This window comes from Cannabis sativa, chromosome 1 (assembly GCF_029168945.1).
Source record: "Cannabis sativa cultivar Pink pepper isolate KNU-18-1 chromosome 1, ASM2916894v1, whole genome shotgun sequence".
Lineage (NCBI taxonomy): Eukaryota > Viridiplantae > Streptophyta > Magnoliopsida > Rosales > Cannabaceae > Cannabis > Cannabis sativa.
The window spans coordinates 33,820,372-33,892,460 of NC_083601.1; the positions used below are offsets into that span (position 1 = coordinate 33,820,372).

General features: G+C 32.1%; 5 protein-coding genes and 1 long non-coding RNA gene across 7 annotated transcripts in view; 3 read left to right on the top strand and 3 right to left on the bottom strand.

The window, feature by feature from the left end:
* Nucleotides 1-14,804: 14,804 nt before the first annotated feature.
* Nucleotides 14,805-16,292, top strand: LOC115706239 (stem-specific protein TSJT1). The gene is made up of 4 exons (XM_030633820.2): nucleotides 14,805-15,205; nucleotides 15,303-15,543; nucleotides 15,629-15,749; nucleotides 15,842-16,292. Exons 1-4 carry the CDS (start codon nucleotides 14,994-14,996, stop codon nucleotides 16,030-16,032), a joined length of 765 nt encoding a protein of 254 aa, XP_030489680.1. The 5' UTR covers nucleotides 14,805-14,993; the 3' UTR covers nucleotides 16,033-16,292.
* Nucleotides 16,293-20,051: 3,759 nt separating this feature from the next.
* Nucleotides 20,052-23,232, top strand: LOC115707592 (lanC-like protein GCL2). The gene is made up of 6 exons (XM_030635605.2): nucleotides 20,052-20,320; nucleotides 20,434-20,612; nucleotides 21,509-21,620; nucleotides 21,746-21,862; nucleotides 21,952-22,266; nucleotides 22,525-23,232. The coding sequence occupies exons 1-6, from the start codon at nucleotides 20,150-20,152 to the stop codon at nucleotides 22,861-22,863; spliced, it is 1,233 nt and encodes a 410-aa protein (XP_030491465.2). The 5' UTR covers nucleotides 20,052-20,149; the 3' UTR covers nucleotides 22,864-23,232.
* Nucleotides 23,233-23,704: 472 nt separating this feature from the next.
* Nucleotides 23,705-26,361, bottom strand: LOC115706229 (protochlorophyllide reductase, chloroplastic). Its single transcript, XM_030633806.2, has 5 exons — nucleotides 25,577-26,361; nucleotides 25,379-25,474; nucleotides 24,691-25,207; nucleotides 24,142-24,500; nucleotides 23,705-24,052 (listed from the first exon to the last, which is right to left on the bottom strand). Exons 1-5 carry the CDS (start codon nucleotides 25,628-25,630, stop codon nucleotides 23,897-23,899), a joined length of 1,182 nt encoding a protein of 393 aa, XP_030489666.2. The 5' UTR covers nucleotides 25,631-26,361; the 3' UTR covers nucleotides 23,705-23,896.
* Nucleotides 26,362-44,971: 18,610 nt separating this feature from the next.
* LOC115706234 (uncharacterized) lies at nucleotides 44,972-52,440 on the bottom strand. 2 transcript variants are annotated; one of them, XM_030633812.2, is made up of 7 exons: nucleotides 50,173-52,440; nucleotides 47,636-47,726; nucleotides 47,119-47,276; nucleotides 46,988-47,039; nucleotides 46,777-46,859; nucleotides 46,424-46,517; nucleotides 44,972-45,913 (listed from the first exon to the last, which is right to left on the bottom strand). In XM_030633812.2, exons 1-7 carry the CDS (start codon nucleotides 51,802-51,804, stop codon nucleotides 45,372-45,374), a joined length of 2,652 nt encoding a protein of 883 aa, XP_030489672.1. In that variant the 5' UTR covers nucleotides 51,805-52,440; the 3' UTR covers nucleotides 44,972-45,371. The 2 variants fall into 2 exon arrangements, with proteins under 2 accessions (XP_030489672.1, XP_030489671.1); XM_030633811.2 differs by having other exon boundaries at nucleotides 46,424-46,541.
* A 12,107-nt stretch (nucleotides 52,441-64,547) lies between these two features.
* On the bottom strand, nucleotides 64,548-68,481 carry LOC133036653 (uncharacterized). The gene is made up of 3 exons (XM_061113257.1): nucleotides 68,137-68,481; nucleotides 66,857-66,989; nucleotides 64,548-64,943 (listed from the first exon to the last, which is right to left on the bottom strand). The coding sequence occupies exons 1-3, from the start codon at nucleotides 68,238-68,240 to the stop codon at nucleotides 64,797-64,799; spliced, it is 384 nt and encodes a 127-aa protein (XP_060969240.1). The 5' UTR covers nucleotides 68,241-68,481; the 3' UTR covers nucleotides 64,548-64,796.
* A 66-nt stretch (nucleotides 68,482-68,547) lies between these two features.
* LOC133036655 (uncharacterized) overlaps nucleotides 68,548-72,089 on the top strand; it is a 5,459-nt gene continuing 1,917 nt past the window's right edge. Inside the window, exons 1-2 of the long non-coding RNA XR_009687254.1 lie at nucleotides 68,548-68,921; nucleotides 71,298-72,089. The exon at nucleotides 71,298-72,089 is cut by the window's right edge and continues 1,917 nt beyond it. This is a non-coding gene — a long non-coding RNA (uncharacterized LOC133036655). The remainder of the gene's footprint in view (nucleotides 68,922-71,297) is intronic.

The window sequence follows — 72,089 nt, forward strand, 5'->3', positions numbered from 1 at the left end:
AAGTGGGAGTAAAATTTGTTTTCTTGTTTTATATGTGGACGATATTCTTCTTGCATCCAATGATGAAGGGTTGCTACGTGAAGTGAAACAATTTCTTTCAAAGAACTTTGAGATGAAAGACATGGGTGAAGCATCCTATGTCATAGGCATTAAGATTCATAGAGATAGATACCGAGGTATCTTAGGTTTATCTCAAGAAGCCTACATCAACAGAGTTTTAGAAAGATTTCATATGAAAGATTGTTCACCGAGCATTGCTCCAATTGTGAAGGGTGATAAATTAAATTTGAGCCAGTGCCCAAAGAATGATTTTGAAAGAGAACAAATGAAGAACATTCCTTATGCTTCGCTGTCGGAAGCCTAATGTATGCTCGGGTGTGCACAAGACCCGACATTGCTTATTACCGTCGGAATGTTAGGAAGATTTCGAGTAACCGGGGATAGACCACCGGAAAGCCGCAAAGAAAGTAATGAGGTATCTTCGTGGTACTAAGGATTACAAACGATGTTCAAACGAACCGACAATCTGAAGTAGTTGGCTACTCGTACTCGATTTTTGGTTGCGGTGATTCACGTAAATCTACATCTAGTTACGTGTTTATGTTTCTCGGTGGAGCCGTGTCTGGAGGAGTAACAAACAAACTTTGACTGCTACTTCTACTATGGAGGCTGAGTTCGTTTCTTGTTTTGAGGCTACATCACATGGTGTATGGCTAAAGAGTTTCATTTCAGGCCTTAGAGTGGTTGATTCCATTGCAAGGCCGCTAAAGATGTTCTGTGACAATTCAGCTGCTGTTTTCATGGCCAAGAACAACAAAAGTGGAAGTCGAAGCAAGCACATCGACATTAAGTACTTAGCTATTAGAGAACGTGTTAAGGAAAATAAAGTGGTCATTCAACACATTAGCACTGAATTGATGATTGCCGATCCTATGACAAAAGGCTTGCCACCTCATAAATTCAAGGATCATGTAGAGAACATGGGACTTGGTTCCCTTATGTAATTTGTACAAATAAAGTTATTATTAATGAAACTCTTATTTTGATTTTTCTCATATTTATGCGCATCTTAATTTTACATTTGAGAAAAATTTCAGAGGACCTGAATAAACATAAGGTTTAGGGTTTATTCACTTAAGTATATACATTGCCACATAAAGTATATTGTTATATAATAAATGTATTGTAATACATGGAAGATAATACTCGATTCATAATGAGGACATGTCGCTATGATTCGTATGTTTATTATATAATGAGGAACGTTGGGTTTGAATATTTTAGTTTAAATGCTGACCAAGTGGGAGAATATTAGAATATTTTTATTTATGGAAATTATTTTCTAATTAAGTAAATGATTTTCTATTTAAGGAAATAAATAAATAATTGATTTTCTGATAAATGAATATTTTATATTCATTGAATCTGCATAAAATCAATTATGTAATATTCTATATATGGTCAGATTTCTATATTCATTGCCTGATTTGATTTCCTGAATTAATTGTCAAAATATTCTGACAATTAATGTGGCGCAGATACTGATGGAGTATCTCACCTATAAATATAGGGTCTCGGTCCCCGAGCTCCTCACTCATTCTGAATCCATTCAGCAAATTCCATCTAAAGAGAGTTGAGAGAGCGAGGAAGCCCGAACTCCAATACCGAAGCTATCGCAGGGATTGAAGCTCAAAGATCAATGGCTGGAGGTACATCGATCCTTTCATTGCATATATTATTGATATGATTAAAGTTTATTTTCCGCATTTCATATCATTTATATATGCTATATTACATACACTATATATATAGTCTAACAAGAGATCCAAAGTTGGAATTAATTTTTTTTTTTTTTTTTTTTTTTTTGAAAAAAGTTGGAATTAATTTAAAATCTCTCTAGATGGTGAATTTTTTAGGCGTTTAATCAAGCACTAAGTGTGCCATTAATATATTTGAATACATATATAGTTTTTCTAATACAATTTATTTTTTGGTATTTATTTTAAGATGTTTCAGGTAGTATTTTAGTATTATAAGTTAAAATTTTAGGTTTTAAATTTTTGGGAGCAATTATATCTCATATTCTCGCTCGTAAAAAGACTTCGATATAATGAGGCAGAGTATATGCCCCATAATTAAATAATATTCTGATTAGAAGAGGTTGTTCCGCTAATTATGATCATGCTTTCACTATGCCAATATATTTGAATATATAATAATAAAAAGACATTATTAATCAGTTAACTTTATTTTATGTTTAGTTTTTTGGACGAAATTAACTAATTTATCTATTACATTTGAATATAGTAATAATATTCCCTTTTCTAAATTTCTTTATTTTATTTTATTTTTCAAAAAAAGATTTGGTTGGCTGATTAGTACGGGCGGGGGGCCTGGTTGGTGACAGATCACACACAGTCACACACATTTGTTTAAACATGAAGAAAATAAGGAAGTATCAACAGAATGAATGTTGAGATCGGAGGTTCTAAAGTCTAAACCAAGAAAGAAACAAAACTTAAATAATTGTAATAGTATATAAAGTAATAGAGATTGGAAAAGGCATCTTACATATAATATGCATAGTTGATAGTCACTTTTATAGATCAAAATGTATTGATCACTAAAGAAAGAAACTAGTGGTCATGCATGTGATATTATGTTTTAGGTCAATATAGTATATTTATATGTATTTATCCTTGAAAATTGACTTATTTTTTTTGTTTTGATGAGCCGCAATGATGTAATTGAAGACCACAGAGCCCAACTTGCTGCATTAAAAATAAATAAACATAGCCTAATCCGACCCACCCACATTGTTGGGATCTTTTGTTTTATATATATTTCTAAGAAAGTAGCATGTGGTTGAGATTTTATTGAAAACAAAATAAGGCTATATACATATATCACAAGAGATAATTCCATGATATTCCTTACAGAATTAATTACCATTACAAGCCCAACTGCCCAAGCATTTATTTGGGTATTAACGTTAAGATCTTGATTAACAATGATAAATTGACGACCAACAAAAGTGGAACAGTCTATGAGATCTTTGATTTATCTAATAAGTCATCATACTTTCGTTTAATTTCTAGCTATCACTTATGTTAAGATTTAACTTTCTAAGTTTAACACAAAAACCACCCCTTTTATTTTCAGCAAAAAAAAAAAAAGTTAAAAACAAAAACTTTTGATTTTTTTTTTTTGGCTTAGAAAACCCATATGGGAATTTTAATCTCAACCAGAATATAGAATTAAAACTAGTTTTAATTTGTTGCCCATAATTCATCAGACCCCAAAACTTAACAGTAATTTTTTTTAACACATGAAAGTCACTTTAATGAAACCTTCCTATGTATTGTTTTTTACACAAAATTACTAAATAAAACTAGATCAATTGACAAGAACATTAAAAAAAACACCTGTAAGAGAAAGAAAATTAGCAACCTATTATTTAATATCATTAGACATTTAGCCTTATCCAAGTGAACTAATAGAAGTAAAATTATCAAGTGTAGTATTGGTAATAACTTTTTTTTTGCTTTTAATAGTATAAATTGGTTCATATAAACTCACCCAAACCTAAGAGTATATATATTACATACAGAGAGAATAGTTCCAAAAGAGAGGGAAAGGATGTGCAGTATCCCACATGTACGTTATGCATGCTTGATATTTGTCCAAAAGGCAAAAGCTGAGCATCTTATTATGCTTCAGGCCAAGAAAACAGTGACACACATCATGAGCTGTGCTGTCATGTCCCTACCTCACCCATGTGTTTCTTTTTTTTTTTTCAAAAAAAAAAAAGGTACTACTGAGTAAGTCACATGTGGCTATATTTACTAGTAGTACTTATCGAGTGGAGTGGAATGTACAGTGTATTGTAAACACAATGTGTTGACCGGACGAAAACGACAAGAAATCTGAAATGAGAGGTGGCTTATCTAACTAGGCCATACTAGACTTTTTAATTGTCGTTTACTTCACATATTCACAGTAACAATTTAGATTTAGAACTGTACGGCTCCATCTGTTATTCTAATTATTATTTTAAAAAATAATAATAAAGATTTAAAATTTGTTTTTTCAAGTTTTGTGTGGCGGTTGTTGAACTGCTTAATTTGTTCATGCTCCGGATGCTAATATTATTGTGTTCTGATTGAATCATGTTACATATAACTAGCTATGAAGTGTAAAGTACTACATTCAGACTTGCATCTTTTAACTTCTTTTGTTTGTTTGGGATATTTCTGTTAATGTTATTTTCATAGATGATACTTCTACACAGCAGAGTTTTATATCTGTTTTTTTGTTCCTTCCACTTGCCTCAGAAGAAGAAAAAACGTGAGTGATTGTCTGATTGAATGTGTGTCTTGGCTTCTCATTAGAAAAAGGCTATATTTTCATGTATGTTATATTCTACACTCTCTAACTCTAACAACCTTGTATTTTAAAATCTATATCTTGTTTGCTTACCAAATATCATTTAACTTCTATAATATTTTATATGCTTGTACTGTATACATATGAGAGAGAGAGAGAGAGAGAGAGAGAGAGAGAGAGAGAGAGAGAGAGAGAGAGAGAGGAGAGAGAGAGAGAGAGAGAGAGAGAGAGAGAGAGAGAGAGAGAGAGAGAGGTATGAAGTGTGAACTGGGAACCATTTGGGTCCCAATTACTAGTTAAAATTTGGTTCATTGTATTTGGATTTGGACTTATTTGGAGAGGTATGATTCAGGGCAGGATCCAGCATTACCTTTTTGAAATGAAGTAGAGAATTTGTCTTTGTAAACACAAATGGCGAAGCCAATATTGGTAAGCCGACATAAATATACAGTTAAAAGTAATTCATCCTCCTAAAATTACAAGGTCACAGATTTAAATATAGATCTGTTTTGCAACATGGATTTTTGTTTTCTTCTATCAAAACTATCCTTCTTATTTGATCATCAGTGCTATTAGTGCTCAATGCTCATGGTTAGTAATTTTCCATATTACTTATTTAATTAAAACATAATAAATTCCACCAATAACAATTTGCCTCCTCATGTAATCTCTGGCAGCTTAAACTGCCCAAAGCATTTCTACTTGTTTCAATTTAAATCTATATACATAAGTGAGAGAACCTAAATTTCAGAAAGAACAAAATAAAAAAATTAAAAAGAAAAACATTTTTTAAAAAAATTAAGAGAAGATTTTCGCTCTCTCTATCTCTTTTTACAAGTAATTTTTCCAATAGGAAAACTGATCAAGTTGCAAACGAAACCTATAGTAGAGTGATGGTCACTTAGTGTTAATCATTTTGGTGGCTTTTAATTACCTAAGGCTAAATCAAATTGCTTAAAGTTAATTTTTTTTACCACTACACTAAATAAAATTTGTTATATTTTCTAAATATATAATATTTTATCTATATAATAATTTTTTTTTTACAATGTCAAAACTCTCAACGTTGGAGTGTACAGTTAACTTGCCTACCCTCAAGGCCGGCATGAATGCATGATTTAGTGTACTACAAAATAATAAAAGCAGTAATTTGATGTAATGATTAAGAATAGTAAATAATGATATTGTTATTATAGATGTTTTTTTAAATGATAATAAAAATAAGTAGCGTATTGTATTGATAATATGTTTTATTACTAGAAACTTAGGTTATTAGTAAATAGGTGATACCACTCCTCTACACTCAAATAGAAATTAATATCATTACAATTCTTTTTTTTTTCATTATTGGTAAATAATAGATATAAAGAAAAGGTATATAGATAATTTAGAATAATAATAAAAATTGTTCATCATATAAATGATATAATATTGATTATATTGTAAATGAATTGCAAACTTTTTAATTATATGTTAGACAATGGCAATGGCTGGATTCAGCAGTACATGATATGTTTGATTTGAGATTCAACATTAATGTAACTCATCATCCTACCACATGTTTACAGTTACAGCAATAATAAACAAGCCTTCGTATATCCCTATCAATAAGGAGAGCCTAATGGCTGGGCTCTACAATGACAACATTAATTGGGCCTACCGAGCCCACATAATAGTCTCCATCTAATGAAATTAGAGTCCATCACTATTTATTTGATCGAGTTCGTGAGATTGGCCCTATATATATCGACCATTTTCATGCAAATGTACCAAACAGTCTGTCCGTCTCCCAATATCATTCGTGGCCCACTTCCTTTATGTAAGAACCAAGGATAACTTCATGATTACTACTAATTTCTTTTCTTTTTCTTCTTGAAATGGACATGCATTACTACAATTTAAATGTCTGAATGTTTTTTTCTTCTTTTGTATTGTTAAAACATACACAAAATTGAACGGTTGGACATTTTTCTTTATCCATTCATGTATTAATATTAAATTATAATTTGGCAAAATAAAAACTATTAAAGCATAAAATTGCGAAAGTATAAACATTTTAAGGTGTAAATAAAAATACTTCTAGTAATAGTCTAGTTGCCCATGCATTAACTACCTCTATTATAACCACTTGGGGGTAGCTCAAGTGGCCATAGGTGGGTGTGTGAGTGTTGGAGGTCCTGGTTCGAGTCCCAGGTAAAACATGTTGTAATATATAAACGCTTCAATCAAAAAAAAAAAAAAAACTACCTCTATTATTAGTGTAGAAAAGCTTGTTTGGGCGGATACTTTTCTACAATTTTTAATTTCTTTTATAACAGATAATTTTCTTTAATGAAATGTGGTGTTTTTTTAAAAAATATATATATCTTTATATATAAAAAGTGGCTATTTAACGTCAATTGTTGGTTTAACAGTGTTATTTTATTGTTGGTATATAAAAATGCACCTGCTATCACATTTGATCGGCCAGTGACCAGTATATACTATATTTATAAATACTGAAGAAAAAATAAGAGTAGAAAGTATCATTAAGTTAAACCTAAACACTTATTGGAGGTAATGAAATGGAATGGAACGGAAAGGAAATGAAACAATCTTCATTCCATTCCTTTGTTTGGTTGCATATTAAAGTGTTGGAATGTTATTCTAATGGAATGGTTATTCCACTATTTTAGTGGAATGACTATTTCATTTTGAAATGGAAGAAAAGACCATTCCAATACATGAGAAAAATATTAATTATTTTTTTATTAATTTTTTTATGCATTTTAAATTTTATTCTATTCCATTCTTATTCTTATTTACATTCTCATTCTTATATTTTCATTCCTTCCAACTAAACGCCACCTTAAGGCCTTACTAATAGAAACCCCGAAGGTGATTAAATTAATTCAAATTTCTTTTTGTCTTAGACTCTTATTAGATGGCATTTAGTTAGAAGGAATGAAAATATGAGAATAGAAATGGGAATGAGAATGAGAATAAAAATAAGAATAAAATTAAAAATGCATAAAAAAAATTATTAAATTTTTTATCATCATGCATTGGAATAGTCTTTTGATCCATTTTAAAATATAATAGTCATTTTACCAAAAAGACAAATCTATTAGAATGGCATTCTAATACTTTAATATGCAACCAAATAAATAAATGAAATAAAAGTTGTTTCTTTCTATTCCATTCTATTTCACTACTTCACAACCAAACACTGTCTTAATTTAATAGGAAAAAAAACAGAAAAAGAAAAAGTATTTTTCTATTTCTCACTCATTCCTATTGGACCTCATTAGGCCGAAAATTGTAAAAGATGTGGCCTAATTGAAAGTCGGTGGTGATTGATGTATATACAAATGGGCTATGGTACGTTATTTCGTGAGGAAATTACTCTATACCTTTTTATCCTCTTTTATTTTTATCTTTTTTTTTTTAAGTCTATCATTTTTACCTCTTTTTTTAAACATTGTACCAATTTTGCCCCTGTCACTTCAAGATAATCTCCATGTGACTCTCTTATGTGAGGGTATTTTGAGTACAATACATATAAAAAGAGGTATATTTCAAATAAATATAAAATTAGAGATAAATTTGATTAATTGATTAATAAAAGGGGTATTTTTCAACTTACCCCTTATTTTTCAAAAATAGATGAATAATAATAGGGATAATTATACCACATACTTAAATTTTTTATTTTTTTACTTTTATATTGTGGGGCGGAATTTTTTTAAAAATATTATATTATTTTAAAAAAAAAATACTATATAAGTTTTATACTGTGTATTGTATTAAATTTTCACTGTTGTTTTATGGTTATTTTTTAGGTGTTCTACTGTTATTTTTAGTTGTTTTATTATGTGTCCTACTATTGTTTTATAAAAACACAGTATTTTGAAAAGATTTCGTATGACAGTATTTTTATAAAAATTAACCTAAATTTTAGTATTTTTGTAAGTCTCCTTACTAATACTCAAACTATCGAATCTTGGTTTTTTTTTTTTTTTTGATAAATTTCAATAGTATTAATTTAAGTTAAGATTTAGTAACTATATTTGTTATATAAATTCTATAAATTAGTGACATATAAACAATATGAGTCAGTTTGAGTGGGGTCGATTTTATGTAATGTCCCCTTTTTGTTTTTTGGAGATTGTATATGTAATCTTTCATTTATTCTAAGATAAAATAATTTTTTATAATTTTTTTAATTTGAGAAAAGTAATATATTATGGTTCTTGTATTTGGATTTGGACTTATTTGAAAGTATGAACCGAAATTTAAGAGGAAATTACACTTACTACGGGATTTTAAAAGTTCTTATGATAAATATAGCACATTTAAGTTATATGGTATATTTTTTATTTTTAGGTCTTTTTATGGTATTTGATATGCCATATATATGTAATTAGGTTTTCAAATCCCATATTTAATGTTTTTATTTGTTTAGGAAATTTTATTTGTCATTGATGTCAGAAAGTCACCGGAGTTGCTGTCGGTGCCGGAAAAGTCGCCGGAGTAGCGGTTGGTGCCGGAAAGTCGTCGGAATTGCTGCCGGCGCCGGAAAATTCGTCGGAATTGGCATTTTCGCCGGAAAAATCACTGAAAAAATCACCAAGAAATCGGTTTTTAAAAAACCGATTTCTTGGTGATTTTTCCGTTGACAATGCCAATTCTGACGACTATTCTGACACTAGCAGCTACTCCAGCGACTTTTTCGGCACCGACAACAAACTTCGGAGAAGTCATCAGAATTGGCATAATCGCCGGAAAATTACCAAGAAACTGGTTTCTGGTTTCTTGATGAAGAAACCAGTTTTTTGGTGATTTTTTCGGTGATTTTTCTGACGACTTTTCTGGCGTTGGTAGCAACTCTGATGACTAATACACCGGCAGCTACTCCAGCGACTTTTTCAGTACCGACAGTAAACTCATGAAAATTCGTCGGAATTGGCATTGTCGCCGAAAAAATCACCAAGAAACTGATTTTTTTTTCTTCATCAAGAAACCAATTTCTTGATGAAGAAACCAGTTTCTTGGTAACTTTTTTTGTATTTTTTTTCTCTATTTGATTGATTGATGAAACTGGTTTCAATTATTTTCAGTGTATATCATTTTTGTTTTGTTTTCACAATCTTTATTATTGTTCTGTAACAAAATTAGTTTCTTGAGGAAGAAACCACTTTCTTGGTGAAGAAACCGGTTTCTTGATGAAAAAACTACTTTCTTGGTGATTTTTCTAGTGATTTTGCTGGCGACAATGTCAATTCTGACGATTTTTTTGACTCCGACGATTTTTCCGGCACCGGCATCAAACTTCAGAATAGTCGTCGGACTTGGCATTGTCACCGGTAAAATTACTAGAAAAATCACCAAGAAACCGGTTTCCAAGAAATTAGTTTCTTCATCAAGAAACCAGTTTCTTGGTGACTTTTCCAGCAACAATGCTAATTCTGACGACTTTTTCCGCGCCGACAGCAACTCCGGCGACTTTTTCGGCACCGGCGGCTACTCCGACGACTTTTCCGGTGCCGACAGTAAACTATGGTGACTTTTCCGGCACGAATTACAACTTCGGCGATCACTATAGTTTTATTTATTTTATTTTTTTAAAAAAATAAATATGAAGGGAATTTTAATAATTTTTATGGTAATTTAATTAAGTTTTTATTTTTTATGAATTTTAAAATTTAGATTTCTTTTTAATGTTTTATTTGGTTTTTTTTTCTAAAAAAACTATTTTTTTAATTTGATTGGTTAGATAATGCAGACATTTACTTTTTATGTCATATTTATCATAACCTTAATAATTTTTTTTATATTTTTAAAAATAGCCCATTCTTAAAATTGAAAGGTGTGACATAGATTTAAATAATTTACTATGCAAATAAAATTTAAGTAAAGAATAACACGTGTGCCTGTTTTTATTTTATATATATATGTGCACTTGATTATTTGGGACTTTATTTTTCAGAAAATAATAAATTAAAGTCTATAATTTCTAAGTGTCGAAAATAAAAAAAACGTTCTTTTGAAATCTTACTCCCATAATAATAAGGTGATCATTTGTTAACCCAGCATTGCAGTTTTCGAACGTTTTACTAAAAATACTGGATTTCGCATTCTGAATTATCTGTGGTGATTTTTATTTAAGACCAGCTTGGCAAATATTATCCTGGGAAGAGACAAAGGCTGTTATTTCTGAAACTTTATGAAAGATAATTAATTAGTGCTGTGTTAAGCTTAAGGAATGGACTGAATAAAGTTCAAATATTAAGAATGCTACCTTACCTACTACTACTTATTTTCTGTCATTTTTTAATATAAAATCAAATATTTGGTAAGAGATGGCTCCCCAACTTGAAATTTTTCTCATTAAAAAAGTTCACATTCTTGAACCATTCTAAAAGCAAAGATAAATCCTAAGATTCTAATACTAGTATATATACCCACAGAATACAAAAAATATATAAAATTTTCTCAAGCGGTGAGATCTCTCCTTCCCTCATCGCTTAATCATTATCTGACTTTGGATAAGAACATCAGCCAACCCCACCAACGTTTTGTCGAATAAGTATTATAAATACTATTTGGGGTATTGTATTTTGTAAATGTTATTAATTTGACTTTTTATTTTGTTAAATGATAAAATAGGCTTTATATTTTCTAAAATGGTAAAAATAAGACTCTGCTTAATTTTCAATATTTTTATTTTTTAGTATAACTAACTTTAAGACTTTCTAATATGAAACAGGGACGGACCCACTTTGAATGATGTGGGGGCTATAGCCCCACTAACAAAAATACTGCCTTTTAAAAAATTAAATTTAATTTTTTTTAATTTCATAATTATAAATTAAAATAGTAGAAAAAGCTCCCACAAAATTAAATAAATCTAGTAAAAGTAATTATAATATATGTATAAATATCTTTTAATGATAAATAAGCCCCCACAAAACAAAAATTGTGGGTCCGTCACTGCGAACAGATACAGAAAATGTAATCAGTTTTGTCATAATATCTTTAGATTAAACTATTATTAAGTTTTATTTTGACAAAAAATTAGTTCAGGGTCTTATATGTACAATTGATTATTTTTGTAAAACACAACATCTAAAATAGTATTTACTCTAAAAAATAGTAATAATAATGGGTGATTCTACAATACATCCCTTTAAAAGGAAAGTACTAATATATCCCTACTTATTTCAGCATCTAGAAAAAAAAATTAGTTTAATTTTTTTCATATTCATATACGTTATAGCTATTTAAGATATCCTACAAAATTTTGAGAAATTCGAAATAATTTACAATATAGAAAACAATATTCAAACAGTCTATTTTACACGTGTATAAAATAAAATAGTCACGCGTGCAATACACTGCTTGAACGCAATTTTTGGCATCTTAAACTTTTCTGAATTTCTTAAAATTTTGCAGGATGTCTTAAATAACTATAATCTACATGACCATGAGAAAAAATTTAACTAAAAAATTATTTCAGATACTAAAACAGAGAGAGATGGATCAATGTATTCTTTTTGAGGGGATACATTATAAAGTTTTCCAATAATAATAATAATGTGGAAATCTCTAGTTAGCAAACTAATTAACTTCATTATTATTTCTTTTTAGCAATAATAACTATTGATAAAAACGTAATGAGTTTCTTGATAAAAACGTAATGTCCAAACCTCTCTTAAAAATAAATAAATATCTTGAACAAAAATAGTGATAATATACTTTTTTTTTTTTTTTGAAAGGTAGTGATAATATACTTGTTTACGTATAAATTATAAAAGCATGCCATTCAGCGCTAGTTAAGATTATTTGTAAAAAATTAGTGTTTCATAATGTATTAAACTAATCTAAATGTGCCAACTTAACTAACTATTTTTTTTTTAAATATTATTAACCATGTAAATATTTGTTTTTCTTTAAAATACTTTCAAATAAATTGATGTGTCATATTTAAATTGGTTTAATACACTAGTATATACTATTTTTTAACCAAAAATCTTTATTCGTATGAGCCCAGCCGCATAGAGAAAAGATGTACTTGTACACTGTCTTGGACTGGCCGCTTATTATTGATTTTGTAATGTTTGAGTCAAATCTTAAAATAATTAATTGATATATAGCATATAGGACATAGACAAAATAATTAGTATTTGTGCATGGTGATATTCCCGTGCAAAAATACGAACTAATATGTACTATATATACTACGTACGAAATGTAAAATTCTTTATATGTATCTTATATTCCTATAGGTGCCTCTGTAATTAGGGGTTCTAATTACACTCTCCAATTCTCATAGTCTCCCATGAGAATTGGATGTAATTACACTGTGACTGTGCAATTAGGGGTTCCAATTACACTCTCCAATTCTCATAGCCTCCCATGAGAATTGGATGTAATTACACTGTGTAATTACTAAAAACTTTCCATATTAAATATTAGCTACTAAAAAATATTATTTTCTCATGTAATTACTAACTATTTTGCCAAACAAGATATTAGGAATTCATATGTAATTACCACCTCATATCCAAACACACCTTGCATTTTAAAATATAGTGTAATTACAACCCTAGTAATTACCATACCTAGTAATTACACAGTTACTTCTAAACACACCCTACGTGTTGTTGACATGGGTGAATCTACATAGAGGGGAGAGTGGGCACTCTCCTCTCTCTAAAAACAAATTGGAAAAAAAAAATCCATATATATTTTAATTAGTTAATATTATATATTTGTAAGTAAAATTTAAAAGTGATATAGCCATTAGAAAAAAAAAATAATTTTATTTATAACAAATTTTGCAAGTGAAAATAAAAAAGTTATGACTAAATATGTAGTCACAATATTTGTTGTGAGTAAATTAAATTAGTAACAACTTGTATATAAATAGTATGTTTTAGTAACAAATAAATTTTTATTGTGACTAAAATTCATATTTAGTGACAAAAAATTAATATTGTACCTAAAAATTATAACTAAAGCTAGTTATTTTTTGTAGTGAGTTGTAACTTTAGTATAATAGTTAGTTTATCTTATGCATATAATAATAAAGGTTAATAATTTAAATCCCAACAATATTGACATTTTGATATTTTAATATTTAAGGTTTACTTTTTAGATTTTTTCCGGATTTATATTTAGTACATTAATAATTGAAGTCAATTTTTTTGTTGTTATTTTATATTTTACTTCAAATTAGATTTGCTATTAAAAAAATATAAGTTTGTAACAAATTTTTAACATGATATATCATGATATAAGGAAAAAAAAAAAAGCACACCCTCCTCAACCTAAATTCTAGTTTAACCACTGATTGTTGGTGCAGGTACATATCATTGAATTTTAAAATACATTTTTCGAATTAATGTATTTTCATGTGTGTTTATATGTTGATTTGTTATATATTGCCATGCATGATCACTCCATTAACCTCTAGAAGGAAAAGAAACATTGTGTAATTAAATCCAAAAATTAGTATGCATATAATTATAAATTTCTCTATACACTAATATAATATAGGAACAATCTTTTGTATAGCAATCTCTGTTTCAATTATCGTTAATGTTCTTTCAAAAAAAATTATCGTTAATGATGGCCAATCGTACGTTTTTTCTCACTTTTCTTTAATTCGTTTCACTAAACAATTATCAAAAAGCCAATAAACTTAATAATTATTTTACATGTGTACGCAACCAAAACCCAAATAATGAAAAAGTAAAGTAAATATAAAACCGGTGAAACCAAAAAGCATAATATAAATATATATAATTATTCGTTTAATTCGGATCCTAATCAGAATCATCAATCACAGCCAAAATATAATTAATAGCTAAAATATTAATACGTTGTTGAATATATTTGGAAAATATGTAATGTTTATATATATATATATATATATATCATCACCTCTATACCGTTGGATTTGAATTACTGCATGTAGTAAAGTACGTGAGAAAAAAACAATACGATTTTTCTTATTTTTGAACGAACACGCCACAAAGAAACAAAACGACATAATATGATGCATTTAAAACTGATGAATTAGTCTGCATTATTTTTTCTTCTTTATTGTATAGGTACCTTATCCATTCCAGATTCACTTTAATATTTTACAATTTCATTAAAAAAATTAAGAAAGAAAACTAGTAGCCCTGCTGCCCCACTTTTCCCTAGTTTCTTTTTTTTCTCTACCACCAAACCGAACAACTCATTTTTTCTTCATTAAGATAAGAAAATCATAATCATGGATGACAACAACTTCTTGCGAAAAAAAAAACAAAGGGAAAATGAAAAGGAAGTGACAAATTAGAGCAAAAAGATAAGAATACATCGTAACTTGAGAATCTTATCGCATCACACTAGGCTCCACGACGCTATAATAAATTTTTTATGGGCCCAAAAAGTATCATTACATAAATAATAAATAAATAAAATAAAAATGTAAACCATTCTCTTACCAAAAGTGAGACACTATATAAAATCCACAACCAACCTCAACAACACCATCTTCCTTTACCAATTCATTTATAGTTTCAGTTATCGATCTTAAACTAAAAAAAGAAAAAGAAAAAGAAAACCACACAAAAATGTTGGCCATATTTCACAAAGCTTTCGCTCACCCACCTGAGGAGCTTAATAGTCCAGCATCTTACAAGGGTTCATCGAAACCAAAACTCCCAGAAGAAACTCTTCAGGATTTTCTCTCTCATCATCCTCAAAACACCTTCTCCATGACCTTTGGTCATGCTGCTGTTCTCGCTTATGTAAGACCAGATAGACCTTTCTCCCTAAACCAGAGGTAGTAATTAATAAACCATTTCGTTTTCCGATCTACTACTCTTTCACTTGATTTTCTTAAAGATCCTATTTAATTATTTGTTAATTTTTTTGTACAGGCTGTTCTGTGGTTTTGAGGATATTTACTGCCTCTTCTTGGGGAACTTGAACAACCTGTGTTCACTTAATAAACAGTACGGACTAACCAAGGGAACAAACGAGGCCATGTTTGTCATCGAAGCTTACCGGACCCTCCGTGACCGCGGCCCCTACCCGGCGGATCAGGTCGTTAAGGAACTAGACGGCAGCTTTGCTTTTGTCGTTTACGACAGTAAGACCGGTTCAGTCTTCACTGCACTGGTAATTAATTATTATTTAATTTCAATTAATTAATTAGTTAGTAACAATTTTTGGCCGATGATCCTAACTAAGTTGAACTAAATAGGGATCTGACGGTGGTGTTCAACTGTACTGGGGTATTGCTGGTGATGGATCCGTAGTAATATCTGATGATTTGGAAGTCATTAAAGCCGGTTGTGCCAAGTCATTTGCCCCTTTCCCCAAAGGTAATAATTTTTATTGAATATATATATAAATATATAGTCCAAATAATAAAGTGGGGGTTATTGATTTGGTTTTGTTGCATATGATGAATCAGGATGTATGTTCCATAGTGAGGGGGGTTTAATGAGCTTTGAGCATCCAATGAACAAAGTGAAGGCAATGCCTAGGGTGGACAGCGAGGGAGTGATGTGTGGGGCCAACTTCAAAGTAGATAAGTATACCAGAGTCAACAGTATTCCACGTGTCGGTAGCGAAACCAACTGGGTGGAGTGGCCCTCCCATTAATCAATTCCTTAATTAATACCATAATTACTCAAATCTCTCACTCCCACTCTCACTGATCCATACTTAAAAAGAGTGTTTCTGTTATTATTTAATAAATAACGTCTTGGTTGGGTTAATTCCTTTCTTCTAGATCTATATTAGTCCTCTTTTGTTTTTAGGTCCTTTCTTTAATAACATTGTATTACTTTTTCTCTCTGTAATTATATGCTCCAGAATCCAGGTATCGAAATATGACTGCCCTTTTCACTTTTTCACCACAATACAATACTATTAATTAAAGTACTATACAATTAATTTAGGTCGCTGTATGAAAGAGATATTGTTTTGGGATTAAGTCTACATCATAGGCATAACTGACAAATGAAATAAAGAGGCTTATCTTGCTATCCATTCCAGTACGTAATCGATAGGTGTAACTGTTTTATTTTCAAATGTGGTTAGTCTTGACGTTATTCATGACAACAACACTTGGGAAAAAGAAAAAGGAAAAGGGCCCTTCCTATAGGGATGGATAGGTGTTACCTTTCTAATATATCTTCATTTTATTTTTGTTATGATAAAATATAATCATATTTCTTTTTTTTTTCCTTTTGTGAGGACCACGAAGTTAGTATATTTTAACAATAATTAGAGTAAATTTTTTATCTAAAAAAATCTATGTACAAATATAATATAGTTTGAAAATAACAATATTATTCTCTTACATACAATTTTTTTATTTTTTAATGAATATCTCATTATACTTTTAAAAGTAGTGCTATACATAATTACTTATATCATTTTCTTCAATCTTTCAGTAACAATTTGCAATTACCTAATCATTATAATTGCAGAAAGTGAATCAAGATAAACACAAGAACTTCAAAGTTCATCAGCACTGAAAACATATTCCAAACTAACTAGCCTTTAGGTTCCTTAGAAAATCAGGTAAATGTAATCCACTAAGAATCAAATGTAATTTGTAAATCAAAAGAAAAGAACAACAATACAACAAAGATTCCTAATACATTTTACCCTATAATCTGGATTAACCAACCAAAATACAAATCTAATTCCCTTTAGATGTGAAGACAAACTCTCCTTTTGATAAGCTAAAATTCCTTTAGCTATGAATCTAAACTCCTTTCAAATTATACTGTCTCTATTACCACTTTACCACTGAAGCTTGAAACTTCAACAATGAAGGAACTTGCAAGAATATAAACAAGAAAAAACCAAGTTGAAGAAAGAAAACCAAGGCGAGAGTTTTCTCTCACCATCAAAGTCTATGAAAGTTAACTATAATCAAGAATCTAATTATTTATAGTAACCCTAAATGGTCTAACGTAGAAACCGACCAACTAACTAGAGTTAATTCTTCCTCGATTAACTCGAATATGCTGACGTGTAAAAATAACCACTGCAGTTCCAACAAAGACAGATATAGACTAACCATTATAAAGATAAAACTAATTGTAGATAAAACATCTTTACATATAATTTGTCATACAAAATGTGACTGCTACACATATTAATATATTATTATATATATAACAAATAGATTAAATCTACTTTTTTTTTTTTTTTTTAATTCTACTTGTAGGACAATTTTTACTCATAATTTAGCAACTCATAATTTTTTATTCTACTTGTAGCTAGCAACTCATAATTTTACTCAGATTTAATTTGTTTTATTCGTACATTCTTTTTGAGTTGGCTAACTCTAAGCAAGTCTAGTAAAATGCATCTACGCCGTCTGGGTGTTGACCCTTGAGAAAGACGGTCCAAATAAAGACAGCCAAGTTTTCGTTGTATATAGTATTAATATAATAATTTAAGCATTCTGATTTTTGACAACACATTATAATTTTGGTCCTCCTCAGCTCATACTAGCCGCAAACATCTTCACTACTCTATACCATTGACACATATATGTAATTAATGATGATACACCAAACTTTTGGCTCACCACGTACGATACAATTGCAACTTACCCAATACAACTATATTATATGTTCCCGTCTTGTTTAGTTTTATGTATATACTTTTAACACCTACTATACTACTATACATATTTAAACAGGTTTTTTAGAATTTATATTTTTTTATTAATATTTTAGATCTGATCACTCCCCACTCTACTTCGATCCAATCCCTGAAACTGGACTCGGACCCGGACTGATAGTATAATTGTTGATATATATAATTTTATAGGTACCATCTAGTTTTTTTTTTTTTTTTGAAATTATCTAGTAGTTAATTATAGGGACAAACATTTAGATTGAATTTGTTTAGGACCTGCATGACCCGGTAGAACCAACCAATTAAGCCCGCAAACTGAAAAATGCCCGTTTATAATACTAATGGGTCGGGTTCGACCCATATAATAATACTCTAAAATATTAAAATCTATAATAGGCTCTGAACGATTAAAAGTTGGTGTATAAGATTCTCCAATAAATAAAAATGAAAATTTTATTTTAAAAAGTAATTAATTAATTGTGATGATTGTTAAAATACGGAAATGCATGGTTAGTATATAATTTTTTCACACACTAGTAAATAATGTGAGAATTTCTAATATTCCTTTAAGATAGATGATTGTTATTTTTATCGTAATAATATTGGACAGTTCAATTATAAGTTGTTCTTTTTTTAACTCAATATTCTTGAATCACAAGTGATTATTTTGACTCTATTTTTTTAGTGGCTTTTGTAGGCTCACTATCCTTTAATTATAAATAGTTCTTTTGATTTACTTTTTGAATCGATTTTTAGATTTTTTTGTCTCTACTTTTCTTTTTTTTGCGGCAAAATCTTTTTATGTTTTAATTTTTATACATTTAACTTTTTTTTTTTTTTTGCAAAACCCCCTTAATTAGTTTACTTTTTTTTTTTTATAAATTTAAGGTGTCCATTAGATATTACTGTTAAATATTAATTGGATTACTACGACTTCGAGATTTTACTGTTACATATGCACATATGTATACAGTAGACTAGTGGTTATTTAGTTGATATTTAACTGGCATGTCAAATTTGTAAATAAAAATAAATATAAAATGATTTTATACCACCAAAAATAAAAAGAATAAGAATTAAATATAAAAAAATTTAAACATAAAAATATTTCGCCACAATTTTTTTTATCAGATATTCATTAGAAGTTTATTATTATTATTATTATTATTATTTTGAGTTTATTATTATTATTATTATTATTATTATTATTATTATTATTATTATTATTTTGGCTCGGGAACAATATTTCTTTATTTCACTCTGAGTTTTCACAAGTGTACAAAAGAGAGAGTTGAGCCTTATACAAAGTGGGCTTATACACAATCCAAGAGAAAAACTAAAGCCCAACTGTTTTGTAACCAAAACTAGAAAATTATCACTAGCTAGCTGAATATCTATCACTTAAAAATAATAGACAATGAGATAATATCAAATGGTCGTTTCACATTTGTGATTGGCTATAATGTTTCAAGTTCAAATGCCAATGCGTCATAAAAAAGAAAAAAAATCAAATGCTAATTAAAATTGATATCTTTTTTCTTTTTTATCCTAAAGAATAATTTAAATTATAAATATTATTTTGAATAGTGTATTTTACAAAAATTATTAATTTGATCCCTTTTAAAATGGTAATTTAACTTTTGTATTTTTTAAAATAGAACAAAATAAATTTTGAACTCAATTTTTTTTTAATTTTTAATATATAACTAACTAGAAGTTATTTTTTAGAACGAATAGATGTAAAAAAAAAATATAACAAATATTATCATAATACTTTTAAATTAAATTATTATTAAATTTTAATTTAACTAAATTTAAATCCTATTTTATACCATTTTTTTAAGAAAAATAAAAGTATTTTGAACATAAAATTCAGTAATTGTTAACAGGATTGTGGCAATTATGGAATGGAAAAAGAAAAGTAAAATAAAAAAAAACGACAACAAGATATTTGTTTTGTAGTTGTCGTTTACAGTTTTATGTTATTTATTTATTTATTTATTTATTTTTTTGAAAGATGGTTACTGGTTAGTAGAGTGGCTTAGGAGCAAGGTTGAGAGAGTTAATTTAAGTAAAAGGGAAGTGGTTCAGTCTGAGATAATAGCAACAGAAAGGGATGGCGGACCGATTCTTCCATAACACCATGCCGTATTTCCTAGCAGAGGCACCTCTACAGGAGACTACACCCTTTCAGACAGCCCAAGATTCACTCACAAACCTTCTCTCTCTTCCATATAAAACACTTTTAGACACTCTCAAAACTTATGCCTTGGACCTCAAACAAACGGTACTTGCTTCCATAAACATATTCACCCATATAGCCTTTTCTCAATTGTGGCCTTGGTGGGTCGGTATTTTTATTCTGTAACTATTTTGGTTTGGTGTCACTTTCACTTTCAGGTGGTGAGAGAGACTTGGGGTTTGAGTGGAAAACGAATACATGATTATACAGTGTATACTGGGACGCTTGGGACGGCGTACTTGGTTTTCAAAGCTTATCAAGTTACCAAGAATCATAATGATCTTAAATTGTGCTTGGAAATCGTTCAGGCTTGTGATTCTGCCTCTAGAGACTCTAGGTAATTTTTCAATCTCCACACTCCAGAGAGTCTGTAAATAAATAAATTGGTTGTTTGAAGACTGTGAATTCTAAAAGTTTAGTGCATGTTTGGCATCATAACTAAAAAACTGTTTTTTGTTTTTAAAAACAGAATATTGTTTTTAAAAACAATTTGGCTTGTTTGGCCTTGTTTTTTTAAAAACAGTTTTCAGAAAACAAAGTTGCAAAAAACAAGAATTTTGAAAACAACAAAATGTTGTTTTCTGTTCTAAAAACTAATTCACCTTTGGTCAATATTGTTTTTAAAAATTACTAACCAAACATGACTTGTGTTTTAAAAACTTCAAAAACTTGTTTTTGTTCTCATTTCTAAAAACAATTTTTTAAAACAAAAAACAGAAAACAATACCAAACATGCTCTTAGCTTTTAATGTTTTTTTTTTTTTTTGCTAAGATTGGGTTGTCTATGTGGATGGCTAATGTAATGGCTTACTTGATTTTTGCCTTGAGCAAATCATTTTGTTATAATTTATTGTTCTCTTCTGTGTTTGATATCATGGGTGATGTAGGTTACATTACATCTTGACTGAGATTAACTAAGGTTTTCATTTGATTCATGGGATTGCTTTGCTTGGCCTTGGAGTAGTTACGCTTGTGCCACTTTACTTGAGTTGTGCTAACTCACCAGCATAGTTCAACTTGATTTACATGTTTGTGATCATTATGATTTACATCTTTATTGAAAACCAACATGACTTACATGTTTGTGTCAATAGAATCTGTGAAATATATTTAATAAGCAGCTTATGGAGAATAATCTGAGGTCCGTTTAATCACTTTGAGCTTGTTGTTTCACTCCTTTCTTGCATCTTTATTGATTAATATATCCTGAATAACTTTCTCAATGAGTTGCAGTCGTGTGACATTCTTGTGTGGCCGAGCTGGTGTTTGTGCTCTAGGTGCGGTTGCAGCAAAGTATGCTGGCGATGAACGACTACTTGACCACTACTTGACGCAATTCAAAGAGGTAAATTTATTTGTTCCTTTCAAAAGCTAGTTGTTTTGTTTTCATTGATTCTGTAATGGACTTCTATACAACTCTAATTAAGAAAAATGGTCCCGGCCTAAAATTCTCCTTTGCCTCTTGGACAGATTAAACTCTCTAGTAAATTGCCAAATGAGCTACTATATGGTAGAGTTGGGTTCTTATGGGCATCATCATTCATAAATCATCATATTGGTAGAGGTACAATCTCTAGTAACCACAGTGTAAGTGTAACTTCCCCCTTTTATATCTTTGTGCCTGGCTCTGAGAACAGAATCACGTACCTATTAATTTGGCAATGAAATTCTTTTAGAGATTGCTTGTGGATGAGATCATAAATGATGGTAGAAAATTAGCCAAGAAAGGAAAATGTCCCTTGATGTATGAATGGCATGGGAAGAAGTACTGGGGTGCTGCTCATGGACTAGCAGGGATTATGCATGTCTTGATGGACATGGAACTGACACCTGATGAGGTTGAGGATGTCAAGGGCACGCTACGCTACATGATTAATAATCGCTTTCCCAGTGGCAATTATCCTTCCAGTGAAGGAAGCGAATCAGATCGTCTTGTGCATTGGTGCCATGGTGCTCCTGGAGTATCTCTTACCCTTGCAAAGGCAGCTGAGGTAGTTCCTTGCATATTTGTTAAGTAATAGTAGTAGAAATGAAATACATTATTTAGCCACTGCTTATAGATATGCAAGTTTCTAAGTCTTTTTATGCCAGTTTAACTTAACCCTTCAGTCAGCATAAAAGCTTTACGTACTAGCTCCTTTTCTATTTGTGAATTTCCTTCTCACTTATACATTGATCTTAGTGAATATTTTTTATAGGCTTTTTCAGTGGGAACAAAATAAGGATTTTCTAATCATTTATAACCTTAGGTGTTTGGAGATAAGGATTTTCTGCAAGCAGCAATGGATGCAGGGGATGTTGTATGGAATCGTGGGCTGCTAAAGCGAGTTGGTGTCTGTCATGGCATCAGTGGAAATGCTTATGTCTTTCTTGCACTGTACCGATTAACAAATAAAGTGGAATACTTGTACAAGGCTAAAGCCTTTGCATGCTTCCTCCATGATAGAGCTCAAAGACTCATATGTGATGGTGAGATGCATGGCGGTGACTGTCCCTACTCACTGTTTGAAGGTATTGGAGGAATGGCTTATCTCTTTCTAGACATGATTGAACCTTCTGAGGCCAGGTTTCCTGCTTATGAACTTTAGGTTCCCTTTTTTCTTTTTCTTTTAATATATTAGGAAAATTATATGTATCTATATGTGGTATCTATGTGAGAGTGTGAGACTGATTGGCTTGTGGGGTCACACTCAAGTGTTTGAAAAACTTATGGTCCGGGACTTTCTAAATTTAGCTTTTACCTTCCTAGTACTGTGATTGATGGAGACTTGTTTTGGATATTGCTGTGGCCTATGCAAGGCTTGAGGGTAACAACTAGCAATAGATATAAAATTTAAAGCTGAGTTGGTAAAAGCAGAAACTAGTCTCATAGAAGTAGAAGTATTACTCCCACGGATTTAAACTAAGATTGCACTTGATTGGAAGTAATGAAATAGAATTGAAATTAATTTTCTTTATTTGGTTGCATTTCAAAGTATTGGAATGAATTTTTATTTTATTTTTTTTGTTTAGGTGCATTTCGAAGTATTGAAATGTAATTTCAATTAAATGACTTTTTCACCGCTTTTGTGGACATTTTGAAATGAAAAATGAGAAAAAAATTAATATTTTTTTATTTATATTTTAAATTTGATTCCATTCAATTCTTATTCTTATTCCCTTCATTTTTATTTCTATATTAAGGGAAGATTTTTAGTAAATTGGTTTATCTGAATTGCAAAATAATGGGCAACAATACAATGAATCTTGTTATTCGTCATCAAACTTTGGGAGTTAATAATAAGCGGTTCTAATTTTATTTTTTGAAGAATTTTCTTGAAACTATATCTTAGTTCTCACTAAATTGATGTGAAATCTTGATACAAATTGATTTTGCAGAGTCTTTGTTATCTATTATCCTCTTCAGAAGTATTGTTAATTGAGATGTACTTTCCAACAATGCTGTGTTTTTCTTTATTATTGAAAGTGGTTGCAAACACTCACCTCTAAATCATCTACAAGAGAATTTTCTCTACAGCAAAACAAAGCTTCCTAAATTCTCCATACCCAAACACTGTAAAAAGAACTCTCACATATTTGGTAACAGAAGAGATTAGTTGAGAAACTCAAGTTGGTAATTTATTAGGCCAAACCCACAAGCTTTTCACTTATCTCCCACACTTTACGAGCCTTCTCAACATCACTAGCTTCCTGTGACAATTGGTTCTCGAAGGAAGCTGAAGCCTTGTTCCAGCTCCAGTAAACCCCTGACTTTGTCAAGCTCGGGTCGCTCACAACCTGTTTCACAAAACAGATATGTTTTTTAAGTACCATCCATGTTTCTTTTATATTTCAATTTCATGATAAAATCACCACTCAACAATTACCTGAGCAAGTCTTTTGCCAGCATCCTCTTCTGACACATATCCCTTGGTGATGTACTTTTGGAATGGAGGGAAGAGAAGCTTGAACAAGGGAATGTGCTCTCTGAACAAGCCAGTTGTGGCAATGCAGCCAGGATAAAGGGAAGCAAATGTGATCCCTGTTTCCTCATGAAAGCGTCTATGGAATTCCTGCATGGTCAGCATGTTGCAGACTTTGCTGTCTTTGTACGCCTTGGCACCGTCAAAGTCTCCACCATCGATCATGGATGACGAGTTTAGCCCGTTTAGTCCCCCAGCAAGCCCCCTCAAGTCACCTAAGTTTGCCTTGGGAGGTACATTTCCAGCCAAAGTGTTTGTGTTCCCTGAAATAGTTTATAGCCAACCAATTGAGAGCATCAGCACCCTTTGCTCTAACTAATTTTCCTTGAAATTATTGTCTATTGCAATGCAGCTAAACATTAGGAGACATCAATCATCTTCAACTATTAATTTAAAGAAGCATAAACAGTACCATTTGAAGAAATTATAATTCTTTTGAGGACTTTGTTGTACCTGTTATGGAGCCAACAATGATGAGACGCTTCGAAGGGTAATCGGATTTGTTCAAGTCATCAATAAGCAACCTTGAGAGGAGAAAGTGGCCAAGATGGTTAGTCCCAACACTCAGTTCAAACCCTTCAGCAGTAAACGAAGGCTCCTTAGCTGTTGGCTGATAAACAGCAGCATTGCACACAAGGACATCCAGTGGCCTCTCGGACTGGCGAAAGTTGTTCACGAATTGGCGAACGCTGTCTAAGGAGGCCAGGTCCAAATGCATGATGGTGTAGTTTTCTTTGGTAATACCAGCACCCTTAGCTGCTCTTTCAGTCTTCAGAAAGTCCCTGCAGGCCATGATCACATGCCATTTTCCACTCTCAGCCAGAGCCTTGGCTGTTGCTAGACCCAATCCAGAGGAGGCCCCTGTGACTATGACACTCCCCTTTCTTAGAGTTTTCTTTCCTTCTGAGGATGACTTTGTCACTGATGGGGTTGTGGTGGGGGTTGTCTGAGCTTTCACTGGCCCTGTTCTCTGTACATTATTGATCAGAAAATAAAAACCTCTTTGTTACTAACAAACCCAAAACAGCAAAACACTTAACATCGCTCAAGTCCAATTAAGTTATTTTATACTCAATTATACAATAGAATTTACCCAAGAAAATAAAATGAGAAAGAATCTAATGCGTTTTTTTCCACTGACCTTGCACCTAAGAGCACAAGAACTGAATTCAGCTTTGAAGTGGTCTAGAGAAACTCCAAACAGGTTTGAGTCCTTGAAAGAAGCACTAGTTTTTCCCTGCAAAGCAAACGCATCTCCCAAATTAATAAATAATAATAATAATCTTATTTTTGCTCACATCAATCAATGTATTGTAATGTAATGTAATGGTTAACTAACCTCTTTGGGGACAGAGAAAGCAGAGGGAACCAAAGAAGCAGCTTGAAGAGCCATTCTCACTAATTAAGGGTACTCAAAACAACTTCTGATACTGTTGGACTGTACTTAATAATAATATTAATAGAGGTGGGTTATTGTATCTGAAAACTAACGAAAATTCAGGTTTATATGTAGCGTGACATTTGAAAGATATTTGGCAGAAAACGGTAAAGCAGATTTTGGATATGAGAGGATAAGATAATTCAAAGCATGTGACTCTGCCACATCATATTAGACAGACCAATTAGGATTTGAGTTCTGGATTTCATTTTGATATTTTTTTTGAAATATATAATAATTGTTGCCTATAAGTATAAGGTTTGGACTTTGGAGGAGGTGGAAGGGATATTTTGGTCAGATGGCTGAATTGTGCCACTACCTCTCTGACTTCCTGTGACTGTGAGTTATGGCCTTATGGCCTTATGGGTTATGGGCTATATTGTACGCGAAAGCGAAATGTTTATTGATAGTGACAGAGTAGTGGAGGCATTGCAGTGGATTAGGATTACAGACGTTGGTTTGGAGTGAGGTTCTTTGGGCCACCCTCCAAACACAACAAAAATTTGGCCCAACTCTCCTAATTGTTATACTTTAACATAAAGGCTTAATTAGCATTTTTGCTTGAATTTTGACAAGTTTAAATTTTATGTGTAATTTTATTCAATTTTGTTAATGTGACAGTTTATTCATGTACTGAATCATTCTTTCTAAATTTTAATATCTACTAAATCATGTTCTCTGAACTTTAACATCTATTAAATTATACTTCTTAAATTTTTATCAATGTCAAACTTTACTTAATAAAATTGAATTAAAATCCTTAATTCTAATAATCTCAATAGTTTAAGAAAAAAAATTTAACGACCTGAAAAGTTTAAGAGGTGTGATTTGATATATGTCAAAGTTTAGGAGGAAAAAATCTAAATTAGCCTAAAAAAAAATATTGGATACTTCATTCAAAAGGGGTCCACCGATGTATTCCTGTTATGGTTAGAAATCCTTCTAGCCATTGCAGAGAACACAAAGAAGATGAAAGAATGAAAGAACAGAAAGATTGGAAAGACAGAAAGAAAGAACAGAGCAAAGAGAGTGAAAGAATGATTGAAAGATTGTATTGCATTACTGTGAGAAAAGCTACAACTGGTTTATATATATACCAGAGTACAAGGCAAAGGCCAACTAAAATACCAAACAACAGAAAGTTGTTAGAAACAGAAAAACAGTTATAACTAACTGTCCTGACACTCCCCCTCAAGCTTGGAATTGGTAGAGGGACCAATGCCAAGCTTGTTCCTAAACATAGCAAATCGGGCAGTGGAAGTGGCCTTTGTTAAGCCATCAGCTATTTGATCAGCTGCAGGAACATGCTGAATACAAACCAGTTTCTGAGTGAGCTTTTCTCGAACAAAGTACAAATCCAGTTCTATATGCTTAGTCCGAGCATGAAGAACAAGATTAGCAGTTAAAAGTATGGTGCTCAAGTTATCACACCAGATAACAGGGGTGCGAGGAAGCTGAATGTGAAGTTCAGTAAACAGGGAATGCATCCATGTAAGTTCAGAGACAACTTGAGCAAGACTTCTATATTCAGCTTCGGTACTCGAGCGAGAAACTGTATGTTGCTTCTTACATTGCCATGCCACCAGATTGGAACCAAGGAAAATGGAGAAACCAGAAGTGGATCTTCGATCGTCAGGATCACTGGCCCAGTCAGCGTCACAAAAAGCAGTGACATCAAGTTCAGTTGGTTTCTGCAGAGTGAGGCCATGAGAAACAGTACCACTCAAGTATCTAAGAATTCTCTTCACTGCATTCCAGTGATGATGAAGAGGATTAGCCATAAATTGACACACCTTGTTGACACTATATGAAATCTCTGGTCTAGTAATAGTAAGGTATTGGAGAGCTCCAACAATAGACCTATAGTGTTGAGGGTTGTCAATGGGATCTCCTTGATATGCTGAAAGTTTCAAGCCACTTGTCATTGGGGTGGGGGCTGGTTTGACATCTGACATTTGAGCTTTGTTCAACAAATCCTGAATGTATTTTCCTTGAGAAAGATGCACTCCAGAATCTGTATGTTGAACCTCGATACCAAGAAAATAATGTAAAGTGCCAAGATTTTTGAGGGAAAATTTGTTGTCAAGAGCTTGAATGAGAGAAGAAACTTGTTCAGCATCACTCCCAGTAATGATTATATCATCTACATACACCAATAAAAGAATCATAGACCTGGAAGTGTGTAAAATGAACAAAATATGATCAGACTTTGAAGAAACAAATCCAAAAGACAGTAAGTAGGTCTGCAATTTCTTGAACCAGGCTCGGGGAGCCTGCTTTAAACCGTATATAGCTTTATTCAATTTGCAAACCAGATGAGGTGCATCAGGTAGTTCGAATCCAGGAGGCTGTACCATATAGACCTCTTCCTTTAAATCTCCATTTAAAAAGGCATTATTAATGTCTAATTGTTGTATACACCAGCCCTTTGCCAAAGCCAAAGTCAAGACAATTCGAATTGTTACAGGTTTGACAACAGGACTGAAAGTCTCTGTGAAATCGAAACCTGGTTGTTGATGAAATCCTTTGGCAACCAACCTAGCTTTGAGCTTGTTGATAGTCCCATCAGCATTCAATTTGATTTTGTAAACCCACTTGCACCCAATTGGTGTTCTACCATCAGGAAGAGGGACATAAGTCCAAGTAACATTCCTTTTTAATGCTCCCATTTCATCATTCATAGCATTCAACCACTTTTCTTGTTTCATAGCCATCTTGACATTGGTTGGAGCTTGCAAAGCCATATAAGCCTTAGGTTTGAATATACCAGATTTCGACCTTGTTTTCATTGAGTGCTTGTTTACTACAGGATCATGAGAGGAAGTGGGAACTGTTGGGACAGAGATAGGTAGACTGGGAGGAATAATATTTGTATCAGGTTCTTGAGGTGAGGAATCAGCAGGCAGAGATGCTGATGAGTTATTGGAAACCTGAGTAGTGATGATGGGATTTTGAGAATGGAAAGGCTGAGTAGCATGATTACTGGGACAAAAGACAGGGGTCTGTATTGATGATGAGGTTGAATGAGTGGGAAATAGATACTCAGCAGTATAAATGGTGGTGGATTTGGGAATTGTAGCAGAGGGCAGAGGTTCATTGTTGGGCATCTGGTCAGAGGAGATAGAGAAATGTGAAGTCTTATATGGAAATTTAGACTCATCAAAGATTACATCTCGAGAGATGTACAACCTACCCGAGGCATGTAAGCACTTATAGCCCTTATGGTTGAGACTGTAGCCAACAAAAATACAAGGTGCTGATCTAAAATCGAGTTTGTGCCTATTATAAGGTCTAATGTTGGGATAGCAAAGACACCCAAAGGTCCTGAGATTGTTGTAGTCAGGTTTGATATTGAACAACATCTCCATTGGAGACTGTTGTTGCAAAATAGGAGAGGGCAATCTGTTATGCAGGTAAACAGCAGCTCTGAAAGCCTCATCCCAAAATTTTAAGGGTAGTGAGGCATGAGCAAGAAGGCTTAACCCATGTTCAACAATCTGCCTGTGTTTTCTCTCAACCAGGCCATTTTGTTCATGAGTTGTAGGGCATGGATGTCTATGTAAGATGCCTAACTGTTTCAATGGTTCAGTGAAGGATCTAAACTCTCCTCCCCAATCAGTTTGTAGAGTTTTAATCTTTTTGCCTATTTGAAGTTCTGTCTCAGCTTTGAAATTTTGAAAAGTTCTTAGTGCTTCAGATTTGGTTTTAAGGAGATAGATCCAAGTGAACCTAGTGTAAGCATCAACAAAGCTCATGTAGTATTTGTAACCATTGTGAGAAATGGTGTGTGAAGGGCCCCAAAGATCAGCCACAATTAATTGTAATGGTTCAGTGTAGATAGTTTTAGACATTTTTGGAAAGGGCAATTTGTGAATCTTACCTAAACAGCAAGCTTCACAAACAGATGTAGAGTTTTTATTGCTATAGGAAACATTACAATAGTTCATGACAGAATGCACAACTCTTTGACTAGGATGACCTAATCGATTGTGCCACAAGTCAAAACTAGACAAAGATGTGTCATTACAGGGAGAAGGTGTGCTACTGGTGGACTCTTTGTGACAATCAACAGAAGTAGCAATATAGGCATGGTTCTGATCTTGGAGATGGACAGCTGGACAGATTGAGGGAGGTTGGGGAAGCACTTGAAACTGGCCAGAATCAAAAGTATATAGGCCATTGTGGAGTGTCCCAGTCAGGAGTAAAGTTTTGGTCCTCAGATCCTTAACATAGCAAACAAGAGGGTGAAACTCAAAGAAAACATTATTGTCCATAGCAAACTTTGAAACACTTAACAGATTCTTAGTTATTTCTGGTATATGCAGTAAATTTTTGAGAATGAAAGGCTTATCTGAGTGTGGAGATTTAAACAAAGTAGAGCCGGTGTGTTGAATGGTCAAACCTGATCCATTCCCAACATAGAGTCTCTCCTGACCATTGTAATCACTGCTCTGCACCAGATTAGTCACATCAGCTGTGCAATGATTGGTAGCACCTGAATCGGGATACCATCTTGTGTCAGTGCCTGAAGCAGTTTGAGCTGAGTGTGCTTGCATTGTTTTGGTGCCATCAGAAGTGGGAAGAACCCCAGTATAGCTCTTATCAAATCGGTAGAAGCATTCAAGAGATAAATGGCCAGTTTTGTGACAGATTTGGCACTGAGGTTTGGCCTGACTGGTGTGAAATCTTCCCCCAGCTGCAGCAGTGAAATTCCCTCGTCCAGCAGGGTTATTAATATATGATCCACCTCGAGAATTGAATCCAGTGTTAGCTCCTCTATTATACTGGTATCCAGGAAAATTGAATGAAGAGTAAAGAGGTGAATTGAAGGGAAACTGACCTCGAGAGGGATTTGGCCCTCTGAAATTTCGATTGTAGTGTGCAAGAAGGGCTTCATATGAGGGATGAGTTTCCAGATCTGGATTAGTAGCTGCAAGATTCACATTGAGATCAACTTCTTGATCTGTTTTCTCGATCCTCGACTCAGATGCAAGAAGTAGTGCCTCAATCTCAGCAACTGAGTACTCCTCAATTCTGGTATTGGATGAGATGATGAATGTATCGTACTCGCTTGGTAATCCCTTGAAAATTGCAGATATGTGATCACGAGCTGAGAGTTTTTCCCCCACTGAAGCTAACAAATCGACATGCTGTTTGACTTTAAGCAAGTAGTCATTGAGAGATTGAGATCCTTTCTTGAGATTTTGGAGCTTTGTTCTGAATTCCAAGATCTTAGATGAAACCTGCAAGGTAAAATGTTTCTCGAGAGAACTCCATATCTGTCTTGCAGTGTTACACCCTACCATTCGTGTTAGCAAACTCTCAGTCATTGAAGAGAGTAACCATGAAACAAGCAACTGATCTTGAACTTCCCACTCCACAAATTCAGGATTCTGAGTCTGTGTTGCTTGATCTGCATCACTGAGATATTGAGGCGGTGGTGTACTGTCTTGGATGAACTTCAAGAGTCTGTTTCCACGAATGGCAGCCAGCACCTGTTGCTTCCATAGTAGGAAATTATGATCGTTCAGTCGGATAGACAAGGAGTGATTGAAGTGAACTGTTGAAGAATCTTCACTTCTTGCTCTGTTTCGATCTGCAGCAGAAAACCCAGGGGGTGCACCAAGATTTGTTGAGCTTGAATTCGCAGTTCCAATGTTAGCCATATTTGCCACCAAAGGTGGCCACTGCTCTGATACCATGTTATGGTTAGAAATCCTTCTAGCCATTGCAGAGAACACAAAGAAGATGAAAGAATGAAAGAACAGAAAGATTGGAAAGACAGAAAGAAAGAACAGAGCAAAGAGAGTGAAAGAATGATTGAAAGATTGTATTGCATTACTGTGAGAAAAGCTACAACTGGTTTATATATATACCAGAGTACAAGGCAAAGGCCAACTAAAATAACAAACAACAGAAAGTTGTTAGAAACAGAAAAACAGTTATAACTAACTGTCCTGACAATTCCTATCTATTTCAGCATTTAAAAAAAAATAGTCTAATTTTTTTTCATGATCGTCTACATCGTAGTTATTTAAGACATCCTGCAAAATTTTGAGAGATTCAAAAAAAAATTAACACGCCGAAAATAAGGTTCAAACTATCTATTGCACTCGAAACTCTTTTATTTTATACGCGTGTGAAAAAGATTGTTTGAACCATATTTTTCAACATGTTAATTTTTTTTTAATTTCTCAAAATTATGTTGGATGTCCTAAATAACTACAATATAGACCAACATGATCAAAATTAGACTAAAAAATTCTCCTAAATGCCCCTAACACCTAAATGGGATCTTAAACTCAAATATTCACATATAATGTCACATATTGGATTATATGTTAATATAATTTCTCATTAATACTTAATTAAGTTATTTAAGGTTGTTAATCCATATCATATTTTTCAAGATATCACAACAACAGATTTAAAATTACACTCTTGATTTTATAAAATGCTTTATATACATATTATAGATAAATTAAAAATTATCCACTATTTTAATGACATCAATCAATGATCCTCTATAGATAGTTTACAATAAGTGTTAACCCAAGATATGTTTCCAAGAGGGGGGGTGAATTGGAAATTTAAACTAATTTCGGAAAATTAAAACTTTTAACACAAAATTATGCAATTAGTCAATTAATCAAGTAAAAGCAAGTAGTATGGCAAGCAATATATTAAGACAAATAATTAAACTTGTAAAGTAAAGAGTTTAAGGATTAGAAAATGCAAACTCTCGATTTTTACAAGGTTCGGTAGAACTATGCCACCTACGTCCTTGGTCTTCAAAGCTATGGACCTAGCTTTGAGTTCCAATATCGAGCCAAGTTAACGGGCTTGACTAACCCTTACAACCGGGAAATTTTCACCAAGGTATTTCCAAACCTCTTACAATAGTTTCGCACCCCCGAGGACTATTAACCTCTTTCTCGGATTGTTAAAGTGCCAATCTCACTATTTCCGGGTTGTTTACAAAACCGGTGCCAACCTCACCTCAATCACAATATGGAAATGTGTTTGATATACAAGCTAAACTCACTCTAGAAATATGATGATACAATGGAAACCTAGAGTGAAAAGCTAGCACACTTAAGAAGAATAAAATCAAATTTTGGCTCAAAGTGTGTGAAATGTGTTGGTTTGGATTTCAAACTTAGAAGCTCCTTAATCTCACTTAGATAGGTTAGATATATGTAATAAATGCTCAACCAACTTATTTTTTGAAAGAAAAATCGAGTTTATATAGTGTTTGATGAAAAACTAGCCGTTTATAGCCGTTAGCACGTTTCCCGAGGTGGGGTCAGCCATGAACCGGAAGTCCGGATGGGAACCGGAATTCCGGATTGATTACAACCGGAATTCCGGTTGCCAACCGGAATTCCGGATGGCTGACCAGTGGCAAAAATGCCACTTTTCGGGACTTAAACGCGCATAACTTCTTACTCGATTATCCGATTTTAGAAATTCCAACTTTGTTCTCTTAGTTAAACAAAATGTGATTTAGAAATTCAATCAAAAAATTTTTTGAACTATCGTGTGAGAAAACTTGTTGCACAAGTTAGTGAATGGGCCAAAATTCAAATTTATAAAAACTTAGTGTGCTATGCAAATCACTTTAACAAGACTAAATTAGATTTATACCATTTAATTTTGAGTAGTCTTGATGTAGATGAGCCTCCTAGCTTGATTTGCATGTTTTTGATCCCAAGTTGATTTTTCCCGAGAGTTGACCTTAACTTTGACTTTGACTTTGACTTTCGGGTTGACTTTTTTGACTTTGGGATTTTGAAGACCTCTTTTGAATAGGGTCTTGAGTTGTTGATCCCTTGATGAATCTTTTGCTCTTGATATGCTTGTTGAGTCCATTTAGTGTTGCTTTTAAAAGTTTGGTAAAAATACCAAAATATTTATTTTCTCTTTTAAATTTGCTACAAAATCAATAAATCATTAGTAACAAATAATAATCAAATATTTGCTAATCATCAAAACAAGGAGATCGAAAAGTTTGAGTTAACAATCTCCCCCTTTTTGATGATATCAAATATTTGATTATTTTTAAAGGGAAAGAAAAAATTTAAGCAAAGTAAGTTGGATTAGCTCCCCCTTAATGTGTGCAAGAAAAAAAAAATTTACCTTTTAATTTTACCTTGCATGAATTTGTAAACTCCCCCTCAATTTTTACTTATGATAAAAGGATTAGATACCAAAAAAAAATTTGAGGTGATGCCAAAAATTAATCAATAGTGGTTCTCCCCCTTTTGATTCATCAAAAAGGGTGGCAAGGAATTCACAAAAAAAATAAAAGAAAAGAGAGAAAAAAAATAATAAAAAAAAAAAATAAAAACAAAGCAACAAGCCAATGCATTAAAAAAAAGACAACATCCAAAATAACATGCAAACAACACAAAAAAAATAAAACAAAGAAAAAGTACCAACTAACACAAAGTCAAAAAGGCATGAAGCCTTTGCACACAACCAAAAAAAAAAAATAAAATAAAATAAAAGGAAACTAAATAAGCCAAAAAAAAATAATCCAAGAACTAGTTTGGTGGGGGGCCAAAGCGATCCATGTATGCCCTCCATTGTGCCATCTCCTCTTGCACATTAGCAAACCCATGCACCATGTCACTCCTCATGGTGTTGATGTCAATGTTGAGGTTGGAGAATTGTGAGTTGAGATCATTTCGCAAGGTTTGAAAACGGTTGTCAACCGAAGTGTGAAGACGAGTGAAAGCTTCCTCAAGGTTGAATTGGGGAAAAGTAGGCATGGGAGGAGCTTGAGGAGGCATGTCTTCTTCTTCTTCTTCTTCTTCGTCTTCACTTTCACTTGCGGGCAAATTGATTTCTTCATCATCACTCTCCAAATCAATTTGCATTCTTTGCCCTCTTTTGGGTGTGAACACCCATTCATTGTTAAGGAATTTGTAACCCATAGCCTTGAAAGTTTTGGAACCTAGAATGTCACTAGAGGTAGGATCATTTTTCTTTGCATGTAGGGTAGGAATTCCTAAGAGAGGAAAAAGGTAGCTAAGAAGAAAACCAAAGGGAAGTGCCTTAATCATATTAGGCTTGTCCACATCAAGTATGAATTTTAAAATAAGATAGCCTAGGTTGATGGGTGTGGTTTTGGCTATAATGAGATGCATGAGTAATTGATCAATGGAATTGATCTCATCTTGGTGGCCACTTCTAGGAGCAAGATTTGCAACAATAAATTTGTGGAGGATTTTAGCCTCTAAAGTGAGTTGGTGTCTTTTTGGTCTCATGATAAAAGGGCCATCACCACAAATATTCCTAGAACACTCATCAAAGTTAAAAATGGCATCATTTTTGAGAGAAAGTTTGGGTTCAAGTAATATGCCACCATTTGGTGCTCCTAACATGTCATTGAGAGATGCTACATTGAGTTCAAAAGTTACTCCTCTAAGGGTTCCTCTAACACCTAAAGGTTGTAATGTAGGTTTAATACAAGCATAAAAACCTTGAACTAGCCTAGGATACAATGGAGTGTTAATTTGAATAAAAGATGTCCATCCTAGGGTATCAAAATGATGACTAAAATCAACACAATCAAGGCTAGGGAGATCACAAATTTTACCTTTGAGAATTTTCCTAGAGGAGAAATCATTGACAAACTTGTTGTGATCTTCATCATTGAAGAAGAGAGTGGGCTCTTGCCTTGCTTTTGCCCTTATTTCCCTTTGTTGAATTGCACTAGCCATTTTCTTGGGAGCTCTTGAGGAGGAAGCCATTGAAGAACACACTTCTCTTTTTTTTTTCTAAATTATTTGGAAGATGAGAATGAGGCTTTGAAAGAGAGAATTTTAGAGAGAAAAAAAAGAGTGGCTGCTGTATTAGGGTTGAAATATCTGAATGGGGGAGGAAAAATTCGGTGGTAGGGTTTAAAAAGGGAAAAAATCGCATGAAAAAGACGAAATCGCTTTCTTTGTCGATCCCGTGCCATCCGGAATTCCGGATGGTACAACCGGAATTCCGGTTGGTACAGGATCAGCAAAAAAAAAGTTTCTAAAAATGGGCTAAAAAATCCAATTTTGACCCAAATGACCCCAAACCAATTCTAATACCTTTAATATGATAAAACAAAACTGCTCAAACAAGAAAATCTGAAAAATAAAGAAAAATGACGATTTACGGTAAGTTTTTCGAAAATTGCCAAGAAAACTAGAACCGTACCAAAAATGAGTTTTATGCAACGAAATTGAAAAATTCTTTTTCCAGCAGTTTTATAAAATAAAATGTGAGGTGTACAAACTTACGGAATCGAAAAATGTTGAAAAATGAGAGAGTTTGGCGAAAAACACTCTTTTAGGCCTAAAAATCGAAAAATTCAACAAGTGAGGTACCAAAAATTTGTTTCATGCATATTTCAATCAAGGCAAACCTATAGGCATACTAAATACACTCTATTTCACATATTCAAGCATATAGACACACAAGAAAATCAAATATGCAAAAATTCACATGTTCACTTGTTTAAAAACAAGTCCAAAGTTCACCAAAAATCCACATTTTGACCTATAATTTTAAGTTTTTCAACAAGGATAGTCCATTTAGGTCAAGTATCAATAAATTTTCTCATCTATGCATATAAATCTCATTAATATCATATTTGGAACAATTATGCATAAATAAGTAAGTAAAGAGATATGAAATTTTTCATAGCTAGCAAACCTTATATTTCATCTAAGTTGGTCATACCTAGCTCTCTTCTAATGAAACTAAATCTCTCATCACTAAGAGGCTTGGTGAATATATCCGCTAATTGGAATTCGGTGCTTACAAAGTCTAGCATAATATCACCTCTTTGGATATGATCTCTAAGGAAGTGGTGCCTTATGTCAATATGCTTGGCTCTAGAATGCAATATTGGATTCTTAGAGAGGTTAATGGCACTAGTGTTATCACACTTTATGGGTGTACATTCAAAATCAATATCAAAATCCTTAAGAGTTTGTTTCATCCAAAGTATTTGTGCACAACAACTACCCGCGGCTATATATTCGGCTTCGGTTGTGGATAGAGCTACCGAGTTTTGTTTCTTGCTAAACCATGACACTAAGGAATTTCCTAAAAAGTGACAAGTTCCACTAGTACTTTTTCTATCCGTCTTACAACCGGCAAAGTCGGCATCCGAGTAGCTAACTATTTCAAAGTTTGAGTTCTTGGGGTACCAAAGTCCTAGATTCATTGTGCCTATCAAGTATCTAAATATTCTTTTAACGGCACTTAAGTGGGATTCTTTAGGACAAGATTGGTACCTAGCACAAAGACCAACACTAAATAAAATATCCGGTCTACTAGCGGTTAAATATAATAAAGAGCCAATCATACCTCGATACTTGGTGATGTCCACATTCTTACCGCTTTCATCTTTGTCCATCTTTATGGATGTGCTCATGGGTGTATTCATGGACTTTGCATTTGCCAAGTCAAACTTTTGAAGGAGATCCTTGATGTACTTAGTTTGACCTATGAATATGCCATCCTTTTGTTGCTTAATTTGAAGTCCAAGAAAAAAGTTGAGTTCTCCCATCATGCTCATCTCAAACTCACTATGCATACACTTAGAAAATTCTTCACAAAGAGCATCATTAGTAGCACCAAAGATAATATCATCAACATAAATTTGTACTATAATAATGTCTTTGGATTTTCTTTTTATAAAAAGTGTATTATCCGCTTTTCCCATTAAAAAACCATTTGAAATAAGAAAAGTGCTTAATCTTTCATACCAAGCTCTAGGAGCTTGCTTTAAACCATATAAAGCCTTTTTCAATTTGTAAACATGGTTAGGGTATTTATGATTTTGAAAACCGGGTGGTTGAGAGACATAAACCTCTTCCATAATGTACCCATTTAAGAATGCACTTTTTACATCCATTTGATACAAGATAAAATTCTTGTGGCATGCAAAAGCTAACAACATTCTAATGGACTCAAGTCTTGCTACCGGGGCAAAGGTTTCCTCATAATCAATTCCTTCTTCTTGATTGTAACCTTGGGCCACTAATCTAGCCTTGTTACGCACAATGACCCCATGCTCATCTACCTTATTTCTATAGACCCATTTTGTTCCAATCACCGATTGATGTGACGGTCTTGGAACTAACTCCCAAACATTATTTCTTATAAATTGATTTATTTCTTCTTGCATAGCTAGAAGCCAAAATTCATCAACTTCGGCCTCTTTAAAATTCTTTGGTTCAATTTGAGAAATAAAAGCAATGAAATTACACAAGTTTCTAAGGGAGTTTCTAGTAGTGACACCTTGAGAAGGATCACCTAGAATTTGGTCTATAGGATGAGCACTTTTGAATTTCCACTCATGTGGAAGGTTAGAGTTCATACCTTGGCTTTCATTTACCTTTTCCACGGGTGGTTCCTCTTTGGGAGTTTGTGAAGGAGCATTAGAAGTCTCTCCAATTTCGAGATTTTGAACCTCATCTCCCAAACCTACGACATCATCATCTAAACTTTTGCTTGTAGGCGGGTTAGTCTCATCAAAAGCAACATGAATAGATTCTTCAACAACATTAGTTCTTTTGTTATAAATTCTATAAGCTTTACTATGTGTTGAATACCCTATAAAAATTCCAACATCGGATTTAGCATCAAATTTTCCAAGGTTGTCCTTGGTGTTTAAAATGTAACATTTGCATCCAAAAACTTTAAAATAGCCAATGTTGGGTTTTCTTCCTTTCCAAAGCTCATAAGGGGTTTTATTCATGTTGGGCCTAATGAAAACACGATTCAAAATATAACAAGAAGTATTGACGGCCTCGGCCCAAAAGTATTTTGGTAATGAAATTTCATTTAGCATTGACCTAGCCATTTCTTGAATTGTTCTATTCTTCCTTTCGACAACTCCATTTTGTTGTGGAGTTCTTGGTGCCGAAAAGTTATGGTTAAAACCATGATCATCACAAAACAATTCTAAGGCATCATTGTCAAACTCACCACCATGGTCACTTCTAACGGAGGTAATAGAATATCCTTTTTCATTTTGCACATTTTTACAAAATTTGACAAAGTTTTCCAAAACATCACTTTTAAGAGTCAAGAAAATAACCCAAGTAAATCTTGAAAAATCATCAACAATTACAAATGCATAGTATTTACCACCAAGACTAGCAATTCTAGAAGGACCAAATAAATCAATATGAAGCAATTGCAAAGGTCTAGTAGTTGAAATTTCTTTCTTGGAATGAAAAGATGTTTTAATTTGTTTTCCAAATTGGCATGCATCACAAAGTTTATCTTTAACAAACGGAATAGATGGCAAACCAATAACAAGATCTTTTCTAACCAATTTTGAAATAGAATCCATACTAGCATGTCCTAATCTTCTATGCCACAACCAAGAATTATCATTCATAACGGTTAAACATTTATTTTTACTATCAAAAGAATCAACATCAATAACATACACATTATCCTTCCTTACTCCAAGGAAAATAACTTCATTGGTTGAAACATTTTCAATGGAGCATTTTGAGGATTCAAACACAACACGAAAACCTATATCACATAATTGACTAATACTAAGCAAGTTATGTTTAAGATTATCAACAAGAAGCACATTTTTAATACATGGAGAGTATATGTTACCGATATCACCAATGCCCAAGATTTTTCCTTTTGAATTGTCTCCAAAAGTGACAAAGCCACTTTCCTTGCTTTTAAAGCTTGAAAATCTTGATGGATCACCTGGTCCATATGCTTTGAACATCCACTATCCAAGAACCATAAGCTTTGGCTCTTTCTTGTTGATTCCTACAAAACCAAATTCATTTGTTGGCTTTTGGTACCCATATAACTTTGGGTCCATTCATGTTAGTTCTAGAACCCTTTGGTACCCATTTAGTCTTGCCTAGATATGCAAATTTCTTTACATGACAATAGGAAATAGTATGACCATCTCGGTTACAATATGTGCATGTAAAGTGAGGTAGACTAGATGATTTCACAAAAAAGTTTCTCAAAAATTTTTGTTTCTTACTAGGATCATAACCAATACCATTTTTTGAAAAACCACATGATTGGTTTCCCACCATGAGATCATAGCCTTCCTTACCTCTAGTGAAGGTATATATGTCATTTTTAGGCTTCTCACATGGGCTTTCAAATCAATAATTTCTTTCTTATGTGAAGCACATGTAGCACATTGAGATTTAGCTATAAGTTCTTTTTCATTTATTTTCAAAATCTCAATTTCTTTTAAAAGCATGTTGGTCTTCTCTCTAAGGGTTTGGTTTTTAACAAGCAATTTACCAAAATCATCAAATAGTTCCTTAAATGAATTAGACAACTCATCATATGACATATCTAAGTTATCATCATCATTTTCACTATCACAATCATTTTGGTTAGAAATGCTTACCCCATCATCAAGTGCCATCATGCACATGTTTGCCACTTCATTCTTTCCTTCTTCTTCGGAGTCCTCTTCGTCACTATTGAGCCAATCCGCCAACATTGCCCTTCCTTTGTATTTGTTCTTCTTTCTCATTGGACAATCCATCTTCATATGTCCGGCTTCTTGCACTCAAAGCAAATCGGTGGATCATCTTTGCTTTTTCTTTCTTTTGAGTCACTCCCTCTTTGTGGCTTCTTCCCAAAGTTCTTTTTGAATTTCATGAACTTTTTGTATTTCTTAGAGAAGAGTGCCAAGTCCTCCATGTCACTACATAAGCTTTCCTCATCTTCTTCACTAATGGCATGGGAGGAGGAAGACTTGAATGCAATAGTCTTCTTTTTCTTCTCAACTTCCTCTTCTTTCGAGCACTCATGAAAATTTCATGGTTCATGAGTGAGCCAATTAGTTCTTCCAAGGGAAGTGTTGAGAGATCCTTAGCTTCTTGAATGGCAACCACCTTTCCTTGATAAGCCTTGGTGAGACTTCTCAAAATCTTGGTCACCATATCCTTTTGAGTAAGTACCTTGCCAAGAGAGTTCAAACCATTAGTAATTGTAGTGAAGCGAGTATACATATTAGCAATGGTTTCATCCGATTTCATCTTAAAGTTCTCATATTGAGTGGAATAAATTTGAATTTTAGTTTCCTTCATAGCACTAGTTCCTTGATGAGTAACTTCAAGCATTTTCCACATATCATAAGCGGTAGAGGCTTGTTCAATATTTTTAAAAATATCTCTATCCAAGCCACATATAAGAGCATATTTAGCTTTAGCATTTTTAGAAAGCATTTTCTTATCATTTTCATCATATGCTTCATAAGTCTTAATTACTTCAACACCATTTATGACATGTTTAGCAACATAAGGACCACTTAGACACAATATGCCACAAATCATAGTCAATAGATTGAAGGTAAGTTTCCATTCTAATTTTCCAATAAGGAAAATCTACTCCATTGAAGTATGGTGCTCTATTTGTGCTAAAACCTTCTAACATGTTATTTTGTGAATTACTTAGAAACGCCATGCTCTAGATTGTGAAATCTAATCAAATAATTTGAGCCACTTGCTACGATACCAATTGTTAACCCAAGATATGTTTCCAAGAGGGGGGGTGAATTGGAAATTTAAACTAATTTCGGAAAATTAAAACTTTTAACACAAAATTATGCAATTAGTCAATTAATCAAGTAAAAGCAAGTAGTATGGCAAGCAATATATTAAGACAAATAATTAAACTTGTAAAGTAAAGAGTTTAAGGATTAGAAAATGCAAACTCTCGATTTTTACAAGGTTCGGTAGAACTATGCCACCTACGTCCTTGGTCTTCAAAGCTATGGACCTAGCTTTGAGTTCCAATATCGAGCCAAGTTAACGGGCTTGACTAACCCTTACAACCGGGAAATTTTCACCAAGGTATTTCCAAACCTCTTACAATAGTTTCGCACCCCCGAGGACTATTAACCTCTTTCTCGGATTGTTAAAGTGCCAATCTCACTATTTCCGGGTTGTTTACAAAACCGGTGCCAACCTCACCTCAATCACAATATGGAAATGTGTTTGATATACAAGCTAAACTCACTCTAGAAATATGATGATACAATGGAAACCTAGAGTGAAAAGCTAGCACACTTAAGAAGAATAAAATCAAATTTTGGCTCAAAGTGTGTGAAATGTGTTGGTTTGGATTTCAAACTTAGAAGCTCCTTAATCTCACTTAGATAGGTTAGATATATGTAATAAATGCTCAACCAACTTATTTTTTGAAAGAAAAATCGAGTTTATATAGTGTTTGATGAAAAACTAGCCGTTTATAGCCGTTAGCACGTTTCCCGAGGTGGGGTCAGCCATGAACCGGAAGTCCGGATGGGAACCGGAATTCCGGATTGATTACAACCGGAATTCCGGTTGCCAACCGGAATTCCTTGCCAACCGGAATTCCGGATGGCTGACCAGTGGCAAAAATGCCACTTTTCGGGACTTAAACGTGCATAACTTCTTACTCGATTATCCGATTTTAGAAATTCCAACTTTGTTCTCTTAGTTAAACAAAATGTGATTTAGAAATTCAATCAAAAAATTTTTTGAACTATCGTGTGAGAAAACTTGTTGCACAAGTTAGTGAATGGGCCAAAATTCAAATTTATAAAAACTTAGTGTGCTATGCAAATCACTTTAACAAGACTAAATTAGATTTATACCATTTAATTTTGAGTAGTCTTGATGTAGATGAGCCTCCTAGCTTGATTTGCATGTTTTTGATCCCAAGTTGATTTTTCCCGAGAGTTGACCTTGACTTTGACTTTGACTTTGACTTTCGGGTTGACTTTTTTGACTTTGGGATTTTGAAGACCTCTTTTGAATAGGGTCTTGAGTTGTTGATCCCTTGATGAATCTTTTGCTCTTGATATGCTTGTTGAGTCCATTTAGTGTTGCTTTTAAAAGTTTGGTAAAAATACCAAAATATTTATTTTCTCTTTTAAATTTGCTACAAAATCAATAAATCATTAGTAACAAATAATAATCAAATATTTGCTAATCATCAAAACAAGGAGATCGAAAAGTTTGAGTTAACAATAAGAAGGAACTAAAATTACTATTTTACCTCTCACTGTATCTTATCCTTGAACGCGTAATTTCTTGTAAATGTATTTCTAAGAATTAATATAATTAATAAAATAAGATCTCTTCATTTAACGTCTTTAACCAAGTTCAAAGAAAATTATCGTTTCACTTCTAACATAATGCCCATATTTATGATTAACACTTTCACTCAATTATACTACAAAGTACAAAGTTCTCAAGATGTAGGTATGGACTAGACCTTAGAGTAAGCTGATAACGAACAAGTCAAAGAACTCAAATAGTACGATTAGCTTAAAGCTTAATCATGTTAGGATTCAGATCGAATTGATCTATGATCAACTAAGTGATATTGACTGAGAATATATATAACAGTAGGATTATAATAATTGTTCTCTTGTCAATATCCAATCCAATATAAATCTATACATTTGATAGAAGTCTATTTTATCAATGTCTTGGAAAAGGCATATCACTTGCCATAGTGTAAGTAAGCCAAATCGTCGATTATCGCGTTAGTGTAAATCCAGTACACTAATAAATCTCAAGACTAAAGATATTTGAAGCATATAATCATAATTATTTCTCACTATGATGATATCACTATAATTATAAATAATTCTAGATATAATAAAATCTATATATATTAAATATATAATTATGTAAATAAATATGTGGACAAGGGATTGAAAAAGTCAAAGTATAATTTCTAAATTTTATTAAGATAAATAATATTTAATTAAATTTAAGTATTGGTTAGGACATAAAACTCAACAAAAACACTCTAAAACAAATTAGAATGAAAACTATCCGAATACCAAAATATACAAAGAGTGTATCGATATACTAATTTTAAGGAGTGCTTCACATAAATAGTTTACCTTAATTTTGTAACTATAATTTTGATTAATTTGTAATCTTCTTTTGTATACTAATGAGATATTCTTTCTTCTATTTTATTTTATTTTATTTATTTATTATTAGAAACAACAAAGTTCATTAAAGATGGCAAAGATTCCCTCCCCTTATAAACACTAGCACTTTGACTAGAACAAATTCTAGCACTTTTGGGCATACAACCTGCAAGCATACTGTCTTCACGAAAAATAAAATGAAATTTACTTAGGAAAATAAGAACATGTCCAAAGACTCCAATACCTGCCACTGTAGAATCCGAGAGAATTCATAAAGAAGTTGATTGCTTTATAATTTAAAATAGGATGTTTAGTGATTCATCAAAAAAGAAAAAAAAAGATTTGTGTGTGTTTGTCGCATATTGTTCAGGTGGGAGTAATTTGTGGTGTTTATATTATACTTAAGTGGCGTTTAGTTGAAGGTAATGAAATGGAATGTAAAAAAAAAATATAATTTTCATTCCATTCTTTTATTTGTTTGCATTTTTAAGTATTGGAATGACATTCCAATGGAATGCTCCTTCCACCATTTTAGTAGAATAACTATTCTATTTTAAAAAGAAAGTAAACATCATTCTAATGTAACAAGAGAAAAAATTTAATGATTTTTTTTATCAATTTTTTTTATGCATTTTAAATTTTATTCCATTCCTATTCTCATTCCCATTCTTATTCTTATATTTTCATTCTTCCCAACAAAATACCACCTAATTTCAAAAAGCTCTTGACATCCAGGAGAGACACCATTGAAGATTCAAAGTGGTACAAAGTTCATTATTTTTACAAATGCGGCCTGGAAAGACATCTTAGCTAGCCTTGCTCACATTGGTCTTGAGGGCAAATGCCTTTGAAGCCAAAGAAGGGGAAACAAGCAATCCGTGTAAGATAGATCTCACGGTCCTATCTTCTTTTAGGTCTGTAGAAGCTTGCTCAATGAAGCACATGTTGTCAGAATCAATCAATGTTATCTACTCTCAGGGACAGAAAGAAAGTCTTTGCCACTAGACAGTTCTTGAAGAGTTGAAGTGCTATTTCATATTCATGTTCACTGAGCAAACAGCTCGTCTCCAAAGAGCAAGACTGCCTTGCATGTGTGTTCTAGGATTCCAGATTGCCTTCCACACTCTATTAGGCTATCACAACTCTATCCAATTGCTAACATAGTTTGAAGACAAATGTATATATGTCCACTTAGAACAAAAAGAATATTGATTATTTCGGGTAATAAAATGCAATAGCTAAATTGCACCTATATAATTGGATTCATTTCTTAGATACATGTCCCGGTGCATGACCTGGTCAAAATAAATAAATAAGGTAAAGTACGTAAAAATGGATGAAAAAAAGGTGCTGTGTACAAATAAATAGTAAAAGAATTTCCATTTTAATAATTCAATAGGCTTCTGCCATGCCATGTGCTCATAAACTCTACAATTTCCGATTACACAAATCCATCGGTTTCTTTTCCCTAATTTCATGGTGTAGTTTTTTTTTTTTTTTTGAATTTCTTTTTTAACAAATCTATTTTCTTTCTTGAGACCAAATCGGTCAAGGCTCTCCCATCTGAGCTCCAAATCCGACAGGCAACAAGCACAAGGAAAGAAATGCAACTCAGCTAATAGTACAATTCTCACCCAATATTTCTCTCTGTACACAATTTTTGCCAACCATTAAAGGGGAAATCAAACTCTTTTTTTTACCTATACTTTTATAGCAACTTCATTTCCCCTCCAAAGAGTCCAAATCTTTAAACCCTTAAATCCGAATTGGCAGCCCAAAATTTTGGAAAGTTCTAATTTCCCCACGAAGACCGGCAGTTACAATCACCAAACCCCAGGCAGACATGTTACTACTTATCCCATTGCTATAATCAATGCTAACACGAGGGCTCCGGTTCCTAGTTGCTAAAAGGAGTTTCTCCTCGGGCCAAGTCGCTGCAATTCTATCAAAGAAGTAACTGTTGGATGCACTGGAAATTGTTCCATGAAGAGGACTACTGCTGCAACCAGATGCTGATTGTGAACCTTCATTGGCAATAGCAACCTCAACAGGTGTCGGGGGATGGTTGGCTGTGGATATCTCTTCATCATCTATTCCAGGCCAAGGGATGGCCACTGATACATCTTGGCAGTGAAAATGCTCATAAGAGCGAGTTACAGTCACACCTTTGCTTCTGCTAGGTCGAGAATCTGCTTCATGTTTCCATATATATACATGAGAATCCTCACTGGCAGCAACCACATATCTACCATTTGCCGTGACAGAGGCTGAAATTTGGGTGTTGGTGTTACGAAACCCTGCCACGAAATAAGCAGAAAAGCTCTTTTCAAATTATGAAACTAATTAATGAGTATGCTCCAATCTAGTTAAATTTTCACCAATCAGAATGCCTTCAAGAGCCATTGTCATGCACCAAAAAGGAAATGCAAGACGTGGTAGAGAACTGAAAAACTTGATTCACACGTAATATGATGAACTGAGAATTTGCTTGGAATTCAGACTTTAACAAAGAAAAAGGAAAAAGAGAAAATATAGAAAAAGAAAAATTGTGGATTTCTAAAATTTTATACTAATAATAATAATTTAAAAACAAAGAAAATGAGAATTTAATTTTGCTTCTCCCTAAAATTCAAGTTCCAAAGAGAGGGTAAGTGGAATGGGTGGTAAACATATTCATACTTCTAAGAGAAATCCCCATTCTTGCACATGGTCAACTGAATTATGTTTTGGCAGTAACAAGTAGATAATGGCTAAAACAAGAAATCCAGCAATTGATATATGTACATATTTATACGATTATAACTCACCTTTGAACTTGTGAACCAGATCAACATTATCAACCACCCTGATCCGTGAATCTGATGATGTAATGAGTACTTCTGAAGAGCTCCCTGGTGCAAACTGTTCACTGAAACTGATCAGCAACTGAAAAGAATCAAGCAAACTCATGCTCAAAGATAAGGCAACCGTAGTGCCCAACACCTAGGATGTGGAATATTATCATCTTGGCAATTAAGTAGCAGATTAATTTAAATATGACTTTAGCAATTAAATAAACAGAAGCATAGGGTGTTCGACACCACATGGTGCAGTTTAGCAATTCTCTAATAATTCTGTGTTAACTTGAAAAAATAAAGATAGGCTAAAGCCAATAAATTACCTGGAAACCAGTGATTTTCTTGTGATGAGATTTCTTTTTCTTGTTCTGCAGATTTATATGGCTTTTATGTTGTAGCTTGTTCTCTGAGAGTGAAAACGTTACAAAAATATTATCATTACTCCGATCTTCGGGATACAGAAAAACTTAAATAAGACATCACTTCAGTAAATGCATGCACAGATGGAAAGAAGAGTCAAAGATGGACTCATACCAGATGTGTTGTATAATCGACAGCTCCCTTTATATGAACCAACGAGAGCACCCTTCAGGACAAAAAATAAATCACTTAGCATCATAATTACAAGCGCTTAATATAATAACCGGTGGAACGATTATCCCAACCTGACCATCTGGGGTGTAGCAAGCAGCAGTGACCATCTCATGCAAATCATTCCAGTCGACCACTTGACCATCTTTAATGTTCCATATGCGGACCTTTGCATCAAGTGATCCACTAATGAAGTATCTATCATCAACAGGATTGAACTGGATGCAAGTTACTGTATCAAGGCACATGCAAATAACACTAGGCGTTAGAAACAAATGACAGAAGATGTAAAAAATAAAAATATATATAAAAAAAATTGTTTCTTACTAAAATTGACTCGGCTCTTTAGTTAAAGAACAAAACAACCTATAACAAATATAAAAACCATAATAAATTATATAGTTTAACAGATTTATTGATTTTTTCTTCATAAAATCCTTCAAATTCAATTAAGAGTTAATTTTAATTATGAAGAGGTCACCCCTCTAATATATAAGAGCATTCACCACAGTGTACAAAACGTCTTCAAACTTAAAGAGGAGGTAGAAAAAATAAAGCTATATAGTAAATATGCAGACGATAAATACTTACCGTAATCACTGTGAGAAAAAATATTCAAACAAGACTTGCTAGACAAATCCCACAGTCGCACTGTTTTATCCATTGAAGATGAGAGCAGCAGCTGGGGAAAAGAGCAGAAAAAGAGAATGAGAATGAGAACATCAAGCTAGTGTTACAATCTCTTAGATCCATTCTAATAAAGAATAAGACATTTCGAGTCATCCGCAATCCTCTTTATCATAAGCACATAATTCCATTATCATTATTTTTTTAAGAGAAAAACATACACGTTGCTATTTCTTAAATGTTAAAACAGCTCTAAGATCACAACTAATAACTCAAATATCAATGTTTTACAATGTAAAGCAAGTGCCAAGCCATCACAAACTTTCTATATGAAGTTAAATTACATTCACTAGAACTCAACAGATTCTGCAAAACGTATCAATTTGTATCATTATAATCTCATCCACAAATGGCTGATCTTAATCATAGCATATGAAGAATGTATCTTTTTATCAGCGACCACAACGAAAGGAAATAGAAGACAAGAATGAATGACACCCCTCCACCCTAAATATATACATAGATATATATATATATATTACACTAGTATATTGTTACGTGCGATGCACGTATACTATATTTTATATTAAGTATTATATTATGAGTTCAGAAGGAAATAAATGAATAAAAAATAAATAATATTTAATTTAGAGAGATTTGAATAATAAATTTAAATTAAACTTTTATATCCAGTAAAAACATATTAGAAACAATAATAATAAGGTTATAATATATGTTGCATTTGTTCCCGTTCTTAAAATAATAGCAGCAAGAACATCTTTGACCTGGAAAAATAAATATTACAAAATTAAAAATAAGCAAAGCATGTGTAAATTAGACAAAGAAGGAACCCTCAATTCTTAAAGTCTCGATTATAAAGTAACAAAGAAGTATTAAAATTTCATCTGCTCATTATAAAGCCACCTTCACTCAAAATAGCACAACAAAAGTAACAAAGAAATATTAAAGGTGTAAATTTTACCAAAAGCAATGAGAATTAACAACTGATGATTGCATTCTGTTTCAGTAGGTGAAATTGAGAGAGAGGCTTTTGTTGTGTTTGCCTGGGTGATGAATGGGTTAATCGTAAAGATTGTTTAATTTTTTGGTTTATTTTTTGAAATTTGAATGAAGCAGTGTAAAAAAATTTCAAAAATTGTAGTTTGTTAGAGAGATGTAAGTTAATCGTAAATATTATTTAATTTTTTTGGGTTTAATTATTGAGTTTATTTTTTGAAATTTGAATTTAGCCGTGAAAAAAATTTCAAAAATGGTAGGATTTGTTAGAGAGATATGTGGATAAGATATTTTTTTAATTTAAAAAATTATTGGGTTTATTTTTTGAAATTTGAATTTATGGTAGGATTTGTTAAAGAGATATGTGGGTAAGATATTTTTCTAATTTAAAAAAAGATTGTTTAATTTTTTGGGTTTAATTATTGGGTTTATTTATTTAACTGTCTGTTAAGTTAATCGTGTAAGGCTAAATAAACAAAGGAATCGTTAAACCAAGAATCGTTAAACCAAGAATTGCCGTTAAATAGGCACTTTTAATATATAAAGATATATATAATTTTAGGGAAGTTCATTTAAATTTAGTGAAGGAAGTAAGTTGTAAATAGATTAGTTTATCTTTTCCTCTCATATATATTTATATATATACATATGCTCTTAGCAAGAAATCTTGAAAGCTCCACACTGCAGTCTCATCATTCACTTTCATCAACTCAATTAGAACAATGGGGACATTATTTGGAAAACATACCAGTACGCATCTCTTCTTTGTCATCAACCGTCCACTGCCTAAATTTTAATACCCAATCTACTAATGTTCATGAGAACGAGCACATCAAAATCCAAATCTGCTCTCAAGGATAAATCATTTCTTTCAGCTTTAACTAGTATACTCTCCTTTCCAGCAAAAAGATACTCTCCTAATTGAAATACATGGTTTACAGCTGGCCTATCTAGTAAATAAGAAAACTTTAAGTCTCTCCTATTTCGCAGAAAATGAAACATTATTTCGTTTACCTAACAAGATTTAACACTTGGCTAATTAAGTATTTCTGTAACGAAGCTAATATTCTGAAAATCTAATTAAAATGCATTCGAACTTCCATTCTTGTACTTCTACATCCAAATAAATCACGAAAAAGCAACCATTTTCCCTATGATATTATGCAACAATGGAAAAGTTCCCTAGTACAACGACCTCAATGTTTACCACACAAACAAACAGAATATATACAACTAGTGTCTTCGATGATTTTTGAAGAAGAATATGTGTTCAAAGATAAGATTCAATTCAACCAAATCACAATCCTAAGGAGAGTCAAATCTGAAGTTACTGATTTTTGAAGAAGAATATGTGTTCAAAGATAAGATTCAATTCAACCAAATCACAATCCTAAGGAGAGTCAAATCTGAAGTTACTATTCAAAGTAACCTAAAGATGCAGTAAAACAGTGTGTATGTAATAAGGAAGCAACATTGTAACTGACCTTAGACTTAGACCATGATAAGTCAAGAACATCATTAAGATGTCCTTGAAATGAACAAACTGGTTTTTCTGATAGCGCAAATACAGTCTCTGGCACAAACATATGGTCTAAGCTTAACGATTTTCGACTAATTGATGCCCTCCCTCTTCTTTTTTTCTCCGGATTTTTGTCTACATTTGGTGACATTGAATTTGGTTCTGGTGATCCGTTGGCTACAAAGAACATATTTAAGTTATTTTCATCTGTTTTCTCCATCAACAATTCCCCCTTCTTCTCTGATTCTACAACCTGCCAGACATGAATTACACAGTCCTCGCCAGCACTAGCAAGGTACTTCCCATCCAAACTAAATTTGATGCTCCATATGGACCCATTATGAGCATGAATCTCTTGGGTCTTGTACATAGCGGTGACTTCCTTGGAAGATTTCCCATACTGCCGAACCCTCACTTTTTCAGGACCATGAAACGACGAATCCTGGCTATCATCAGTGGCAGAACTCGACCGACGACCACCCTTCTCCGACGATGTGTCCCTCTCATCACTGCTCCTCCTCTCTTTCTGACCTCTCATGGTGCTTGCAACATTCTTGATACTCTTGAACCAACTCCCTTTCTTTTTCATCTTGGAACCGCCCCCATTGGACCCATTAATATTCGAATCTGAACCATCTTTATGACCCTCTTCCACATTTTGCCGCCGCATCAATTCTTGAACAATTGGCGAATGGCCAACACAAATCATCTGAAACTCCTCCAAAGTAAACTGCCTTCCCGTTCCAACTTCCTTAAGCTTGTTCAAAGTACCATCTTCCTCGTTCACTACAAACTCTTTACCATTATCAAGATCCCTAATAGTACAGGGTAGGAATACTTCTGATTCATCGTCCTTGACTTCAGACTCATTACTTTCAAAAACCTCCTCAACTTCCGAGTTTCCCGAATTCCGATTCGACGCCGAATTTGATGGCGTGAGATTGCTTCGAATCTCATCCACCCTCTTGAAATTCTTTCCCGAGGGTGGTTTATTTAACGAAGTGGTATCAGCAACAGGAGATCCATTGCTTCTGCCGCTTCGCGATTTATAAACACAGTGGTTGCTGTTGTTGCTTTGACTATTTACAAATGAACCAGTCTCCGACGAGACCGAATGAATTGAAAGAATTGGAGAACCAAGAAAAGAAGTAGAATTAGCAGTAGTAGAAGAAGAAGAACAATTACACTGATCGCCGCCGTCTGATTTCGATCGGACCACTCCGTTGACGGCTCCACCGCTCTGCTCCTGACGGGTCAACCGATCCGACGACACCGATCGACCGAACTCGTCCTGTTTGTCCCTGGACAGTGCCGGGTCCTTACTGAGGCCCATTTCGCGGAGGAGCCGACGACGTCGTTCAGAGACAGAAGAAGGCTCGGAGATCCAAATATCGTAGTGGGAGATGCCCATTGGAAATTTAGGGATTGGGAAGTGGTTACCAGAAGCATAATTGGGGGAACTGGCGTCGGAACTGAGGTTGGGGTTATCTTCGGAGTCAGAGTTGGAAGTGGAGCAAGAGCAAGACGAGGAGACAATGCGATCAAGGGACTCGTAGAAGCACTCGTCTTCGTCTTCTTCGTCCCCTGTTTTGCTCATCGTTTGTCGGGCATTCCCATTCGTATTAGAATGAAAATGCCCCAACTCTAAGACTCATCGATCGGATCGATCAGACCCGCCCACCGACTGCTTCCTTCACCTTTTCTATTTTCTCTCACTTCGATCTGCTTTTGGAACAGTGGACTGTACTAGAGAAAGAGAAACCAGTCGTTGGAATTTGCAGAGATCGGACAAGGAAGGACCTGGAACTATGTGGGTTTCGGTTTGTGAATCAGATCCGATAATGGCCAGAGAAACAAATAAAGAGAGAGAGAGAGAGAGAGAGAGAGAGAGAGAGAGAGAGAGAGAGAGAGAGAGAGAGAGAGAGAGAGAGAGGGTTTGGAGAGGAACGAAGCCCTATGCTGCTGGTGTTATTCGGGGGGAAGTTTTGGGTTGGGGTTTGAGCGATGTTGTTGTGTGGAAGAGAGAGAGTTTTTTTTTATGCTTATTTTCTATAGGAAATGAAGAAAATGGGAGAAAGTGGGGAAGAAATTTTTTTCAATTTAAGGATCCAGTTGAAAAAAAAAAAAAAGAACAAAACAAATTGTGGATGGGAAAAAAAGAGTTACATGTTCTTTGTGTGTGTTTTTAATTAATTGGAATTAATATATTTTTTATTAAATAAATGCTCTCTTGCTAAACATTGGTTTGAATTGATTGATTGTGTGTTTTTTACTTTCTCTTACTCTTTTTTCTTATTATGCAATAATTCAAGCCAAAACCTATTGTAACTTCTTTGGTTGACATAATTATAATCTGCTTTTCCACAAAGTTAAGACATTTTCTTGTCCTTTTGACAAATATTCTTGCTTTGGTCTTTAATTTTATTGACATCATGTATGTGTGGCGGGTTTGTTATGAAGATTTACCATTGGTGTAAAAGTATAAAGTGTGTATAATGAACCAATAATCAACAACACAAATCATTTTGTTTCTTCTTTTTACCATCAAATTTCTAATCATGTCCTCCTAGTCCAGGGTAATAATTCACGTGTTTACACTCTTAACTAGATTATAGGAAAAGTAGAGCTAAGTGGTGGCATTAAGTCCTAACTACTAAGTAATAGCTTTTTTTCATGAATTTTATTTTAAACTCCATCCCTTTTAAAAAGAAAAATGTAACTAATACTACATTCCCCGAATTCCTCATACCCCATTGTTGAATTTGAACCAATTCCTTCTTTTGAGTAAGAAAACAGAACCAAAAAAATAAGGCTACCTTTAATGTGAGAGAACATAGTGAAAACATGAAGTTGATAAATAAAGGGTAACTACTCAAATAAAATGTTTATGAGCCACTCAATATAAACACAGCCTCTTTTGAAATAATAATAATAATAATAAATATTGATTGTTAAAAATAATAATAATAGAAACGCAGCATTAAATTGAGGGAAAATTATTATATTTTATTATGACTTATGATTTACAGCAATTTGATTGGTTGATTTTGTTTATTTACTAATATAATAGAGCACTAGAGGATGTCACCAATCAAAAGTCCTATGAATTGTAAAAGGTAATAAACAAATATTATAGTGATTAGAAACAAAACAAAGTAAATTAAACACGCGAGTTTGATCACCGTTTGTACCGCCGACCAATGATACTATACACTATTTACAAAATAAACTTTTCACTTTAGAAAAGTAAACACTATTCACTCTCTTACTACTACTTTACCCAAAAACAAACTATTCACTCACTACTCACCACTTAAAACACAGTTTTAAACATAAAATTTCCCTAACACTACACAATACTCCATTGAGATATGTAAAAACACACACAAAAAAAATTATGATATATTTATATCAAGTTTTAGTACTGTATACTAATGCACAAATGTAAAAATTAATACAAATTTAATATTTATTTAAAAACATAAAATATATATAAATTGTTATTAATTTTATTGCTATAAAAAATCTGTTATTTAATACCATAACTAAATTTAATTATTAAATAATGAAAATAATATAAAATTAAAAAAAATGCAAGCAAAATATTTAGTGTTATATAAACTTGATAATATTATGTGTGTAATGTATGTATATTTAGTTATATTTTTAATTTTTATTTTATTTCTTTATATTTTTAATTGTATTTTTTAGAAAAGATAAAAAAAAAAATGGTAACTACAATAAGTAAGGATGTCACATATCATAAAGGCTTTCTTTATTTTATTGTTTTAAAAAAAACATTAATAAGAAAACATATTTTTAAATATGTGCCGTTTAAAAAAATAATAATAGAAATTTTTTTTATTAATATGTAAAAAAAAACAATCGAAAAGTAATTTTTAAAAATATATCGATGAGTTTTTAGAAAAAATAACAATAAATTTTTTTTTTTAAATATGTAAATTTAAATTTAAATTATAATATCTAAAAAATAAATTTAAGTATATATAAGTGTCTGTTGAATTTAACACAATTTTTACGTGTCGATTTTAACACAACTTTTGACTTATTAGAATGCATCAACAATTATTTTAGCAATGTAACAACAATTATTTTGTCAACATTTTTCCAATAATTATTAGAAGTAATGATACAATATTTTCTTAGGACGTGCAAAGAGCACGAGACTAGTAGTACTAGGCTACAATTTTCATTTGAAGTTCAAATGCAGCTCCAAAATGATTCCTTGAAAAAACAAATATACATATATGAAAATTGATTGATGATACATTGTTACTGTACGTTAGAGTGTTTTTAACGAAAGTGTATGTGAGAATCAAGAGAGAGAGAATAGTATAAGTTGACTTGATAATCAAATTATAAGACTGGTTTTTATTTATCAAAGACTATTAATTATAAATTTGTAAAGGGGTTGGTTTTTTCAAAACGGTGAGAGAAAAAGCACGACAAAAGGGCATGTTTTTCAAACTAAAAAGAATGGTGGAGACCAAGTGAAAAAAGGATTCATTTAATTAATTCTATATTATTATTATATATTTACAATTACAATGCCGACGGGGAGTTATGAATTGTAAATTACTATGGTCTTTCCTTTTTCTTATAGTAATGATATTATTAACTACTATATTAACTGTGGTGGAGTGGAAGTTAAATGTGACCTTTTCCCTTTATTTGGTTTTTATGTAAAGAAAAGTTAAGAGTCGTAATAAAGTAGAGAGAGTATTGTTGAAGGTGAACAAGTTTGGTTTAGCCAATTAAGTGTTGGGCTATGATAAATGGGCCTATAAAGATGACAAAATAGGCCCAGGAAAGTCAATGCCAGGGAAGTACAGCCTAATCTGGCCGACTAACGTACTGTGTTTCCTCCCCTTGCACATGCTGTCCAGCCCATTACTGTTAAGTGAAGATGACACCCCAATGCTGTCCAACTGCTTTTGGGACCAACTTATATTACTGCTCCTATAATTACTCTCTCCTTTTTCTATTTTTTTCTTTTTAAATTTTAGTCCGGGACCATTCTATTCTATTCTATTAATGTGTACCAAGTAAAATTACACATTTATTTTTAAGATATATATACATAGAGAGAGAGAGAGAGAGAGAGAGAGAGAGAGAGAGAGAGAGAGAGAGAGAAATCATTCCCTTCTTCTTTGGTTTAGGATGTTCCCTTTCGTCAAATGGGTAGGTGGCGAAATCATTAGACCCGTATCCCAATAAGTAACACAACAGCTGAGATTTGGCCTATTCCTAATCCGTATTTGGAAATAATGATTGTTTCTTTCACTCATAATTATCTAGTTTATTATGAGGTGAAAGAGAGTAGTAGCAAATTATAAACAATTCAATTGTTCTCATCTCAAATCGAAAAAACGACATTACAAAGTTACAACAACTTACAATCTTAATTTGAATAGAGAGTTACAAGCAAGATTTACAACTAGATTGTGTTGTGTTGTGTCCCTCTTGAGTCTTGAAGTAATATTTATTTAAAGTAACTTTAAAAAGAAGGGAAAAGGAAAAACCTTATCCAATTTCAACCAAATGCAAAACTATAAAATTAAATAATATTACAAAAGAGAAATAAAAAAAAAAAAAAGTGAAGTTTTTTTTCTTTACTCGTTAAGGTATTGACTTTGTTAATAAAGGGTTGGTGGTGTAGTGTATAGGTAAATAGTGTATTAGTGTATACCTTTGTTGGGGCAAGGAAAATTGATAAACGCGTGTGGTGAGAAAAGGTCCCTTTCAAAAAAAAAAAAAACAAAAACAAAAGAATGCTCTTAAATAAATATGTAAATGGTTCCATCAAAAAATAAATAAATAAATATGTAAATGAAAATAGTAGAGAATTAAGAAGGGTAATGTTGAAAGGTAGGTCCTAGCTCTTTGGATAGGGGGCAAGGTCCCTATAATAGGGTATGCAAGCTAAACTAAATTGGTATAGAGTGGAAAGTCTAAGCCTATATAGTAGATTCGCAAAATATACATATAAATATGGGAATTAAAGGAGAGTTAAGGATTTCATAGCTTTATTTGTACCTATGTCTCCAAATTATATAGATTTAGAAAAATTTATAATACATAGTTTTATTTTGATGTAACTTTTTATCTATTTCACCATATAATATAGCTTTTTAATTAATTTTTTTTTTCATAATTACGTGTGTTTGTAATTTTTTAAGATTACTTGTAAAAAAGTTTTAAAAAAATTAAATAGTTAATAGTGTTAAAAATAAAATCCAAGTAATTACATATACTTATACCGCGTATATAAAAAAATTGCACTGTGCAACAAAATACATTTTAATCTTATTATCATTGGTTTTAAAAGTTATTTTTCCCAGTTTCTTGAATTGGTCAAAGATTAATAATAATAGCCGTATTACAAATATAATATACCATCTTGATAAAGTATTAATTTCATAGGCCTTGATTTTTCAACCATATATTTCATTTACGAATAAACTATGAAAAACCAAAACCAAGTTGCTTTTACAAAGTCTCCAGCCAAAAGTGACATAGAAATGTACAAAAGAAAATAATAGTTTAATACAACAAATCCTCTTCTCTTACTAATAATACAACTCATTCTTGCTTATCAAGTTTTTGATGAGTTCGTGTAGTGTAAAAGTAGATTATAATATACATAAATTAATTAAGAGGAAAGTGTGGAGAAAGACTAGGGACGGTGGAGACGGTGGTGACCGGCGGAGACTCCACCTCAGTACTTTATAGCCAAATGCTTAAGACAGGCATACATTAGCTTAGCTTTATTTGTCCTCCACCAAATGAATTTCAATTTATTAATTAAGATATATGTATATGTGCATGTGAAGCACTCAAAATTATCTAGCTTTATATATATGATTTATATTTATTTCATTATTATTATTGCTTTAATTTGTGAAGGAGCAAAGAAACCTTTATTTCAATTTTAATTTGAGAGAAAATAGTAGAGTAGATTATTTGGAGGAGGAACGTGGACTTTGAAAATAAAGAACATATAGCCATATAAAGCGGAGTAAGATAGGAAAAGTCATGCCACAATTCTGTATTCATCTGGAATTGTAAAACCCCCCACAAAAAAAAAAGGACATGTTACGTAGTCCATATTGTTATTATAATATATATTAAAAAAAAAAAAAAACCAATTATGTGGGATGGTCCAAAGGCAAAGGCAAAGGCATGGTTTGGGATTTTCGATGGGTGACATAGATTGCTACATGGGCAAGTTATGGAGTCAACCAAATGATCACATAGTTGACTCGGCTATAGCTTTAAGGGAGAAATAAATAATAATGTGTGTTTGGGAGAGAGAAGAATAATATATAATATTATTTGTTTCGTGAGAGAACACTCCCCATTCGGACAAATATTTATACCTAAAGTTAAATGTGAGGGAGTTAGTCTTGTCAAAATGATAAGCAAATAAATAAAATAAGTACGTACACTAACTAATGGCCCAGTACGGTTATTTGCTTTTTTTTTTTGTCCAAAATAATAATTAAAAAAAAAAAAGTATCTCTTAAATCAGTCCACATTCACCAGTTCAATTGTAACCCTAATTATACCCTTACAAAAAAAAAATGTAACCCTAATTATACAAACATAATAATTCTATATTTCTCCCCAAAAGAAAAATCAACAAAGTGAATAAAATGGGGAGTTTGTGAGCGCTAAGGTTTTCTCTCTTTTTCCCAAGAGATTGGTATAACTCATATTCTGATTAGGGCTCACCGACCCTTTTTTGGGCTTGAGTAGTTGGTATCTGTTAGTATTTATTATTCAAATTAGAGTAGAGTATACTCATCCCCCAAAAAGTTAGAGTGTTGGAAGAGGTCCTATAGAATGAGACTTTATAAGGACTGAATTCAAAGAAGAAATCGTGGAGCCTATGACCCCACTTGTTATGTTCCTCTAGTAGAATCGAAAAATTGAAAACTTCCACAAAAATTAGCCAAGTCAAATCAAAGAAATGCAAAACTAGAATGCGAGGCGGCAGTTGTCAAGGGGACTTGAGATGATGCACCCCCAACACAAACTGATCCACCTATAAGGCGTCCACGAGGGAGGCCTCATGGGTCAAGGACGAGGAGGAATGTAGATGCCCCTGTTGAAGAAAACAATCAAGAAAATCTCCATGATTAACAACCAGGGAATACTAGGAAAATTCTTGTTGACAGGGAGATCCCTTAAAATCCTAAAAAATCAAATGAAAGACAAATGCAACCTGAAGCGACAGAACCTTCTCACAGAAATACGAGGTCTCCACCAAAACAAAATCATCATCGACCACCGCAAGGTCCACAAAGGGCAGGCAGAAGCTACATGTCTTATCTATTTGAACGACGCCAGGCAAGGCAAGAAGTGCATTCTCAAAGAAATGAATCAGACACTGTTTGTGAGTGAATCAAGGATAAGCCAAACACAAGGTTGATCCTCACGATCCCAAACATGGGGAGTTTTCCAACATGTGAGGCGTAACACTCATCATAATAATCAAGACGTTCAGATCAGTCTAGTAACTTGCAAAGTTACCAATCTGAAAGTGTCTCGCCTACGAGACCGGTAAGCAATTATGATACAAGGCGAGAGCAACATCGTGAAAAATATGATCAACATGATCTGCGAGAATATCTAAATCGAAGACAACCTGATTTGCATGAACACTTGAATTGTATCGCTCTAGACCTTTGCAAGAAATTGAATAGAAATACACTATATTTGCGTGAATAATTAGACAATCAAACATCTTATGACCCCATCCAATTAAGGGTCATACAATTAGAAGAATAATTCTGGAGATATCAAGATGGAAAGCAAGGAAAATTGCCTAGATATGATTCAGACAAAGAAATTAAATCGTTGCATCTTGATATAAGTAATTCACAATTCTCAAAAGAATTTAAGAACCTCCACGTCCTTTCATACGATGGAACCACTGATCCGGTGGGACATTTAAGTAATTTCAATACAATGATGCGAGCCAATAATATTGGATTCAACTTGTGATGTATGTTATTCCCAACCTCCTTAACAAGAGTGGCTAAGCGTTGGTTTGACAAGTTCACTCGACATTCTTTATTCTATTTTGGAGCCACCCCTTTTGCTAATGGGAATTGAAGAGTTTTAGAAGAGAAGATCGAGGTTGGGCAGGTTGGGTTGGGGATGCAACGAGAAGAAGAAGAAGAAGAAGAAGAAGAAGAAGAAAGTAAGTAAGAAAGAAAACAAATAGATTTTGATTTGGACCAATAAAATATAACATGTAATATTTTTGGGAACAACAAATATAGAATTGGGTACCACTACAAAAATAATAGCCTTTAATGACAACATTATCAGTGATGGCCTAAAGTCCTCACTAAAGGTGAGAGTATCAGTGACGACATTTAAGGATTGTCACCGATAAACACTTTTCTATTTTTTTGTAAAATTAAACATCAATAGTGACATGCCACTTTCAATGACGACAATGTCGTCAGTAAATTTTTTTTTTTTTGAAAAACAACTGTAGGAATAGGTGTTAGGATATTTTTAGCTTATTACTTATGTTATTTTTAGAGTTAATTTTCTTCTTTATTACCACTTTTTAGAATAGAATTACATTTATTTTTGTTAATTTCAGGTCTCGACACTTGAAATTTATAAATTGGTCAAATCTCACAAAAAGATGATTTATAAAATAGAGAAAATTGTGCACGAAAATAAAGCTGAAATTTAAGCCTAAATTAGACTATGTTCTGATCAGATTTTAGAGAAAGTCAAAACATAAAAGATCTAGATCTCTCTTTTATCTTTCTAGAACATCTTCAATCGTCCAATTCTGAACAATATAAAGAGAGTTATGGCTAAAATACTACCAGTCAACGCAACAGAAAGCTCACTGCCCAAATAAAAGGGGGTTATGTCGCGGCATAGGATATCCATGTCGCGACCCACCCCTTCTAATCCTGTTACGAAAATTATAAACACTACGCAAGTGCACGCAATCAAGTAGTATACTTACGCAAGTGAGGTCGAACCACAGGGAATTGGATTAATTACTACTAAACTATACTTATAATTCTATTTGGCAAATCAAAAGTATTTATGATTTAAAAAGAATAAAAGTAATTTAGAAAACTTAAATAACACAATTGAAAGCTTAGCAAGATGAGATAATAGGGAGGAGAATCCTGTTGTTTGTTTACTCAATTGTTAATGCCTAATTGCTATCATTTTCTTGAAGTGAATGACAGATTATAAATTAACCTAACTCTTTTTGATCTTCTAGGTTCTAAATCACATGTTCTCTAATTAATCTCTTAATTAAACTAACATGAAATCAGCATTAAGCAATATTCTACTTGTCACATAAGTCATGTGAATACTCTCGTTTCACATAGAACATCGATTATCCAATTTTAGCATTCTCAATTCTCACTTTTCAGATTTTGAATTGAGATCATTGAACATGCAGAAGGTGACCAAGCTTACACATGGAATTAAACACAAATATAGATAATTTCACAATCAAGAATGAGGAATGGCAATTAAACATTAACTAGGCAAAAACATTAAACAACAATCATCATCCTCCCTAAATGGGAAATTTAGTTCAGAAATAAATCCATAACCATTCCTATAGCAATATTCAGCATAAATAAATTAAAGAGGAATAGAGAAAGAAACTGTTGGTGGATTGAGACTCTGGATCTTCACTTTGAATCACTCTGCTCTTCCTGCCACTTTCTGCTGTGTTTTAGGTCTCCAAATCGCCTCCCTCGACTTCCAATCACAGTTTTCTATTTATATCTAATTTTTAGGGTTTGTCGGATGAAAATACCCCTGACCGTACGGACGCTCGCCGCGGCCAAAAGTGGTCTCGCCGCGACCAGAAGTGCATCAAAAAAACACGTTTCTGCCCAGACTTTCTGGCCGCGGCCATGGAAATCTCGCTGCGGCGACTGGAATTTTCTACTTCGATCTCTTTTAGTAAAATGGGCATAACTTTCTCATACAAACTCTAAATGAGCTGATTCAAGATGCGTTGGAAAGATAGAAAAGAGATCTAAAACTTTTATGTTTTGACTTTGTCCAAAATATAATCAGAACATAGTAGAATTTAGGCTTAAAGTTTCAGCTTTATTCTCTTTCAAATTTTTCTCTATTTTATAGATCACTGTTTTCTGAAATTTATCCAATTTATACATTCCAAGTGTAGAAACCTGAAACCAAAGAAAACAAGCGTAATTCTATTCCAAAAATAATAACAAAGAAGAAAAACAACTATAAAATGTGACCCGAAACTTAGGCTAAAAATAGCCTAACAAATCCCAAGAAAAATAAGTTTTTAGAGTCGTTTATCTTTGTTTTTTTTTTTTATCATTTTTTGTCTATAAAAGAAGCGGACTTCAATAGTTTTCAACAAGCAATCAAGGAGTACGAATTTCAGAGAGCAAAATCAATATTGAAGGCTTTCTCTCCAGGATTTTCAACATTCTTTTATTCTCTATTTTCTTCTTCTAATATAAATTAATATGTGTGAAATTGCTACGATGAACATGAGTAGCTAAACAGTTCATTAGGGTTTAGATGGATATTGTTTGACATTGATTTTTGATTTTAATACGATTTAATTTTCCCTCAATTTCTACGTATTTTATTTTATTCGTTTTTAATTTCTTTTAATTGTCTGACCATCAATTAATTGTTTATGAGTTTGATACAAAATTTGAGAAGTGAGTGTCAATTATGCAATAGTAAATTAAAACTAAATTTCGATATAGGACAAGGGTACCTATATGGTTTGGATGTGTTTAATGCATTTTACATATTTAATTTATCACAAGAGTAGAAAATTTACATGTAATTGAGGTTTATATATTTAAAAAGACTATAAATTACATAAGTAAACATGTTATTGCATAGAATTTGGTAATATGAATAGAATCATGTTAAACCATAATCAATAGATGCAATTGAAATCGAAAACCCTAACTTTTAATCATCTTTAATTTCCTTATTGATTTACGTGCTTCTTATTTTCATTATTTCTTTATTTGTTTTCTACCTTTAATTTTCTCTTAATAATAGAAATAAAAATTAGGTTTTAAAGTACTTAACTACAATCATTGTGGAATCGACATCACTCTTTGTGAGTCTATAACTTGTTAACGATACGTACGTATATTTGCGTGTTAAAATACCACAAATACCACAACAATGGGTGCGAGTTTTTCCACTAAAAACATCACCGACGACAAAGTCATCATTAATGGATTGATACTTCGTCAGTGAATAGATCATCAATGACAACTTTATCGTCAGTGATGTTAGGGCGGAATGAATTCTAAAGCCTCACTCTCTTCATCATTTTATCCATTTCATTTAATTTATTTCCATCTTTTTCTTTGTAAGAATCGATCCCCTTCACCATTTTGTCAATTTCATTTCATTTTATTTTTTTTCAATTCCAATTTGGTAGTTACTCAATAATATTACATGTGAAATGTAACTAAGAGATCTTGACACGGGGAAATCGAAAATTGGGTTCCTTTGGCCCGTTAATGATTGGTGAGGCCAAATTGAAGTTAGGGAAACCTCGGCTCCGGTAAAAGTCAAACAAAGAAAGAGAAAGAGATAGAGAGAGAGAGAGAGAGAGTTTGCGAGAGAGGGATGAAATCCTTGGGTTCGGGTTTCCAGATGCTGCGAGCACCTTGGTGTGGTTTGATTGGACCACTGTCACTCGAGAAATAACTATCGTTGCTTGGCGATGCCACCAAGCAAGCAACAACACACAAAGAGAGAGAGAGAGAGAGAGAGAGAGAGAGAGAGAGAGAGAGAGAGAGAGAGAGAGAGAGAGAGAGAGAGAGAGAGAGAGAGAGAGAGAGAACAAGAGAGGGAGAGAGATGTTGGGGCTCGGGGTGCTCAGGGTTGGGAAAATGGACACGAGATTCGATTGAGAGTAGTGGCAGAGCACGCTGTTCTTAATCTGCATTGGCGCCACACAAGCGAAAATAATGAGGGAGGTAGAGAGAAAAGGATTAGATTTTAAGGTTTTCCAATTAAGGTTAGAACATTTTCTATTTATATATCCTTTTATCTATTTACTTCAATATTATAAAAATAGATTCTAACATAAGTGTAATTATTACAAATTATATGTGTAACCTCAACTAACTTATTGGTTTAACTATCTCATTTGCAGGTTCCTTTTCAGTTTTACAGGCAGAAGCAGTTGCTTTACTAGTAGGATTGCGTTGGGCTCAAGATGTGGGACTTCCCGTGGAGAAAGTTTTTTCTGATTCACTTTCTTTGGTCTCAGCTTTGGAGGGCCAGACTGTGTATTTAAATGAACTGGGGGTTATCTTTTCTGATATTAAAGTCCTATTGTCTAGTTTTCCTGGGGCATCTCTTTCTCATGTTAGCCGCAACTTTAATGTTGAGGCTCATAGATTGGCTAAGCATGCCTTAGGATAGACAATGAACTTTCTTGGATGAAAGAAATCCCTCCTCATTCTGTGTAACTTTTGTTACCGTTGTTATCTTAACCTTTATCGGTTACCCCAACAAAAAAAAAATCAAACAACAATTATTATATATATCAAAATTTATTTTTTAAAAAACTAATACGTATCCCAAAAGACTTAGTAGTCATTAATAGTATAATTAGTGATGACTTAGACTAAGTCGTCAATCCCAATATTTAAAAATATATATAAAAAATAATTACATATTATAAAATTATAAATGACTATACTATTGTCCCTGATATTTATTTTCAACGAGGACCTTGAATGTCATTATTGATACTTATTTTCAGCAACGAGTTATCAACGATAACCTTTTAGTGACGACACATTGTCATTGATAATCATCAATGACGAAAAAAACACTCTCCATTGGCAAAATTTGTTCTCACTGAAAATACCCTTCATTGACGAAAAAAGAATCTTAAGGTTGGAGCTATTACCATAATTTTTCGAAATTTGAGACTTATATACATTAAAGTGAACTTTTTAAGAATTTATATTGTAATTTAATATTAACACATGATATTTTTGGAAGCAACAAATGGATCTATTAAAATAAGAATCAATAGACTTACAAAAATTTCATACTTAGTGACTATTACTGCTATTTTTTAAAATTAGAGAATTATCTACATTAGAATAAATTTTTTAAGAACTTTTATCTCAATTTTTTAATAAGTTAATAATCATAATTATACAAAAATTATATATTGTTTACCCACACCTTCAAAAGTTTTTTTGTAATTATGTTAAATTCTAAATTTTGTCAAACGTGCCATCATAATATTATATATAATTGCAAAAAGAATAAAACAAAATGGCATATATACATTATATGTAGATGTATATGAACGAGACAAATGTATAAAAATATTCTTAACAAGATTTGGTCATCTGGCCTCTCTGCTGTGGGTACTCTCGCCTATATATACAATTAGTATTTTTTTTTTTTTTTTTTTTTTTTTTTTTGACAAAGTGATTAAAATCACTCATGAATTTACGACGCCCACGTCCGCCACCGGCGCTGGAACCTCCTCGAACCAGGATAGCTCATCGTCTAACCGCAGAGCATGCTTTGCCAACCATGGGCCGCTAAAATCTTAGAGCGAGCCCCATGGGACAAAACTGCCCCCGGAAATTTAGACAATAAAGCTATAACATCTTCAAACAACGCTCCTAACTCAATAAAATACTGAAGTTCCACCTGAAAAAAACATCAAAAAACAACATAAAACTTTAATTAGAAAGCTATTTAAACTGAAGAGAATCAACCAACCACCAAGACTAAGCAACTAGATCTCCCTATAAAATACTAGAACTAGCCAAAGGGATTACCCTTTGGCTAGTAACAACTAAACTATAGCATTCTACTTCATAACCTTCATAGGATCTCTATTCCTTGCTTTTACCCTTTTAAAATCAAACATAAATAAAATTTTCATTTTAATACCCATTATTCCTTAAATATTCAACATATTATATGCTAATTATTTCATTTTATCTCTTAAAAATATTACTTATTTATAGACTAAAACATGATAAAATCCTTAATAAGTGAAATTATTTATTATTTTATTTATAGCGTAAAACATAGTATCTATAATCTTTATTCAACTTAAATTAAACTAAAATTGTATTAATATCCTTAAAACTTAAGATTACACTTTTCACATTCAAAAGTACCATTTTCCTATTACCACTTCATCATACATTTAATTAATAATATTAAATTAATATTAATTAATCCAATTCGGTATTATGACATAATGCTTCCTTATTTATTATTTAAATAGATAACCTCCTAATTATTATACCATTCAAATTATTATAAAAACTATTCATATTAGTATCTTCCTATACAATTATTAAGGCAATAATCTCAATACTTCATTAGTATTTACTTCCCATTTATTTAAATATCTTCCCAAAAATAAAATAAATAAAATAAAGTATTCTCAATTCACAATTAATGTCCCTATCTCCAATTTATTACAAAATCCCACATTTATAATTTATATACCAAAATTAATATTATGTTATCTATAATAAACTCATATTTATAATTTATATACCCAAAATTAATATTGTGTTATCTATAATAAACTAATAAGGCAATAATCTCATAATTATATACCATAATTGTTAGATATTAAATTTTATAATATTTAAAATTCATGATATCTTGTAATTTTAACCAATTATCTTAAATAATTAGGGGCCAGCCATAAATCATGCTTGAAAACCTTAAAAGGCACCAAAGCCATAAACAATGGTGCAACTCATCCATCAAATTTGTACTTCCATTTCTTCCATCAAAAAACTAATACCACTCATCCAGAAATTCTTTAAAAATACAAATAATATAATAATTTTGGTACATTCCCATAATATTGAGAACAAACTAGATTTTCATAATAATTTGACTTCCCAAATATATCTAAACCAATATATTCTCATTAGACCATTAGTGTTTCCACCTCCCTTTATTACAAGATCCTCAAGATTCTTATTCTTCAATTTACTTAATTAATTATAATATTAAAATCTGAATACTAAAATTCAAAACACTTTCCTTTTATACTGAAAATTTCTAAAAAAATATAAACCAAAACATAGCTAGTAGGAATTAACGTTTAAAGTAAACCCTCTTAAACTTTATTTCAGTTTAAGATATTCTTTAAATCATACCTTAACCAAAATAATACTTTTATTCTGACTAATAAATCTGTATAGTGCATAACTTATTAACTTTAAAATATTATTGTGTCAAAATTTTCTTATACATTCAATACCGAAAAATATGAAAATTTAAACAAACTACCCTAAATAATTAGGGGCCCAACCATATAATAGGTGCTAAAGCCTTGTAAGGCGCCAAAGCCATATATAATGGCGCAAAATAGAATAAAATCAATATAAATAAGGCTATATTTATAATCATGATTCCAAAAAGGTAAACGTACAAATATAATTATTACTCCCAAAATCTAAGAAAATGCAAATTAAATTAAATACTATAAATGTAGAAACCATAATTATAGGAAAAATTAACACTGATATCAATCAATAATTTTTTTGACTGAATATCAATCAATAATTAAGTATACACAAACTTACGAAAATTAAGTAACGTCCTTCAATTTCGTCTTCAGCTAAGTGGTCAAATCGAAAATCCACCACATCCTCACTCAACAAAAACCAGGGTTGGTCACATCCAATGTACAGTAATGGCACACAGCAATGACAAAAACTTAACGCCGGCATTATAGAGAGAAAAAATATCAATGAAGATATGAATCCTTTCAGCACACAAAACCATAATCCTGAATAGACCTAAATATGGACGGAAATAACAACAGGACTACCAAAATCTCTACCACACTGTTAGCAAAACACATATATACATTGAAAAAGAAATCAAGAACTAAATTCTGATGAGCTTACTTTTTTGAATACCCAAATGAAGGGAAGAAAAATTCCAGAACTCAAAAAGAGATGATAAAAGAAACTATATACAAATATCGATTAGAAAGTACATAATTGAAAAAAGAAAAAAAGTTTAGATCTCAAACGAAGCTATACAAAGAAAAGAACAAACTCATCAAGTTATTACATAACTCAATCTTAGCTAAAAGAAAGCTCATTTTTGACATATTTATCAAACTAACACTTTCCCAGAAACAAAACAACAAACACATAAAGCTTTCATTTTTATTCTTAAATCTGTACATTGATTATCAATCTCAAAAACTCATTTGCACAAAAAACTTCTTTTGCAAATTAGCCCCCACGGCCAAAAATAAACTCAAAAAATAAAATGGCGAACCTTGGTTGCAGAAGATCAGTAAACGTCAAATTCAATTAGCTTATTAATTTAAATTACTTGAAGAAAAAATAAACAAAATTTAAGTTATAAAAAATAAACAACAACATCAATGAATATAGAGTGAACGATTTCCCCTAATTGATCTATCTAACCAAATCAAATTCCAGAGAAAAATCAAGAAATGTTTGTCTGGTTACCAAATCGTAATATAATTTAAAATCAATATAACAAGAAAGCTAATTATTACAGTCAAAACTTATCTATATACACAAAACTTAACATATATAACAAAATAACGAGCTCAACGAATCAAGAGTGAACGATTTCCCCTAATTGATCTATCTAACCAAATCAAATTCCAGAAAACAATCAAGAAATGTTTGTCGAGTTACCAAATCATAATATTCTTTTAAATCAATAAAACAAGAAAGCTAATTATTACAATCAAACCTCATCCAAACACATAAAACTTAACATACATAGCAAAAAAAACGAGTTCAATGAATCAAGAGAGAAAGATTTCCCGAGAAAATGTACAAGAAAAGTATACAAAAAAGAAAAATGAAACTACCTGAGAATGGGAGCAGAGAGTCGAGAAGGATCGCGAGTCCAGATCTGGTCGACGAATCGCTTCCCTAAGCTGGTGATCCCTCGGCTACTGGAATTGGCGGCCATACAATTGAGACAGAGAACGAGAAAAATCTAGAGAGAGAAACTGTATTCCGTGATGTACTTTCACGGAATGTATTCCGTGGTACATTAGATGGGTCTCGGGGTACATTAAATGAGTGTCAGGGTACGTTTCTACTTTTTAACCCTAATTACCCCTAGATCAATCTCAACCGTCAGATCAAATAAGTCCCTCATCTGACGGCTGTCGTACATCACGGAATACATTCCGTGAAAGTACAATCACAAGATAAAATCATATCCCTATAAATATACTAGACACTACTAATACCTTTTTAGCAATTCTCTTTAACAATTCTGTACATGGTAGTAGTATAATCCACGCTGTACCAGATCACTCCACCCCACAAAGAAACAATCCCAACTGGACCCAATCAGTAATCTTAGCTGTTAAACCCATTTCAAGAGAGAGAAAGAGAAAGAGAGAAACCACAAACAAACAGTCCACAGTTTTCTCATTTCAACTTTCTCCATTATTCTTCTCTTCTTCTTCATTCATTTTCAAAACTAAATTCAAATCAACCCAAACAAAACCCCCAAAATTCTTTTCACCCTTCCATCACTTATTTAGATTTCTTCACTTTTTTTTTTATTGATTTTTCAGGCGAAACAACGAACAACAAGCTTATCAACTGAGAATCTTCTTCTTCTTCTTCTTCTCTGAAGGTATTATTATTCTTTGATTTTTGATTTTTTTTTATATACAATTAGTATTTTGTGTGACTTGATTTTGTTATTTTATTTCTATTTTGTTTTCCTTACTTTTGACTTGATATTAATTAGGTTTGGATTTATGAGGATATGATTTTTTTTACATAAATATCAAATGCGCAATTCAACTAAAATTATAAATGCAGTTTTTTTTTACCATTTATTTGCGAATTGCAATATTATTAATGTAAGATAAATTAACCATGAAAAGACTGCAATGTGACTATAAATAAATAGGTAGGAAATATATTATCCCAAATTCCCAATCAGTATCAATGGCACCGATATGGGCCACAGTCCCTTAAATAATTTCACATGATCACCTTGATTGTGGTTGGACTGACAATATGTATTATGAATTAATTTAGTATTTCATATTATTTTAACAATTCTATCGTATAATTCTCTATCATTTTTCTCTTAAGAGTACAATTTATTTCAAATTAAATACAATAATATATCTATATTTGTATATACAAAAATTAATGATTTAAATATTAAAAATTCAAGAACTTTATTTTATTAAAGTCAAAATTGTGTTAAATTAATTTGGTAGTGCATATTTCATACCTTTTTTATTATTATTATTAATTTCCATATATTATTATTAATTTATTTATCTTTAGTTATCACATTTTTCTTAGGTAATTAGGGTCTTTTGATAATTAAAATGTTAACTTTCTTACTTTATTACTCTATGACCAATAAAATATAAGGAAAAATTGTGTAAAAAATAAAAAAATACAAGGAATTTTTTTTTGGTATATATTTAATAAATATTAAGCATTAATAAAAAAAAAATTAAATATTGCATCAACATCTACTATTTTGTATTGGAGGCTTAGCTAAATATTATGCCAAATTAACTCATATTAATTTTTTATAGCAAATATAACATAAAATATTTACATATACTATTGGAGTTGGTCTTATATACTTACCATTTCTACAAGTCCTTGTTTGGATTACCAAATTTGCTCGAAAAAAAAATGTTAGACAAATTGATAGAAAAAAAAAAATAGATAAAAAAATTGTTGTAATTCACTATTATTTTTTTAAATAAAATAAATAAATAATGCAATAAAAAATTAATGCTATGAAAAGGCAATCTGTAATTTTTTTATTAAAAAAAAAATAGTTCTATGAGAGTAAATTCCTTCATACATTTTGTCACCTCTATTAAAATAAAATAATGAAATATTAACAGTTCCCCAACAAAAACACTTTGAAATCACTATGATTCACTATCTCTCTTTCTTTTTTCTTTCTTTCTTTCATTTTTTTTTTTTTTTAAATCACTAACACGCCTTGGTTTTCATTTATAAATGTTTTTATTTCAATTTAAGTAGTCCACCAAATTTGAATTATTATTATTATTAAAAGCAATGAAATTTCAACTAAATTTTGTTATGCTGTACCTGATTGTTTTTTTTTTCTTTTAGAAAACAAGATATTAAATTAAAATTTCACAGGGTACTAAATAAACATTAATTGCTTATTTTTTATTAATTTCTATAGGTCAATTTTTTTTTTTTTATAATTCATGAAATTGTGTTAAGAAAATGAGTGCAAAGATTCATGAATATAGATGCTGTGATAGCAGTAGGCGCAGGTAACAGACAATGCTGTATGCTTCCACCTCCCCTCATCTATTAAATGAACTTTCTAAGATTATTGGTATAATCATAAATGAGAAACACGAACCCTCTTGCTCATTACCTTTTTCTTTTCTCTTCTGAAAAAAAAATTATATTTTCCATCATATATATATGGTTGTAACTTGTATTGTCATATAAACTTGATATAAAATAAAATTAAACCTTCATCGAGTGATAGTTGATTAGTAGATGGACATACCACGTGACATGATTCCTAAAACAGGCTGTGTTTTTAGCTTAAAAGGGATTCTTTGCCCAAATAATACAGCGTATAAAAGAATGACATTATCAACTTTTAATTAAATCCCGTTATTAATTTGCTTGTGCGATATATTTATAAGATAACATGCTTTGCATTTAAACCAAATCATATTTTGCCAGAATTATAACCATTATATATTCAAGCAATTGATAATAAAAATAAGTTATTTAAATATGTTGCATGCATGTGTGCAATTTCTAATTTTAGAAGAGTATAAATAAAACAAGACATCATTATATATAAAACTAGAATTTTAGCTGATTAAAAATATAAAAGATGCAAATAATTAATTTGTTAAGAAGTAATTTTTTTTTTAAAAAAAATGGACATGCTTTTACATTGGAAACCTTAATAGTGGCACATATTAATTGATAACACATGATAATAACTAGCTTGATTAAATTATATTAGGTTATTGACTTGGGATGTTTTGTTGGAAGGAAGGACAGGACAGAGCATATGCACAGGTATGATATGTTTCTGAGAAGCTGATGTGGCAATATGCCATTGGCTGGAAAAATTATCCATATGTACTATCTATTTTATTTATAAAATTAAATGTCTAATTTATACACTTAAATCTTCTAATAGATCACATACTTCTGGCATATACATATATGGTAAGAATAATCTTGACTGTTGATTAGGTTCGGTTGAGCATGTGATCAGCAGCTTCTACACATGCAAAAGTCTTAAAATGCAGAATTAATGAGTTTCCTTTAATTTATTTAATTTTTTATATAAATATATATTATAACTAATGTACTTACTAGCTAGTATCAGTAATCAAGAACATGTTTAGAACACTTTGGATTTCGATATAGTTGATCTTTTGGTGAGCTTATATAGTACAGCAGACTGACTTTGTTGTTGGGTTGGGCCTAGACCTCAATTTTTTTTTCCTTCCCACCAAATCTAAAATAAATATATTTTCCCTAAAAAGTCGATCATATAAGGCTATGTATGGTATGTTAGACTTTATATGTATGAAATGAAGTATATATATTATTGTATAAAGTGTGAAATTAATAAAATATGTATTGCACTAAAATTAAAAATCGAAATATCTTCAACCATTACTTAATTTTATGGTATTTTGGAAAGCATTAAAAAGTATTATAGTAAGAAATAATGTTTTCCATAATAGTATGTATTATAAAAATCTTATTATAATACTTTTAATGCATTAGGGAAAGTTGTATT

Bases quoted from the DNA above. Each gene is read 5' to 3' on its own strand.
- LOC115706239 (XM_030633820.2), top strand. From the start codon at position 14,994: ATGTTGGCCATATTTCACAAAGCTTTCGCTCACCCACCTGAGGAGCTT. The intron at 15,544-15,628 runs GTAATTAATTAT...TGAACTAAATAG, and splicing joins GTTCAGTCTTCACTGCACTG to GGATCTGACGGTGGTGTTCA. The intron at 15,750-15,841 runs GTAATAATTTTT...ATGATGAATCAG, and splicing joins ATTTGCCCCTTTCCCCAAAG to GATGTATGTTCCATAGTGAG.
- LOC115707592 (XM_030635605.2), top strand. From the start codon at position 20,150: ATGGCGGACCGATTCTTCCATAACACCATGCCGTATTTCCTAGCAGAG. The intron at 20,321-20,433 runs GTACTTGCTTCC...TTTCACTTTCAG, and splicing joins CCTTGGACCTCAAACAAACG to GTGGTGAGAGAGACTTGGGG. The intron at 20,613-21,508 runs GTAATTTTTCAA...AATGAGTTGCAG, and splicing joins TCTGCCTCTAGAGACTCTAG to TCGTGTGACATTCTTGTGTG.
- LOC115706229 (XM_030633806.2), bottom strand. From the start codon at position 25,630: ATGGCTCTTCAAGCTGCTTCTTTGGTTCCCTCTGCTTTCTCTGTCCCC. The intron at 25,475-25,576 runs GTTAGTTAACCA...TTTGCTTTGCAG, and splicing joins CTTTCTCTGTCCCCAAAGAG to GGAAAAACTAGTGCTTCTTT. The intron at 24,501-24,690 runs GTACAACAAAGT...AAACTATTTCAG, and splicing joins CATTGTTGGCTCCATAACAG to GGAACACAAACACTTTGGCT.
- LOC115706234 (XM_030633811.2), bottom strand. From the start codon at position 51,804: ATGAGCAAAACAGGGGACGAAGAAGACGAAGACGAGTGCTTCTACGAG. The intron at 46,542-46,776 runs GTAATTTATTGG...GATTCTTTTCAG, and splicing joins AGAAAATCACTGGTTTCCAG to TTGCTGATCAGTTTCAGTGA. The intron at 45,914-46,423 runs GTGAGTTATAAT...ATTTCGTGGCAG, and splicing joins TCTGGTTCACAAGTTCAAAG to GGTTTCGTAACACCAACACC.
- LOC133036653 (XM_061113257.1), bottom strand. From the start codon at position 68,240: ATGGCCGCCAATTCCAGTAGCCGAGGGATCACCAGCTTAGGGAAGCGA. The intron at 66,990-68,136 runs GTAGTTTCATTT...GCCGGCGTTAAG, and splicing joins CTCTCTGCTCCCATTCTCAG to TTTTTGTCATTGCTGTGTGC. The intron at 64,944-66,856 runs GTAAGTTTGTGT...TGTTTTTTTCAG, and splicing joins AAGGACGTTACTTAATTTTC to GTGGAACTTCAGTATTTTAT.